Source organism: Buteo buteo, chromosome 1 (genome assembly GCF_964188355.1).
Source record: "Buteo buteo chromosome 1, bButBut1.hap1.1, whole genome shotgun sequence".
Taxonomy (NCBI): Eukaryota; Metazoa; Chordata; class Aves; order Accipitriformes; family Accipitridae; genus Buteo; species Buteo buteo.
In genome coordinates, this window is record NC_134171.1 from 21,016,997 (window position 1) to 21,089,085 (window position 72,089).

The window sequence follows — 72,089 nt, forward strand, 5'->3', positions numbered from 1 at the left end:
AGTAAGTGTCTGTTAGGAAGGCCAGATTTTTAATTCATACTCAACTTGGAGCTCTGTTCTTCCTTCTCTCCTACAGACAGGTTAGTCACCTGGCCGAGGTTAGTTGTTTGGCTGAGGGCCACTTGGTGGTCAGGAAAGGACTGCTAGAGAAGGGTATGGTATCTACATCACCAAAGGTTTCTTAAGACCATTTTTGGCAAAGACCTATCTGTAATGCTTATGCGCAGGTCCTGCCTTCTCAATGTCTACTCCGGCTACCTTTTGAATGACTTTATAGCAATCGTTCCTTGACACTTCTGTAACATGAATTATATGCAGTGGTTTCATCTGAAGAAAAACAGATACTGTCATATTGTTGGAGTTCTAGGACTAGAAACTATTAAGGAGAGAAATAGCATGTGACTGATCACAAAGTGCAAGCAAATGCTTTCAGAGAGTAGACATCGCTATTTGGTAGTCTGATCATGATTCTCAAAGCTGTTGTGCTTTTCTTGCTCCCCGCTTCACGGTTACTTCACTAAATGAATATCTTTTTTATTTGAAAGGGTTTAGTCAACTTCAAGTAAGTGACTACTACTTGCCACGATTTTCATATTTTTGCTCAAGAACTTGTGATTTTTTTTCATGCACGTCAATGCATACTGTTGCTGTCATAAGTTTTTTGCAGTTGAATAATTTCTTCTTCTCACTTGGATCCATCCTAAAGACTCCAGTTTTAAGTATTGTACTGCTTTGGCCTCTCAGTCAGCTTTCTCTTCACTGGGTAAAAAACTGGCTGGATGGCTGAGCACAGAGGGTTGTGGTGAACGGAGTTAAATCCAGTTGGCAGTGGGTCACAAGCGGTGTTCCCCAGGGCTCAGTTTTAGGGCCAGTTCTGTTTAATATCTTTATCAATGTTCTGGATGAGGGGATCGAGTGCACCCTCAGTAAGTTTGCAGATGACACCAAGTTGGGAGGGAGAGTTGATCTGCTTGAGGGTAGGAAGGCTCTACAGAGGGATCTGGACAGGCTGGATCGATGGGCCAAGGCCAATTGTATGAGGTTCAACAAGGCCAAGTGCCGGGTCCTGCACTTGGGTCACAACAACCCCATGTAGCGCTACGGGCTTGGGGAAGAGTGGCTGGAAAGCTGCCCGGCAGAGAAAGACCTGGGGGTGCTGGCTGACAGCTGGCTGAATATGAGCCAGCAGTGTGCCCAGGTGGCCAAGAAGGCCAATCGCATCCTAGCCAGTATCAGAAATAGTGTGGCCAGCAGGAGCAGGGCGGTGATTGCCCCCCTGTACTCAGCACTGGTGAGGCCGCACCTCGAGTCCTGTGTTCAGTTTTGGGCCCCTCACTACAGGAAAGACATTGAGGTGCTGGAGCGTGTCCAGAGAAGGGCAACGAGGCTGGTGAAGGGTCTAGAGCACAAGTCTTATGAGGAGTGGCTGGGGGAACTGGGATTGTTTAGCCTGGAGAAAAGGAGGCTGAGGGGAGACCTTATCGCTCTCTACAACTACCTGAAAGGAGGCTGTAGTGAGGTGGATGCTGGTCTCTTCTGTCAGGTGGGTGGAGATAGGACGAGAGGAAATGGCCTCAAGTTGCACCAGGGGAGGTTTAGATTGGATATTAGGAAAGATTTCTTTACTGAAAAGGTTGTCAGGCATTGGAACAGGCTGCCCAGGGAAGTGGCTGAGTGTCCATCCATGGAGGTGTTCGAAAACACGTAGACAAGGCACTTCAGGACATGGTTTAGTGGGCATGGTGGTGTTGGGTTGACAGTTGGACTCAATGATCTTAAAGGTCTTTTCCAACCTAAACAATTCTATGATTCTCCAACAAAACAAGAATGTTAAAGAGTGAAATACTTACATTTGGAAATTTTTGTGTTCTGTGTATCTCATGTATTTTACAGGTACACTCCTCAGTGCATCGTCTATCTGCAGTTGTACAATGCAGAGGTCTTGTCAATGATAAAGAGCTAATAAATAATGTCCTCACACTTAAAGTCTGTAATGTTCCCCAAACAACAGAATTTTGATTACTGAGCAATTTCCAGTGTTTATCTTTTGAATTCTGCTCCAAATTCCATTGTACACCCAATTGTAATACAAATACTTCTAGCTGATGGGAAAATACTAAGGTTCTAACTTTCTAGACAAATAATGAAGCTTTACAGAGGTAATTTGGTCTTCTGAAAACAAAGGTAGTTCTGAAAACAAAGGTAGTTCTGAAATCTTAGTTTCAAATTTGTGTGCGTTCACCCACCCCATTCCTGATTTCCCAGGTCTCGGCTATGCTACAGAACTTCATGGTTGTTATTCTGAGGAAAAGTATATATTGAGTTTGGGCTCAGATCACTCCCAGAGTCTTACAGAAGAAAGAATAGTTTGCATTTCCTTAGAACAGCTTATGGCAATAACCTAGACCTTAGCAATACACCTCATTTACATTCAAGAAGGTAAGAAGCAGTAACAAAGAAAAATCAGTGGATATAAAAGTGATTATCAAAGCTTCACAATCCAGGTGCAGACTTAGAAAGAACTGTGTCTATCTTAGTCATATTTGGTATGATCTGAGCAAACAAAAGGCCTCTGGAGAACCAACCTCAAAAACTATAGGCACTAGAATAAGGATGTAAAGGCTTTGATCCCTACACAGCTACTTGGGATTTGAGCTGGACATGATGGCTACCAGGTGAGCTAAATCTGTAGTATGGAAATACTGAACTGTGGGGAGAAAGAATTATGTTTGAGGAAAAGAAACTCTTTTATGGCTCAGCTTACATTACAGTGTATCCTGTATTTTAAAAGCATATCAATAACTCAGGAACTGAATTTGTAGCTGTACCAGCAAAATCAATGCTGTGTCCTCAAACAGAGCACGATGAATATTAGGTCTTTACAAGGCAGAAGAATAAACACACATTAAAGAAATTCAGGATCTTTGCATTTTTTTATCAGGTTTTATTCCTAGCAGTTAGTTTGAATCTTCATAAACTGTTTTCAAAATTATATTTTAATTGTTCATTGTATTTTTCCACTTGATGCCTTCAGATTAGGCTGTGGTTATGGATTTTTTTTTTTTCCTGAAAACCATTTTATTAGTGGCTTTTTTCTATTAAATTGAACACAAAAAAGTACATTTAACATATTTATATATACATTCTCAATCTCAAAACATGCAGATGGCTGTCTCCTTTTAAAAAAAAAAAAGAAAGAAAAGAAATTGCTCCTGGGGTGGACTTGATACGTTAAATTTCAGCTTGTAGTAAATTTTTACAGTTGAGTTATAAACCTCTGGGAAATGGTGGGGTGGGTTATCACAGAAATGCTAATACAACCCTAACTCCAGCAGTGATGTTGTAATATATACATCATTAAGTTTCCATTCTCACGGAACGCTTGGTGTACAGAATATTTACATTTATAGTACTATAGTGTATCTTACAGTATCCCTCCAGGTAACAGCAAAATGATAGTTTCATGAGGAAAATTATGTGACATTATTTTAATATACCCATGCTGATTTAAGCTCAGAGAAGCTCAGGAGCAGGATTGTCATAATGCTTCCCTATATTAGCCTAGATAGCGTTCAGCCCCTTTTAACTGTTAGTTTAGTAGTTGCTCAGAGAATGGCAAGAATTCAGAGGACTTTTTATCCCTCTGGCTTGTACAGTAATTATGTTATACTGCATAGTTTTTTTTTGTTAAAATAAATCTAATATTCAGACTTGCTTTGTGTGAGGTTCAAATACAAAATAGGTTTTTTTCAATGTGTTTTTGCCACCTGTTTGTATATTTACTGATTTACCTATGTAGGTGTCATTTACGCTCAAATGCCAGTGGAGAATTGCTTTGCATTCTAACCGGAGCAGGAAAAATTGTAAAGGGGAAATCATTACACTGTTTGGAAGAAGATAATTAGAGCTACACCCTTTTCTTTTCTTGGTCTTAATTTAAGAATGGCAAAGAACAGGAGAAAAAAAAAAAAGGAAAAAACCCTTTGAAAAAGAGATTGTGATCTTTTGTCACTGAGGATGGACATTAAGGAGGAAAGAGCCATTGATGAGGGCAAAGAAAGACTCAGACTTACCAAAGTCAGTAAGAGGCAGTGAAAGTTTGTGTGAAGTCACTTGCAACATTTGAGCCTGGTGAACTATTCTCTAGCACTTATGTTCATACTGACCAGCATGGCCGTGTTATTTCTATCTTGTTTTTGTCCTTGAAGATAAGACACATTCATGTTTTTGAAAATACAAGGGGATTTGCCTGATCAGAGTAAGAAGCAAATTTTATATAAGTTACTGAATGTCTTTCAGATATTTTGAATGTAGACATTAATTTTGGGTCTGATTTTCAAGGGTTGATGCAGAACTGAACATGCAAGACTGCACAAAAGGATTTGTGTGCATGTGCTGTTTTTATGATGCAGGTTAACTAAACAGACAAACAAAAGTTATTCATAACAACTCCCCATATTACTAAGTAAATATTATATAACTGTGCCTTAGGTAAGAATGTTCTGAAATAAAGTATTTCCACTGAGGTATAATGGCTCAAGTGAGGGTCCCATGTCTACTAAAATGTAGCATCTTTTGTCTTCAGAATGCATGTAGAAGGGCGACTACAGATTGCCTCTAACGGTGAAGAAAGGGCCATGGTGAATCTCTTGCTCCGAAAATGCATTTGGGCTGATTTTCCTCAGAATATATCAGAAAAGCTATTCTGCAGCATTCCACTGCAATAGTAATTTACTGGAGTTATGACTGTATCCCTGCAGAGCTTTGTTTGATCCAAAACACACAGCAGCTACCAAGTACTCTTCTGTAGAGTGCATGCAGCTATAAGAGAATGACATTTGAGTTAATTAATCTGTGGAAATACTGTTAGAGAGAAAGAGACTAATGTTGAGGACTTGACAGATTCTACTTGCTTTCTGAAAATACTTTTGTGACAAAAGATTCCAGCAACAGGCATCCATACCAGCAAATCACCTTGCTAATCTGTTCCGTTTTGTTTCTCTGCATTCAAGGAGCAATCAGGTATTTTCTGTTGGAATGACTTATTTTAAATTAAGGACAACAAAGTAAGAACGAAAGTAAGGCTCCATTAGAGGGAAAGAGTGCATTTGTTTTTTCTTCACAGCCTTTACTGAAATGAACTTAAAATGGCTGCTGGTCTCTGTAGACTACGCCAGATTTTTAGAAGCTCATAGCAACAGCCACAGCATATATAGCTGTCTAATTGCAGCTATGTTTACAGTTGTATATAGACGTTTTCCACTTTAATGCGATTTTCTCTAAGTATTGTCATCCATGACTTCATCCTCTCAAGGTACTGAACCTTGAGATTGTGTCCTTAACTTTGCCCTCTTCTTGTGAGGGCACTATCCTTCACAGAGAGGATGTGGGACTCCCTGTGTAAGCAGTATGACCAGTGTTTCACTTTAGAGGCTGTTACTGCTATAGAAGGTGGAGATACTCCTGAGTATATGGGAAGTGTGTTTAGTGGGGCTAGGAGGTTATAGTAACTAGAATAATCTCGGAGCTCAGACCTTGCTCTTAGATGTGGAGATTATCAGCCAACTGTCAAAAATGACTGAATTAAGTATCAAAATAAAAATAGCTGAACTGAGAAATTATTCTAATCTTATTGCTCAGTCACTTATTTTATTGTGATTAAGCTTTGTCATTTAGAAATACAGAATAAAATGGTACATCTTTCCACCGATACACACATTTAAGTTGCATGATCCTCTGTGACTAGTAGTTTACACCATCAATTTCACACAGTCTGTAACTCAACCAGAAACACTATGCTGGTAAACACTTGTCATTTTAACAATTTCTGAAAAAAAATTTAATTTCTGTAATATTAAGGGGAGATAAGTATCAGATCCTTAATGGGGAGAAAAGTTTTAAAATTCAGAAATATGTGAAACTTCAAGAAATTATCTATGATAGAGGAACTTGCTGAACAAATTGAGAAAGTGGGTGTGAGGGTACCTGTAAACATAACCATTGTCATGTACTTTAACCTATTTTTATGCTGCTGAATGTGTACACTTACCATGTGTCCTGGGCATCCAGAGAGGCTGTCTTTTGATCCTATGTTGGAAGAAAGGAAGAACTGGTCTTGGGCAGGGAAGTAGCATGACACACTCCAATAGGGTCCCCTGTTTGGTCAGTGAGGCTCCCTAGATGTGGATTTTTTGGAAGCACCTGCCCCTGACCCATGATAAAATCAGTCATTAGAAAGAACAAACCAAAGGCCTCCAGAGAAAGAGCAGTCCACGTTCAGAAAATATTAGGCATTAGATGGTTAAGAGGTAGTGAGAGAATCCAGATTGAGTGCTGACCTTATGATCTCCACAAATACTAGTTGTCATATTTTGGGAAGCTTGTCAGTAGGAAGGGGTAATTGTGAATGGCAGTATTACATATTCAGGATCAATGAGCCTTGACTGGATCTTTTTCTCTCTCCATGGAATTAAAGATTCTGCACTTATCATGTAGGTTGATTTTATATTCTGCATCTTTGCACTCTCATAGGAGAGAGATGATTTTCTGCAATGGAGTAAAAGGATGCACTGGGTCTGTGATGGGCTATCAGGTTGCTAGGGCATTGCAAGAGGAGGTAGTTAATTATTTTAAAAGTTGTAACTGGCCAGGAATGCATCCCTGGTGCTTTCTTACAGTAATACACACAGAGCGCCCTTATAAAAGGGCACTGCTGAGTTAACTGAGCCCTTTGGAAGTTGCTACCTTGCCAGTTGTATCAGTTCACATCTAATAAGTTGTTTCTTTTTTTTTTCCCTCATAACTGACAGGAAACCAATCAAACAGAAATGTAGCGTTCGCTACATATCAAGGTGCCACGCTTAGACCACTGGTCAGCCTGGACCAGGGAAAGAGACAGATAACACACACAGTGTGAGCGCCAACTTCCCCCTTTTATTGCGCAGTTAATTCCTTTTATACTAACAAGGGGAGGTGGGGTTACAGGTACATTACAAGGCTGCGACTAACCCTCTAACTTTCCGTGACATCGTGAGATCTTCCGAACGCCGAACCCTACATAGAATCTTTGTATCTGAGACATAATTTCCTTCGTCTCCTCATTGCTTTCTAGGTACTCACTGACTTTTCTGTCTCTTCAGGTAGTGCCCACAGCAATAGGGTCTACTTTTTTCCTTGCTTGTCTTGCTATCCATCAGCCTTCACCAAATACAATTGTGAAACACGAGCTTTTGAGAAAAGATTTTAATTGCTAACATAGAATCTCTTTTCAGGCCTCTCTGTGTTCATTTCTCTTGCTAGAGAAATTTCTCAAGGGGAGGAAGGGAAGGTAAGAATATTTGGTCTCTGTTTCCAGTGCCCAGCACATGAAAGATGAGACAACTACTTTACTTAATTCTTCACATGAAGTCTATTAACCGCAGTGATCTTTTCAAAGTCATTAAGTTGTATTATGTTAAAGCCAATTAGCATTCCAATTTGTGGTAGCTGTTTTCTGGTTTGTGGTTTTCTTTTCTTTTTTTTTCCTTTTCTTTTTTTCCTAAGACATCATTGTTCCTTAGCTGGTGGGGTTTTGTCTGTCTGTTGGTTTTTTTGTTGTTGTTTTTTGTTATAAAAGAGAGATTGGAATAATTAGAGAATAGAAATAAATCTAAGCTGAAAAAACTATCTTGAACATTTCAGTGTCAGAATTTCCTTTTCCCAACAGCACTGAAGCTCTGAAAGAACAGAGCAAACGTCTGGCTACTGTGAACTCATGCTCAAAAGCAATGACTTGAAATCCATTCGCTTACACTGTTGAATATCCATGGAACTTTGTACTACACGGTACAGGTAAGAATTCATTGTCGTGACTGTTTCTTAGCAACTTTTGTGAGACGTTTAATGTTTTGATGGGATAGCCTCTTGCACTTCAATATTCTAATGTTATCTTGGTGGATTTGGCAAACTGCTAAGGCTAAAAACGGAGCTTCTCAACCGGAGGGGATAGGACTCCATAGGAAATGGATCCAACTTCATCTGCTGTGCCCTTTCTGTTTATACCTCACCTTGTCTTTCACAACAAAGGCAAAGTTGATACTTTTTACAAGTTTGGGAAGGTATTTGCTATTCTGGAGACAATCTGAAATCTTTGGATGACTTTTTAAGAAGCGTGGTATTTGAGTATGAAAATTAAATGTGTACCTTACTTCTTAAACAAATTCTTCTAAACTACTTATTATGTCTCTGTCAACAAAATGCTTACATGTGAGCTCAACTCTGCAGTTCAAAGCATAGCTAGTATTATGTGGGGGCATACTAAATGGAAGAGAGAGAGAGAACAGAGGTGTAAGTTTTGTAAAAAATACTGTCAGGAAGTTCTCTCAGGATTGAAATGGAGAGAGGGAGAGGGCAGAAAGAGTCATTTGTCACAGACTAGCTATCAGCCTAATGAAGAGGGCACTGACCTTTGGGATTGAGGATCCTGCTTCAAATTCTAGCCCTAGAGCAGGCTTGCAAGCTAAATTTTGAAACTGAGTCATTTTTTTATTTTTCTGCCCTAGACTTGCTTGTGTTTCTTAAAATGTGATTGGAAAATTGTATAAGGACGAACTACCAAAGGTAGACTTTTCTTTGCATATCACCTCAACCAATTGCAAAAGTACTGCAATGGGCAAAAGGCTCCACCCTTAAATGAAAAATATAGCACCTGGTTTTGCACAACATGCATATGCATTTCCTTTGTGTATGGTAGAGACATCTGGCATCTTCCTGCCTATTATCACCAGAACACTGTAGATACCACCTGGGTAGAATACCATGTTTTTATATCTGTGTATCTGTGAGGCATTTCTCCCCCCCCACCCCCCCCGAAGGTTTCATAAGCTTCTCAACACTACTATTCCTGTTCCTTCCACTTCCAACTGGCACTTCATCACAAATGGCATTCAATATAGTATGTTTTGAGCACTGTGAAGGCTAATATCAGAGAAGGCCGTGGATTTTATACCCAGCAGCAGTGTTCTCAGTTATTATGATGGTAGAGGCATGCACAATACATTTCTAAGTACTTCAGAGACTAAAGCTGACCCTTTCTGGGATAACTTGCTGAAAGGTCTCTCTAGTGTCAGTTTATCAGCGTAGTTTTCTTTCTGAAACCTGTAATTGAGAATGGGGGGAAAAAAAGTACATTTTGCAGGAATCCTATAGAAATGCAAGTACTAAACTGAAGGTAGCAGTGAGCAAGGTTGCAATTGCTAGTGGAAGATGACTTGAGAATAAATTGGTTTTAAAACCAGCAGTTTTATAGCTCCCTTCCTCGAGATAATAAAGACTTGGTGCAGGTTACAAAAATTCCATCATAGCAATAAAAGCTTTATAAAAATATTTGAAAACATCTTATTTTTATAGAAAATAGCTGTGTAAAATCTAGTGCCAAGTGAAACATCTAATGCTAGTTTAAACATAACATCCAACTAATGTTGCTATCAATGCAATGCACATACCCCAAACAGGTTTGTATTTTGGATCTGTGCATGGTTTTAATTAGGTCTAACTCCAGATATCATATCCAGGTGCGTAAATAAGTATTGCCTTGGAGTCTGCAGGCATTTTTGTATATTATTGGGAAATGGAATATTGTTATCTACTGTTAGCATTGGATTAGAAATCTTGGATTAGAAATTATTTCCTCACTCTTGTGTTCTCTTTTGCCTTTGTTAATAAAATGTGTTCAATGTGATTTTCATGCATAAAGTAATACATGTACAATGGAATCCCCTATTCCTTATGCTTACAGTTTAGTGGGGATGTAGGAAACTCAGATTCAAGTGCCTACTCTGGCTTTCCAGCAACAGCCTGAATCTCCATTTCCCACATCATAGGCAACAACTCTAACCCTAAATATCCTAGTTGCTTTGGGATGGAACAGTATTTGTGTGTCCATGGTTATGATCAGAAATATTATTCCAGATTTGAAAGTACTTCTTTTTTTCTTGTTCATCTTTGGAGGGGCAATGGGGGAGAATGTTCTCTTTGGAAAAAAAGAAAACTGTTCCACATCTTCAATCAAGATTGGGTTCTGCTAAAATGCAGAAGTCAGTCCATATGCTAGTAATATTGAAATTCTCGTTTGTCCATTTGCTTAACTTTGTGGTCAGCAATAACTTTGTGGTAACAAAGTGTCAGCTGTGTTCTGCATATATCTCAACACCTAACAAACCTTAGCTAACTTCATCATTCTCTGTTATACAATGTATTTTTACAAGCATTTTACATCCTCCCTGCCCAAAGGAGGGACAGTCTAAAATTAGACTCCTAAATTGCTAGGTAGGTTGGGATTTTCAAAACCTTCAAGTGACTCATAATCAATTCTTATTAAATTAGTTCAGACTTCTACATTTTTAATACAGGTGAGAACACTTTCAAACACTGGGCAATAAGCCAATAAATAACACCACTGATTAGGGATGCTTTTGTGGTAGAAGAAAGAATACTAAGAGCACAATACTTTATTAAGTTATGAAAAGTAGGAAAAAATCTAGTATAAGAAAGATAAGGCAAAATGCCCTCTCCTACCGACCATTATGTTCAGTGTCAATAAACTACATGTCATGTAAACAAATACGTGTTAGATATTAAATAAAATCAATTTCATGGAAAAGTGAATACCCCATTTTACCTTGCACCTTTGAAAAAATCTTACTGTTGTTAGCATCCAAAACCTCTTCAGTGGAATAAACTGAAAATAAACTACGTTAATTCAGTAGTCAGGCTTCTGACAGCCATAGACCAGGGAAATGTTTGTTGGTCTTTTTCTTTTCTTAATACTTTAAGACTAATGAAAAAGTTATGGAAATGTCACCTTTAATTCAGAAAATAACGTGTTCCTTTGAATCCCATAATTTCATGCTGATGTTAGTTAGTTATAAGGTAGAAGCAGACTACTAAGTTGCTCTACTTTAGCATTACTATTTTGTTTTTCTTTACTCAAGGTGTTTTTCATGTCTCTGATAATAAATGGACCTTTTCCATACTTTCTCAAGGGAATGGATGCTTTCTGTGCTTTGCTGATATTGTGGAAATGTAAATGGGAGTTAGCCATTTAGTAGGATTTGCCCATCATAAGTTTAGCACCGTGATATGTGAAACAGAGAGTCTTTAAGCATTAGGTGTTGTGTACTTTGAAATCACCCCTCTGTTTATTTTTTTTTATTTTTTTTTTTCCAAAAAGTCATCTTTTATACCTGGTATATGTTTTTATATTAGAATAGCCACTTAAGCAGAAGACCAGTGACTACTGCATGAAAATGGTTTAACTATAATTAATTCAATATGACAGAAAGTCTCCAACTATGGTGGTGATGTGTTTTCTGTATTCTTCAACCCTTAAATTTTAGAAGAGATGAATTTGCACCTCCATTTTTGCTTAAGAGCCTAATATTGTATAACTGAAGCCATTTTCTGTGCTTTCTATTGTATTTAGCTTATCTTTTCAGAATGCCATGATGGTCGTGTTTACAGTTCAGTAGGCAGACGCTTTCTGGAGGCGACTGGGTATTTCTGAGCACAGATAATGAATTGAGGAAACTTTAATCCATGGCCTGTTGCTTGAATTCTGTATCTAGTGGATAGCTGCTGAAACTATGTCTTTCACGCACTGCGTACCACGTAGAAGGACCCCTCGAATAAGTTAACTTGCGTACAAGTGATTGCCTACAGTATAGCTACTTAGCAGGCCAAAGCTTGCTTTCATGTTTAATTGCACTGAGAAATTGCAGGATTTTTTTCCAGTCAATTCCCTCACTTTTTCTAGAAAAACTTGTCTGTCTTGTAGGGGGAAATGGGGAAGGTGGGAGAGATGCATATAAATACTAGGTTGATTTTGCCTTCAGTCTAATGAAAAGTGGGCAGGTACTGCAGAAACTCACCCTTAAAAACTGAACAAACCTGCATCAAAGCTTTTTGTATAAAAATAGTATAGAAGAAATATCAGGAAAGGGCCAAGTTGACCTTGGAATGAAATTAGACTCTGAAAACTGTCTGTTCTCAAATAGCTGCTGTTTGCTCTCAGACCATTTTCCAGTTGATGGGGATCGGTAGCACAAAAGGCATTGTCAGAATTGATTGTAATTGCCCCTTGTTAACAGTCTCAATAAAAAGACAGACACTGAATGTGCCTTAGGACTAGGTATCTCTTCTCTCCAAAGGTGGTCATCTCAGTAGATGCTGAAGAGTAATAATTTGCTGATTATGTGTCCACTATCTGATGTGATAAACAGAGTGCCTCAGGCTGCAGCTCCACAAAATGGTAAATCTAGCTTTTGAGTGGAAGGCAACAAAAAAAATTGCTCAAATGCAAAGCAAAGCACAGAAACAGTATAAGCTCACTCTGCTGTCTCAGCAGTTCTTGTTCAGTCATTTAGCGTCTGTCCTCCCACAGCAGGCATAGATTTGGCATAAGTGTTGTATTGCTTGCTGTGTGGGTGGCTGGAGAAATATGTAATTGTGTGCTTGCACTTGATCCAGATCACATTTGTTCTGCCAGCAGGTCAGACAATACATATATTAAGTATCGATGAATGTTGAACCATGGCTTCAGATGTCCAAGACTCTTTCTCCAAAGTGCTCAATTTAAAGTTTAGTAGGTTTTGTTTCATTTATATGAAATAGCAGGAGCTATTTTGGACTCAGTAGCTGACTTCTCTTGCTATATATCTTTCCTGTAGAGAAGACCGATACAGTTTGAATTAAAGATTGTAGAAGAAAAATGGAATTTTGATTATTTAAATTTTTAGATTTTTTAAATTTTTAGAATTTTGTCAACATTTTTATTTTTTACACCTTTCTAATTTCAGGGGAAATTTATCCCCCCCCCCCCCCCCCCCCCCCCCCCCCAAAATCGGGCAGGGTAAAATTGAAAATTAGTTTCTCACAGAGTCTTGAATTTTCCTTCTTCTGAGGGAAAAAAAAGAAGGAATCTCAGGAAAGGAATAAAAATGGGAAGTCTCTTCTTTCCCTCTGCCTTGCACAAAATGGGGCAAAACATTGAAGGAAAATCCCTACTTAGTGTGCTTTTGATCCGTCACCATTTCCAGCAGAAATAAATACCCTTGAAGAAAGTTTCAGAAAACATTCTTATTTATAAGCTCTAATTCTTGTGTCTTCTGATATGTTTCAAGCAGGAGTAATTCTTTTGATAAGGCATGTTTATTTAGGACCAGAAAGTCCTGAGCTTAAATCCACTGTCCTGGATATGTTCTATTATGACCATTGGTGAAGAAGTGAAATGGAATACCACAGCACAGTTTAGGATGTAATCCAGCAGTACCAATTCAACCAGATATTGCATGAAATCCTACTGTAAGACTGCTCTGGCACTACTTAGACATTTTTTGAGAAATCCAGACCAATAGACCTTATCTCAAGGAAAATATTGTAGTGTATATAACTTCTCCTTGCATAAGGGCTGCTGTTTTGCTTATGTAGCCAATGAACTATTAGTTCTTGATTCTTCAGTCTATAAATGCCTTTGGGATATGGCTACCTGTGCTGTTCTCTTTAGCAGTTTCAAAATCAGCCTTTGTTCTTGGGAGATGATAAATGAAAAAAAACACCCCAAAACAAGAAATCAAACTCAACTCTATTTACATTGTTGGATTTTGTTTTTAGTATTTCCTGGGATGGTAGAGGGTGAAACTTGCTGCTGGTGCTGGAGTTTTCATTTTTCACTCTTGCTGTGATCTCCTTTCTCCAAAGTGGCTCAATGTCATCAAAAATATGGTTACAGAAGTTCTTCATATTGGGACAGTTATGATTAATATATATCACAGCAAAAGGCTGCTAGGATATTGCTATTTATCCTACCTTATTAAGTATAATAATCACATGAAAAAGTTATTGCTCTCCCACTTGAATTTAAAAAGTAGAAAGTATCTAATGATATTTAAGAAACATGGTGAAATGCAGCATACAGTATAAAGAATAAAGTTATTCAGATTTTACAGGCAAAACCAGTCTCCTTCTGGACTGTGTTGATGTAACAGGCCAATTAATTTGATAAAATGGTGCATCATTTGTAAGGTGAGATACTTAGGGTGAGGCAAATGTGCCAATGGAAAAATTGCAGTTTCAAGGAGCCATGCACAAATGCTGTTTCCGCATATCACTAATTAGCATGCTACCTCAGGCTGTCCCAAATTAATCTCTTCTGCTGTGTGTACTGTATATAGCTAGTAATCATGATTGATTACTGAACAGAATTGTCGCAGAACCACTGAAACCGTATGATAAACTTGCTGGAAGAGAATGAAGAATTTTGCTGTAAATGTTCTGTTAGCAGTGTAATATTGAAAAGTGTGGTCTGGAGCGAGGACAGACTTTAGTGATGAATGGAACTTGATTAGAAGCTGTAGAATTTTCTTTAATTGTTTTGTTTCCTTTTTAATGTTAAGATGTGACCTTTCAAATTTACTCACGAAAAAGCAGTGAGAACCACATGCATACACACTAATAGGAAATGCTCAAAACATTAGGGCATTCACTGCAAATGATGCTGCATGAATTTGTCTCAATTCCTTCTAATTACAGACTTGAACTTCAGTCATTTGAGTGTCTTTACTGCCATGCACTGTTTCCAGGGATACATTCCCCTTGTTGGGGCTGTTCCATTTTGAATAACTAATCAAACTTCCATTGAACAAATACTCTGACATCAATTTCTTGCATCTTAAAGTGCTCTAATCACTGCCATACAAACTCAGGCTGCCTCTTGATATGGTTAAATGAATTTTTAATTTTATGGAGTAGAACAGATCCAAGAAAGAGTTTGAGAGATCTACCTGAAAGTAGCTAACGGCCTGTTTGGTAGTCACCAACCTCACGTGGGAAACTGTGGCTGAAGTCCCTGGTCTGAAGAGGATATATAAAAGAATTGCAGCCAGGCAAGAATAGCCAAACGTTTTAGCCACTGATTATTTTAGAGCTGGCCTTTCCTAGAAGCAACTCCTTCTGGGAAAGAAGCAGTATTGCATGATTAAAGGTTTTATTCAGTGTTTTAGAACCCACCATGAAACCTAGTAACTGCAAACCATTTTTCCTTTGCTCTCTCACCCAAAACCAAATGAAAATATTTTCACAGGAATCTTCCTTTACAATCCTAATTAGCATTTCTGGTTTTTGTTTTGGTGTTTTTTTTTGCATAGCTCTCTAGCAATTTTACAAAATAATAATATCAATAAAAAAACCATGTAAAACACAAATGCAACCATGACCTCATTTTATATATTAGTGTATATTAATAACCATTCATATGCTAAATTTTGCTGTGAGGTCTGAGAGCAAAAATACGCCAAGGAGTATAGGTATTTCTTGTACTTGCAACTCCTACTGTGTGCTCTCACAAAGGGGAAACAGAACTTGCCCCTAATTGCTTGCATATGTGTAATTGCAATAGATTTTAGCTACCCTTTTGTCCTTCTCTGCTGTACCTCTGTCATAATAAGGCCCAGGAGGGATGCACAAATTAGCTTGTACAACATCATGGTATCCTAATGTATGAAACAGTTAAAACTTACCATTTTTTAGCCTCTCTGTTACTCTGTGAAGTGGGAAACATCTAAATCTTTTTCTCACATGTCTGGGATGGTTCTACTCTGCTTTATCTATCAATCAGGCTGGTTTCTTTAGTACCTTGCTGAGGGGAGTGAATACACTGGGACATACCAGAATAATGAGTAAGTCATGGCTTATGAGATTTGTTATATCTGTGGGTTGATTCCAGCGTTACCCACCCTCTTCCCTCTGCCTTTGTAAGAGAGCATGTCTTCTTTCCTGGTGAAACAAAATCCGATAGTTTGGCTTGTCCATCTTGAAGAATAATTAGAAATGTGCTGGAATATATTCAAGTAATTAACCTCCAATGATAAAGCTTCAACTTCAGGTAGAATCTACTCACTATATTTATTTGGTGAGAGTGTAGAAATTGCTATGATCAATAGTAAGGACTGATCAGCAAGGAAAGCCAAAAAAAAGCAAAAGCAAATTCAAGATACTGTTTGAACTATTGTTTTTGTGAAGATTCCAGTACAAACAGGATACTCCATATTTGCCCCTGACTTGTTTTGGCCACAGAGCATTGCTTCAGTGGAGGCTCTAAGGCACAGAATACTCACCATTCATCCGCCTGCACAGTGGACAATTCTGGTTCCCGCATTGTTTTCCTTCTTTCTTTGAAGATACATGGGGAACTTTAGCTGAAACAGTCCAAGAGGTGTCTAAGTGTGGACCCAGTTGAAATGGTGAGATACAGATGGCAGGCCTACAACTCTTCTGTTATGAGATTAAGTAGTGCTGATGGGACATCAGTAACCTAGGAAAAAGTTCTGTGGAGCCTCAGATGATCATGATATAGCTTGTTTTAGATGGGACTTGAAAAGCAGGAGTAGGTAGTAGGAAAGGACAGAAGAAAGGAGCATGCAAGCTTAAGAAAAGCTCCAATAAGTGTCAAGCAGTCATGGAGATTTGAAGGAAAGGCAAAAATTTGCACAGTACATTGTAAGCCAGTTCACAGGAAAGCTCCAATCTGTCTGGTGCTAAGAAAGCTAGGACAAAATTGTTGTGCCAAACATGCTTAACTGCAATAGATAAGGCAATGTGGCATTGTGATGTCAGCTGTCATGAGAGAACTTGCCCACATATAGCAGAGAAGAAGGATGGTTAGCCAACTGCATAAATCTTGTTTTCTTTATTATATAAGATGTCCTCTTGTTTTTGGTTTTATTTTCATTTTTTTTAAGTTAATTCACTCCTCATTCACCACTTCTGCAACTGTTTCTTGCCTGAATATTGATGAGTAATGTAGGAAACACATTATGCATGCAGAGGAATACAGCTGACATTAAACTTTCAACAAAGAAAACTGTTCCACTTCAATACTCTACACCATATTATGTAGCAGACCAGCTACTTCAGCTCCACAGGAAGTACTTATGTAAGAGTTACTCCTCCTAGACAACAGGCCCATAATCATATGCCCATAATTAGGTCTGGTCTTTTGTATTTGTTATTTAATCAAAGATAGAAATATGTGGTGATTTTGCAATAAATTAAGACCACTTCACTTTGGAATGTGCAAACTAATCTTACCCAATTTTTTACAATAAAGTTGCAAGCAGCTTAGGCTCTAAAAAGGTGGATCTTTTCCTTGAAAACTGGATGACATTTTAAGCAATTTCCATACTTTCAGGGAATGGGATTAAGAGCTTTTATTTTCTAAGAGTAAAAATCACATAAAAGGAGGGGGAAAGAAAGACCTCATAAGGCATCACATAATGATTGTCAGTGAATATCTACAGACATTTGAGTGAGAGTATGATGGACAGGGGAGGCCAAGGTCCAAGTTTGTGAATGACATGATGACTTGAATGAGTAATATGCATACCAGACTGCAGCCTCAGCTATGAAGTTATTTAGTAACTGAATTGTGAAGGGGAGGTGGAATTAGGAAATGCATCAGGTGCTTGTAAAATGTCTGGCAGTGCTCCAGTGATCTGCTTACTTCTAAGGGAGATGCATGTAGGTCTCAGTGGCAGGAAGATTTCATCCTAGGAACAGTAGTCCTTCATTTATCAGTCAAAATGTTGTCTGGTCCTCATGCACTTGCTTAATTAGAACAGATCTGGGAAAATTTTTACTTCAAAACCAAAACAAAAAACTCTCTCCACACTCCACCCTCCTTATCAACCCCCCCCCCCCCCCCCCCTAGACCGTAAGATAGCCAGAATGAATATTAGAAAGGTAGTTCAGACAAGGGGTTAGCCAAGGAAAAATCATAGCTCAACAATGTGATGAGCAAATGACAGAATAATAGCCAGGGAAGGGTTTGGTGGCAGTAGAAAGCAATGTGGAGGTCACTGTAATTCTGATGGCTTCGCTACCTCTTGCTTATTTAAGAACATTCAATGACTGTATAAGTACTAGTATATGTTGTAAACTATTTTTTAATAATTTCTGGATTTTTAAAGTCACTCAGGTTTGTGGGAAAGGCACATGCCTGATAATTATGTATACCAGATGTAAAATGTGTGCTTGTTTTATCCAAAGTGAACAAAGCTGATATTTCACTGCGTATCTCTAGTTAACAGATAATGTCAATAGAATAGGATGTTATCACAGGATAATGGTCTCCTGCTGCTTGATAAGTGCTGAGTCGAAACCACAATGTTTATTTTCAAGGCAGGGGACATTGATCCTGTGACAACTTTCTATTTCAATGACATTCTTGCTATTACATTAGATTGATGCACTTATGACCATTTTGTTTAATGGATATTAGTTTAGTAAAGCGACAGCTGCTTCTTGTGTACCTATTCAATACACTAGCTACAGTCTGATTGGCTTCAAGAAAAGAACTTGTGTGATAAGCATAAAAGGTATAGATTTTTATTTTAAAAAGGGGACTCTCCTCCTATGAATGAAGTGCTTACATTCCCCCCCCCCCCCCTTAATCTCTGTTACAAAAAAAGGTTGTTTACTTTGCAGGATTGCCTTTTGATGTAATTCTCAGCAACAAGAATTTCTTCTTGAAAAAAAAGGTAAACTAAGAATGAACATTGCTTTGCAAAATCTGATCCACTGAATATTTGAGCCTTTCAGCTGGGAGCTTTTCCCAGGTGAAAACTGGTAATTTGTTCTTTGGAGAAAAAACAAATAACGAAAATGCTTTCAGTACTGGAATTACTATTTTACTACTCTGGAGTAGACTATGTAACACATTAAAAACAGAGAGCAGATTAATTCCCAAGAGTAAAACAACCTTTTACTGTAAAACACTTTCACTGCAAGCCATGGAGTAAAGTTCTAGCATGAGCTCTCGCGCTCTCTCCTTTTTACATTCCTGAATATTTTAGTGTCATTACCAAAGCTGAACTTTTAATTTTTTGTACTTTGTTTCACCTTGTAAGAGAAGGCAAAAGGCGATTTTTTCACTACAATGAGTTTTAGGCCTTGGAAGAGGTTTCATACAAACTAGGTTGTTTTGTATGGCTGAAAGACAAAGTCTAGTGAACAAACATCATTTTGCCTTAAAAAAAAAAAAAAATCTTATTTGAGTAGCAGCTAAGGAAAGCCCTACTTAATTTTTCAAAATTGTCATTGCTTTCATGTGAGTAGCAGTGAAAACAAGAGAGGGAAGAAGAGAATAAAAGAATCTGATCCATATTCTCACTGGGGAAAAATGCTTTTCTGCAAATGTAATATCAACTGTGTCCAGCAGTAGTCCTATTGATTTTAATGGGTCAGAGTGTCCAATAATACTTTATTACACTGAAAGTGGATCATATGAATGTGATCTGGATGATCTAGTGGTAAAGCAGAGGACTTAATTATTTCTATTTTCTTGTAAGTGTAGTAATTCTACACTGCACATTTATGAAAACGTGGGAGGAATAGCGCATGCATTTGTACATGTGTGGGAGAAAACGAAGGGAAAGTAATTAGGTGGAACCTCCCCACACACAGTCAAGAAGCACAACATCATGTTATATTTTATTAAATTACTTCCTTTAGAAAATCTTTGTGAAAATTTTAAGATAGCTTACTTTGGAAGGGCACTGTAATAAGCAAATTTCAAACTACAGATGTAGTTTGGATATATGCCAACTACGATGTCTGATGGCAATCAAAAAACTTCTGATTCAAAACATGTAAGAATGTGCTTGGTGATTTTTCTTTCAATCTAGATCAGATACTGGAAAAGAGTTTCTCATTCCAGCATTTCTACTTACTTTACTCCTTGAAATCTACAAAATGATACAGAAAACTCTTTGAAATCTGCAGAAAGACTGAATTTGGTGTAAGAGGGGGGTGAAGGCTGGCTTAGGTAATGTTAATACATAAATCATAAGCCAAATTTTCTACTGATAAAAGTTATTTTTTATTTATAGTAACTGAGAATCTGTCTGTATAGTTTTTTCTCCTAGATGATTTCTTTTTTTCAGGTGTCTGTTATCTTACATAGCTGTAGAAAGTCCACCATTTCCTTTCAGTGAGAAATCTTCTTTTTAAGGACCAGACAATGATTATCAAGGGCTATTTTCCAACACATCAGAAGGATTAAAATTCTGGTTGTCTTTGGTTTGGTTTGAGCTGATGGAGATAATAACATGAGAACACTTTAAAGTGAAAAACTAGTTTTAGAGAGCAATAGACTTTTGAAAATCTTGAAAAAGGAGATGGCCTGGATTCAAATACTTTTAGGCAGTCGAAGGATTATTTGAACTCTCTAGTATTGCCATTTATGCATTAAGAATCATGTTAAAAACATCTCAGGTGACAGGTGGGTGTATCAAGGCCTGATGAAACTGCAACTATGAGACAACAGTCCTGAAAACTGGATTTTTAACTCCTAAGAGATATGTTATGGTGAAATAAGAAATTATTCTTAGGCTGCTGACAATACCAATGTACAAGTACTTCTATACATGAAATTCCTATAGAAAGGATTAGGGACAGAAAAAAAAAAAGTCTTGGTTTTGCTCACTAAATCACTTACATTTCTTCAGACTATTGGATCTCGTCAGTCTTCCTTTGTGCCACAGAGAAGCTGTGTGAATGGAGACACATCTTGTCCAGATCACATTGTCCAAGTATACCTTCTCCTAGGTGTAAATGTAGGGCTCAGTGAGACAGAAGTGTTTCACTGCCTGGATCTGTTTTGAAGTTATAATGGGACTTCTGGAGTGATCCAAAGAGACAGAAGGCCTTTTCCAGACTTTCTGTAGGAAATAATTTCTGCAGTATTTCTCATGAAGGAAATTGGCCTCGTCTATGTTTTGTAGAACAAAGAAATCAAATGACAGTAAGAAAATTTCTAACTGCCCAGCATTGATTCCTGCTCTGAAAGGTTGATGATCACAAGGCCCAGAAACTATTTCGGCTGTGAAATGGGAAACAAAATTTTTATGCAGGTAAAAACCAGTGTCACCTGATGGTGATGATTGGGAATTGGACCTGTTTTCATCCATTTCACATCCTTGGAATAAAACTGTCAGTTAAAAGCAAAGCTAAGTCATTAGTGCCTTGGCCCATCCTGATTCCAGCTGAGTTGCACTCCTCTTGGAACAATTTGTGAAGGATGTTGCAATATGCAGAAGCTCTGAGGTGTGCAGTGAGATCCACAACTTGTATGAAAATGGAAGGGAGAAACCAGAGCAAAATGATTTGGGCCTTACTCTCACTGTGGACAACCAAAAAGAGTGGGGTAAGGAAGACTTCTAGCAACTTTAAGTATATGTGTGTGAGGTGGTTGATCCTGAGAAGAACTGAAGTCTTAGACAATGAAATACTGTATAAAGAACCATCTGTCTAAGAAATAGTCTGCTTATCAGAGAGATGAATTCATTTACTACTGATAAAAATGACATATCAATCTAACAAGATACCTGTCAAAACTATCTCTCTGTTCACTTCCTAATCTGGAAAATGTGCCATAACCCTATAGATAAAAAAGAAAGACATAAGAGAATAGTTGGAAATTAGCCTGATTTGTACCCACATGCTTTCATTTGCGTCCGCTGCTATCAAGTGATTGACAGCATAACATAAATCAAGATTTTTTTTTTTACTTATTAATATAATATGAACTGCAAAAAGATTAAAGTCTCATTTACATAACCTGAGATGAAAGGAGGTGAAATATTATAATTATCTTTTCAAGCTAAATTTGCACTGCCATTTAAAATTAACCTATGCAAATGACAGGTTAAACCCCAGGAAAGCTCCAGCTCTATTTGAAAAAAATACAATCAATTTCCAATCATGAGTCTGTTTCTATGCTAGCCATTCAGTTAGTCACTTGGATCCATATATAGACACCAATATCATTAAAATTAATTTTTTGGCCTTGTTTTGTTCTTGGCTTTTAGCCCCCCAAAGATGCTCAGGTTGTAAATTCTTCATCCTTATTTGCACTGAGTAGCACTCTAAATGTTACAAGGATTATCTATACAGTAATCTGATGTGTTGCTTAGCCTGAGTGAGGATAGTTAAGCACAATTGTGTTCACAAGTAAGCTGAGAATCTGTATTTTTTACAGTTCATAGGTGTATGGGATGACTTTGGTAAGATTTGCATGAGAAAGAAGACAGTTTCTTAAAGGATCCCACTCCTGTTGTGAGTCAGAGAAGAAAGCAGGGATATGTATATATATATGGTTTTTAGCAGAACTGAGGTTCAAGAACATATCAACTAAGAACCTTCATTACACCTTGGTTTATACATAGTCTGAAAATATTTTCAAAAAAGAGACCGTACATTCCCACATAATTCATCCCTGGCGTGGGAGGAATTCGAATGCAGACACAGACAACTGTCCTTACTAAACTGACATGTCTGACCCGGTGGGTCCAAGAAAATTGAACACGTTACATGAGCTATGACCTTGGCCTTAGTCATGTGCCCCCAAGGCAGATATTTCACACTTGGCATTTAGTGGCCTGCTTAATCATGACCAGTCTCAATTTTTTATTAAGGGTGAATAAAGAGATAAACATTTTAGTGAATGCAGGCCAATGCCTTAATCAGTGCAGTAGGGTTTCATGGGAAGGAGGACTGGACTGATCTGGAAACTCATTTGTATGTATGAGGGATTACTGTGCCTGAGACTTCTGGGCCAGGAAATGATTTTCACTGCTTCTGCAGAGAAAATAACCCTACAGTGGTTCTTGTCTGTCTTATTGGTAGTGCCTGCAGAAATTATGTCAGAGTTGGAGACATTATTGTGAAGTGAACCCCCCTAAATTTCCCAGTTAATTACTTAATTTTTCAAAATTTGAGATGAGTGGAATTTGAAAGTTGTGTAAACAGTCAATTTTGGTTTGGCAGCCAATCTAAACCAAATAGTTCTACAGGCAAAGGAGCAAGAGGCCTGGTTTATGATGGGTTTATGTCTTACGTCTCCTACGGCATCCTCCCATCCCACTACAAGAATCTCAAACTCAGCACTGAGATATTTCTAGATCTCTTCTGTGTTTCTGAGGACCATCCTCATACTGTTGTCAGTCCCTCTGAATCTCAACCTGCTTTCTGGTTTACTCAGTGGGTGAGAGACAGTGTACTTGCTACGGCTCGTCTAGAGAGCAATACGTGCAAATTGACCAGATAGGTAGTAAATATGTGTTGACCAGCCCAGCAGTGCTTTCAAATACTAAGTTCTCTCTGCCTTTTCTTCAGTGGGAGTACTAGTATGTTCTTGTACCATCTCGTGAGACACCAATTTTCACAAGTATCATGTACTAGCTTTGAACTTGGACTGTCAAATTTGATAGAAATGAGTCAATGAGAGAGAGGAATATCTGACAGTCTGTGCAGTCATGTCAGATGTTTCCTTGCCAAATCAGACTATAAAATTAAGGGGAGGGGAAGAGAAAGAGAAAGGGAGAGAATTATTCAAATAGTAATGAATGGAATAATTCTTGCTGAAATGAAAATCTGAAACATTTCATTTATTTTGACACAAAAGGTTCTATTCACCGTGAAATAAAATATTTTGTTCTGAGGCACTTGTGAGAAAGTAAAGAAAATGAAAGACTAGAGTCAAAAGCTGACAGTGGAAAAACCTTATCCTTGCAAAACAAGTACTAAGAGCTACCTCTACATAGCGTTAGAGATCTGAATTGTACTACTTCTATATTTGGAAGGGGGATTAACTCCCATTTTCCACCTTGTTTTGGCACTGCTCAACTATCCACACCATTAGAGTATCTGAAATTACTCTTTTAGTTCCACTTTTATAAGATGCTTTCCTGGTCACAATAGGTGTGCATTGATATGCGCACATCAGAGAGAGAGAGAGAGAAGATTTGTTTATAAGCAAACTAAAACAGTGTCTGCAGATACGGAGAGGAAATGAGAATATTTCTACCCACTGGAAATATTGTGTTTGACACTCAGGCTCTGCAGAAATGAATATACATATAATTGTAGGGAGAGAACTTTATTTGGCTTGGTGTGGAGGTTAAGGTATTGTTGGCCAGCTGAGAATTTGTATCAGGTATTGACCATTTATGGACAAGCATTTATCATTTAGGACTACAAAAATCATAGTTCTTACTCTGATTATTTTTGACACAGTTACCAAAAGTTTCTTTGCACTTCCAATCTTAAAACTTAGAAATAATCACCTGAGGTGTTATAGTACTGAGGTGTCATACTGATTTTTTTGGTACTTTTATATAAAGCTTCTCAAGCTAGAGGTTACTGAGTTACTGGTGGCTAGGTTTGAAGAGGTGGGAGGAATGCCCTTTGAATTTCTGCTTTAGCAGCCCTGGAATGCTGAAATGCTCCGCCCTAACTCCAGGTCTTGGGAGGGTCAGGTGAAACTAGCTTTCCTTAAGAAGCTAAAGGATAAAGATGAAAAGATTTGGTGACTTGTATAGTTCATTTGCCCATGGGAGGGGGCAAAGGAAGGGCAACTGCAGGTGTTAGCCTGAAACTCCCAGCTGGCCACCGTAGAGAATAAGGGAATAATTGCTCCTCTGTACCATTACCCAGCAAGAAGGGAGGTCTCCTTAGAAGCTTTTATTAAAGAGAGTCTTTGGCACACTACATTAAAGAATATCCTGCTGAAAATGGAGTTTGTGTGTAATGCTGTCAATAAGAGTTTTACTGTCATTTATTTAAGAACCTCTGTGATGTGTGGCCACTTTTACTGTTTTCTTCTAAAAGGACAAATGACTCCATTCCAAAAATGTGTATCTGAATATTTCTTTTCCTAGAATATGTTCTGTTCTGAACCCAGTCTGTTTTTCTCTGGCTTTATAATAAGATGAATTAAGTCACTGCCTGAATATAAGTGAACTGTGATGCTGTCAAAGTCTGAGTACTGTATCTTCTTATCACTGATCTCTGATTGGTTTGATGAAATGATCTGAATGATGCTTTTGTGTCATGTCTTTTATCTATTTTTTTTCCTTGTTTAATGAATGTTATGTTGAAGAACTTTTGGTGATATTAGACTTCATAAGATGGCAAATCCACAATTCATCTACCCCAGTGTCATGGTTTCAGCCCAGTCGGTAACAAAGGACCACGCAGCCACTCACTCACTCCTCCCGCCCCCCTCCAGTGGGATGGGGAGGATAATCAGAAGGGAGAAAAGAAAAAAAAAACAAAACAAAAATGGAACCTTGAGGGTTGAGATAAGGACAATTTACTGGGACAACACAATAGGAGAAGCTACAACAGCAACGGTACTAATAAAAGAATATACAAAATGAGTGATGCACAGTGCAACTGCTCACCACCCGGAACCCAACGCTCCACCACTTCCCCCACTGAAAGCTGAGCGCACTCCCCAGCCCACTCCCCATTTATATATTGAGCATGATATCACATGGTATGGAATAGCTCCTTGGCTAGTTCAGGTCAGCTGTGAAAATTAACTCTATCCCAGCTGAACCCAGGACACCCAGATAACCTGGAACTCCAAAGTCCAGGTTTTGAATGCTTTACACTCTGAGTGCTACATTTTTCAGACAGCAGTCTCACTCTGTACCCATGACCACAATACAGTGGCATGCAAGGTGCCCAAAGGAACCCTGAATGTGTTATGTCATATACCCTAAAAATTACACGTGGGATAATGTGCTCTGGCAAAGCTAATACCTTCTGCTGATAGTTAAGAGTATCTGTGCTTGCCATTGTTTTTTAGAAAGATTGTGAAAAGGCAAGGTGCTCCTTGCATATAAGGGGTCTTTATGTTCTCTGAGCGTTTCGCTTATATGTCTGTTGCTTCCAGATTACAAGTGTCTTGTATTTAGCCAGACTGTAGAGCAAGTGAAACAAATACGGACATACTCAAATTCAGTGTGCGTATAGTCATCAACCTGATCATATGGCATATTTCCCAGTTTTTGAAAATTGAGCTGTTCTTCAGAAAATGATATCAATCAAGAATCAAGTCCTCTAGTACCTGTAAAAGCCAAACCAAAATGGGAAGTTACTGAGCTGGATTGTACATTCATGCTGTGTCTTCATCTTTCTCTTTACATCTTTTCTAATGAGTAAAATGATCTACTCTCCAAAAATGTGCACAGTGCAGCTGATGCCTAAGTGCTATTGTTACAGACTCCCTGCAAGCTTTGAGGTATCTGCATCATTTACACATGAGTTTGAGCTTTGGGAGGAAAGCAAGTTTCCAGTTATATAGGAATAGTCTTTTTTCTCCAAAGAAATTAGAAAGACTGGAGAAAACTAGAATACTTAGTATCTGTCCTCATTGTCTCTTACCAGCCCTTTGGTAAATGCTGTCCTTGGAGAGAAATTTCAGCAGACTCCTTTAGTCCTTTATAGTGTCTCTGTAAAGGACTAAACCTTGTGCAAATAATCAGAGTAAGGAAAAATGATCCTTACCAGCACATGCTGCAGTAAATGCAACAATAACAAGTGCAAAAGTTTTCCCCAAAGCAGAAAAACGAGACGTTTGCTTGTCAGCGTTCTGTGATCTCTCTGCATTGCCAAATTTCATTTATGTTAGAATCACTTGTAAAGGGTAATAGTGAAACCACTGAAGAACTGACTGACTGGCATGGTGGTTTAACCATAATTTTATTTTATAATAGGTTGAAACACAATTTTTAATTTTATAAAAAAAGATAGGAGTATTCCTTATTAATACTTAAGTACCAAAATCACTTACAAATAGTGTAGAATTTTCCTTTCCATAGTGACTTTTTTTTGCTTAGGGTTAGTTTCTAAAGGTCTGCATTTTATTCTGTCTGTAGTCTGAAAAATTTAAATTCTGAATGTATCTACAAGAATGATCATAGACCATCAGCAGCAAAGGAGGAATACATTCTCTGGGTTATCACTTCAGCACTGTGTACACAATATGTCAGAGTCTGAAACTTTCAGATTAATTACTAGTCCTGGAGATGCTGTATGTGTTTTGTTGCCCTTCAAGCTTGCAATTAATATTCAGACAGTTGTGAAGGGAGGATAATTTGGTGATTTTCAGTTTATTCTTCCAGGGAATAAACAAGAGAAGAGAATACATATTTCTCTTTTATTGCAGCTCAGAATCAGTTGATAAAGTTGTGTCTGCAACTGTACACAATCAATGTCAGTTAGAGTACAACTTTATTAAAGTTTTTTTGAATTTACATAACTTTCAGCACCATTACATGTATAATTTATCATGACGATGCAGTATCGTTGTAGGGTATTTATAAGCTTTGTGCAGTGGGGCAGAATTTCAAACCTGGTCCTTCATTAAAATTTAATTCAATAACTTAGCTAAACTAGGTGAGCACTGATAGCAAGAACACCAAGAGCTTTACCAGTCCTTTAAATGAAAATGTTCTCCGTGTTCAGCGCCTCTGCAACCCTGCGGGACAAAGTTTAATGTGTTTATGAAAATGTGTTTACCTTCAGCATGCTCACTAAGTTTTTCTTCCAAACTTTTTTACCAGCCTATGGTATGATGTTACAGCCAAATGGGTGCAGATTTGAAGTATTTCATTAAAAAAGAATTTTTAAAAATCACAGGGATTTTGCTTGAAAAAGGAAGTGATGAGGAAAACCTGAGTTTTTTTCTGCATTTCCCTTTTTTTCAGTTTGTGTCGCTTTGCTAGCCATAGCTCAAATAAGATCTGATTAAGAGAAAACAATTTCTACTACTTCTAATTAAATAATAACAAATAAAATTAATTCAGGAGTTAAGTATGGTTGTGACAATAACTTAAATTCCTGAGAATAAAGCCTGGTGGAGTGGGACAATACCTGAAAATCTGTCAGTGATTTTCCTGAGATTAAAAGAAAAAAAAAAAGTAAAAAAAAAAAAGTTTAAATTCTGATCCTGCAGTAAAATCCTTTGTGTAGGTTCCTGTACTGCTGTTGAACCCCAATAGTGACACTGAGGGATTTGTTTCAGGACTTGAGATGCCTGTTTCATCTAGTGAATTTGTGGTTGACTATTTTTTTTCTCCCATTGGTGATATGGGTCGCCATCCCTGAGGGGCGATGTTCCACCTTAGTTGGTGGGCACCTGTCTGACAAAAAGCAGTTTGCATATGTATTGGGTCTGGCTGAGATGGAGTTAATACTCCCCACAGCAGCCCTCATAGCACTGTGCCCTGCATCAGTAGCTAGAAAGGTGTTGATAGCACACCAGTGTTTTGGCTACTGCTGAGCAGTGCTGGCACAGCATCAAGGCTGTCTCCCCAACATTTTTGCCCTCCCTTCAATGGCAGGCTGGGGCAGGGCAAGATCTTGGGAGGGGACACAATCAGGACAGCTGACCTAAACTAACCAAACAGATATTCCATACCATATGACGTCAGCTCAGATATAAAAGCTAAGTAAAGGGAGACAGAGGGGGGGCATTTTGTCTTCCGGAGCAACCACTACGCGTACTGAAGCCCTGCTTCCCGAGAAGCGGCTAGACATCGCCTGCTGATGGGAAGTAGAGAATAACATCATCTGTTTTTTTCTTTGCTTTCGCACGCGTGACCTTTGCTATCACTGTATTAAATTGTCCTTATCTTGACCCACGAGCCTTCTGTTATATTTTCTTCCCCCCCAGCTGAGGAGGGGGAGTGATAGAGCGGCTTTGGTGGGCACCTGGCATCCAACCAGGGTCAACCCACCACAGCATATCTCATCTGTATTTTGTTGTACAGCTGCTGGTTGTCCCAATTAGCAGACTCTGAGAGAGAAGCCATGAGCTATTACAACACTGCCAACAGAAGTGCCAGGTTTTGAGTCTGACAGGCATCATTCCAGTGATACTGGACACTCAGCTCTGCAAGTGATACCGAAGGAGGCCTTGGTGAGGCTGGGAATTCAGCCCTTACTTTCTTTAGCTGGAGATCCCCAAAACATTGCTTTTTGAAAATTTGTGCCTAATTCCACAAATGTTCTGACTCCTAAACTATACTTTCTGTATTGTTTTACAACCAGGGATGCTTTAGGGGGTTGTTTTTTGTTTTCTGTGTGGTAAAGATTATCTGTTTCCAATGGTCCCTCAATATCAATGAGGATAACAGGTTTATTATTGATATACACATCACTGGAAACTGCTGAGAATAAGAGATAAATAACTGATCTTACACCCACTGAAATAAAAGTCAATTTCTATTGATTTTTATGTGTCCTAGACAAAGCCTTTAGTGAATGAAAGAACTATTCCATTTTGTTTCAGTCATACTTGGTATTGGTCACTAGAAGTACTCTTTCTGAATTCAGTAGACTCCTTAATCTCCCAGAAATGTGAATATTCTCTAGCCTGTGACACTGTTCTTGTTTACTAACATTCATAACTTCTCACATAAAATACTCCAAGATTATGTAGAACATTAAATACAATAATGCTATTCTGGGAGTGAAAGAAAATGGGGGGGGGGGGGGAAGCTTAAATCTCTCCTTTCTCCACCCTCAAACCTCACTTTTCTATGCTAGAAATAGAAACTGTGATGAGAAGCGACATTGTAGCTTTGAGACTTTCTTTGGGCTGCAGACAAAAAAGAACAAAGTTAACCTTGTTATATTTTTCCTTCCATAGCCTGAAGAAGGCCACATGGCTGAGATTTCACTTCTCATTTCTATTTCCAGGGTATATTTTCTCCTCCTGTTCATGAAAGAAGAGATTTTATAGCTACATGTTGATCCAGCAGCCGGCTTGTTTTTGAAACAAAAATGTTATCTGTTTATTATTCAGATACAATTTTAAGCAGTTTTGCTCAGCATATTTGAATTCAAAATCCTATTAAAGATGCAATATTCCTCTGCTACTTTGTCCCCCACTGCGCTGACATTCAGTTTCTCCATTTTAAATAGAAATATAATATTGTATATCTGTTCAGGGTGATGTAATTTCCAGCACTGAATTACCAGTCATTGGACAGGATGTTCACCTTCCTATCACGGACATTTTGCATTTGTACACATTTCCCTCCACATTTACAAAATGCATTATTGGTCTGGCTATCTTGTAATTGCTTTACAGCAACACTTTCCTTCTAAATCTAGAAAACTTATCCCTTTGCCTCCTACCATCTGATGGAAGTCATGAGAATTGCTGAGTTAAGATAAACACCCTCATTTTGTGGTACAGAGGGGAGGGGGATGAGAAGCAAAATGTTAATTTGTTTTAAAGTTAAAGGTACTGACCCATGCACTGAAGATAAGCGTATCTAATTTTAAATCTTCCATATCTATTGTAATGTCTAATTGCATAGTTAAATGAGCTGTAAAAGCAGAAATGCCGCTGTAACCTCTAAACAATTTTACACGGTTCTAGAACATTTGAGATAACAGAAGAAAGCTTAAAGAAGCTTTTCTCCTCTAGTAATACTAGTACTTCAGAGGACAGAGTTTATTGAACAAGAGAGGCTTTCTGCTTGGACAGCACTTTCCCGTTACTGTGGACACACTTTAGATTTAAGGAAGCAATTGAATGCATCATGTGGGCTATGAACACTCTAAAAAGGTCCAAAACCATTAGTGGATGTGTCATTCAGTGCTCAATTCTCATCTCGGATTGATGTAATGCTGGAATAACTTGATTGGCTTCAGTAACTTTATTCTAAATTAACATAATTGCTATCATAATTATTTAGCCTACAGAAGCATCTGGAGCCCCTAACTAGGTCAGGGCACAATTTCGCTAGGCTCTCTGCATTACACATGCACATACGCAGATTAATGTGTCAGAGAACTTTATATATAGACTGTTTCTATCTGAATACTTCGCTTGGGGCAAAATAAAACAACGGGGAGGTGAATCCAGTACTCTGAGTGCTAGCCTCTGTCACTGACTTCACTGAAAGTCCCATAGACTTTCTCTGCCTCTGTTCCCTTTCTAGAAAATGCTGACAGTAGTGCTTCTCTTGTTTTATGAGAATAAGTGCATTTAAGAATGTGAAGTGCTCAAGCACCATGGTAATGGGGATGCGTAAGCGTCATGGATAGACAAGGTAATCTGCATCCAATTGTTCATGCTTTGTAGCCCTTAATGACAGATACTTTGGGGGAGTTGCTTGTATCCTAAAAATGAGCTGTACAAGAATATATGATTTTTGACTACTGAGGGGTAAAAAGGAAAGTACTAAGTAGCTGTAAAATAATACCTTTTCTACAGACTGTAAAAAAGTGCAAGTTTAATAGCAGCAGTGGTCGTTTCTAAGGTTAAATGAAATCACAATACTGTCTTTATAAAGTGGGAATTGCATACACATTGTATAGCACATCTCATGTTTCCTGCAAATATAAGGTGTGACTTTTTGTTTCTACTCAGAAGTCTGAGACTGGTGATGCTGTAGGCAATAAAATAATCTCTCTAAAAGCATGTTATGTATTGTTCCTTAACTCTGTCCTATCTAAATTGTCATTAAAGTAGTTTTTTGTGCCTAGCAAATGCAAAGTACTAGCACAGGAGCTGAGTGGCAGTTGCATCAAATTAATTTGGGATTCTGAACTATCTTAATGTTCTTCGGGTGACTGGCTTCAGTGGAGCTAGGATATAATTTCAAGACATTTGAAGATGACCTGATTAAACCTTCTTTTTATTTCCCAAACTATCAAGAATGACAGACATTGTCAGGGAGAACTTCCCAGTTTTTATGCTTTCAAGGTCTGACTATTTTTACTAGAAAGGAGAATGACTTATGCAGAGAGAAGGATTTATTTACCACTTTTTTTTTTTACCAAGATTAGAAGGATTTCAACCAGCTCTTCTGATAACACATCTTGGTACTCTGCAAGCTAGTGACAGTTTTGTGACTGTCACCAGAGTGACCAAATACATTGCGATCATTCTCCTGATGAATCTGGGTGAAGTATGGAAGTCTTTTTATCTGCTTTTTAGTTATACAGAATCCAGACTTAGAACAAGTTCCTTAAAAATATTCTATAGCAGTACTGGCTCACAAGGGATCTGGGCCCAAATGAATTTATTCCCCAAGCAGACAGAAACCTTGTGGTAAATGAGAGAGTGGAATTTGTGTCCTTCCAAATTTTCTACTAGTGCCTCTTCACTGAGTAATTTTTTGGTTGCAGACTCTTGAGACAGCTTAAGTTAAACTTCGATGGCCCAGTGCTGTAATAAAAATGTTGGAATTACAGGAATATCCTCATGCAGCAAAAGGACTGACCAAAGTCTTCTCTATCTAGATAAGCTTTTTAAAGAACAGCCTTAATATTACTGTGAAAATACCCCCTTTTTTAAAATTTCTAGCTTGTCATGACTTCAATGGCAAAACCTCAGAGTGTTCTGGTAAAGCCAGGGTACCAAAGTCTTTCAGATGCTTGGTTTTGGTTTCCTTTTAACTTATTGTAAAAGACCTGTCTTGCTTACATCTTTATCAGTAACCGATCGGTCTGCTTTGATACTTTCTCAGTATCATCTTAAAATATGTATCTTTAATAGAGAGAACTCATATGGTTCTCCAGCCATGACAGAATTGCATGGCTTATGCATTCTTGCTTCAGTGGTGGTTGTTTTTTGCTTAAGTTTTTGATCATGACCTGGATGTCTGCAACTGGAAGTTTGTAGAAAAATGTGTGACTAATACTGTGCCTCAGTGTTATATAATCAAAAGTAATGCCTTCTTGAAATACTAGCGTCTTTGAGGATACTCCCTTCTGAGTAAACAAAACACTTCAGCTATGAATTTCCAAATATCATGACTTTCATGGGAAAGACTGTGAGTAATCCATCTTTAGCAAGCCTATGGTAAAAGATGAATGTATTATTTACTTTGAGAACAGTGGAAAGAAATGTAGGACTCTGCTTTTAAATTTGTCAGAAACCTAACTATATAATTGAGTTCAAGTGTGAAAATGTCTTAACTGCAATTGTTCCTTGACAGCTGATTTCTCAAATGATGGAGACTTATGCACTTGATTTACAGAAGACCAAGTCATTGGCTTACTGTGCCATGTAAAGTGAGCATAAATGTTTTTGCATTGTGTCAAGATGTTTGTGTCACTGGTTTTACTTATGCCACTTTTGATAATGTATGGTTGTTGTAGTTAGCCAGTGTTGGAAAGGATAAAATTAATGCTATTAATTCAGCTACGTGGTTTGTGGATCTGTGAGCAATTGAGCAACATAACTAGGGGTCACTACCTGGATTAATGATGCTTCATGTCTTGGATTGATCATATCTAAATGTTAATCAATTCCAAGCAAATGCCTGATGTTGGTGCTTTCATTTTTTTTCAATTTGTTATTTGTCAGTAGTATGAAATCAAACAAAGATATTAGGCTCCCATGTCAATTAAACTGCTGTTGCTACCATAATTAGCAGCTGCTTCTTCTGATGACAAGTTTAATTAGAAATATCTATACTAGTTTTTACACAAATATGGCAATTTGTTTTTGATCAGTTAAAGTAACTCTGCATTTCTCCTGTATTTTTACTAACAGATAGCATCCCAAGGCTTCAGTTATCATCTTATGTGACTGACAAGGAAACTGGGATGAGTGACTTGGAGGACTAAGTGATTTACCCACTGATATAGAAGACTTTGGAGAATGAACCAGGGAATGGCAATGTCAACTAAAGGTCTGATCCAATGCTATTCAGGTCAACAGGAAGATAACCTTATATAAATTCCCACTGAAAATGCTTTCTCTGCACTTATTAAAACAACTTATTTTCTGATATTGAATGAGAATTGTTACAGACCAAGTACTCCTTTTGTGTGTGTGATGCTTATTGGACAGGAAAGATTGATTTGCCTTTCTCAGTGTCTTTGTATTAAAATGCATAATTTTTTTCCCCTGTAATCTCTTTCCTCCACAAAATTTTGTCTGGTCTTGGCCAAAGCGTTTAACCCTTTGGTGCCTTGATCATTGTTTTCCAATCATTCTTAAAGGCAGAAAATTTGTATCTGAAATATGAGAGTTTACAGGGTGCCCATATACCCCATCATTGTGGTATGCGTTATATAAGTGACATTCATACTCCTGATTATATTCCAGCTGGTGTGAATAACACACAGTGTGCTCATAAAATTTGTATGTAAGGATAACACTAAAGGATATAGCAACAGGGTTGAAACAAACATTTTCAGGAAAGCACTGCTTTTCCCTTTTCTCTAAGTGACTACAACAGCATCTTTTTCCATTCTCTGGTTTTCACTGAATATCTGTTTATTCCTGTACCTAATGGTGTGAGCAGGGATGAGCAACACTGTAGGAAAGATTTTATATCCGAGTCACAGATTTCAGAGATGGAGAAGACCTATTTCATGCTGTAGGTTTTCTTCCTGTTCTGGATACTTTCTGTGCAAATATAATTTTCTCTCATTGCTTTCAGAGCATCTGCACCAAAATAGTATATGAACGCATGAACTAGAGTATGATAGAGAGTTAATATTTTATCATAGAGAGCTCTGGGTGCCTATGACAGCAGTGTGAGAAGCTCATTAAAGAGGTCTGTGAGTGTTTTACTAGTAGGTTTGTACTGATGACACCTGCTTCTTGCATAAAGTAAGATTTTTCTTCTGCTTGTTTGGATGAAACTGGTTGCTTTTATTACCTGTTTATTATTGAGAATCACCTCTCCTGAGAAGGACAGCTTCTTTTGTGTAAGAGAGGCTGCTGAAAGCAAAGACAGTCTATCACTACATTACCTCTCTGCACTTTTTTTTTAGCTTCTGTGGTTCTAATGAGCTACTAGAATGAAGTCTTAATGACAGTAGCCATACAATATGTTGGTTTTACTTCTGTTATGAAATCTCTGGTTTCAGTTATCCAACGTTGCTAGTGAAGGTAATGTGCTTGTGATCAAAAATAGATTTTGTCAGTAGACTCAGTGCCAAAAATGACAAGTTTGGCTTAGTGGTTATTAAAAACTCCCAAACTTCTTGTCCTCTGACTTCATTGTGTGGTACTACAATTTCCACAACCCTAATTGCAAGAAAAAATTCTACAGAAATTGTACAGAGACAGTCCTAGACAAGAGAGAACTGTATGAGCTGTGTTTCGGGAATGCAGGAAGTTTAGTGAAATAGGCAGAAAGGACATCTTTACAACTTTACTTTTTTTTGGGGGGGTGGGGGGAGGAGGGGAGGGAGGGAACCTGTTTTTGTACTTCTTTTTTATTTTCATGGTTAGTTTAATCTCCAATGATTCTATCTTTTGACTTCAGCTTCTGCATAAATTAAAAGATTTTACCCTGCCATCTGAGTACCACTCCAGGGTCTTCTCCCCCACCCAGAAGCACTGTAAAAAGACTATATCTGCATTTGTAGAGGTGGTGCTATTTTTTTTCCCCACAGTGTTTTTAGAAACTTTATTAAAATAATTTGCAAAAGGCAAATGATATAATTCTTCTGACTCTAAGAATAATATTGAGAGTGGATTTTGCACTTAGTATCTTAGCATTTCAACTTCTAAGGCATACTTCTCATTATCATACTAGGGCATGTTACACAGTTCAGTGACCAGAAGTGCCAAGAAGTAATTAAAAAAAAAATCTCAAATGATATCTAATTAAAAACTGTTTCAGGCAGAATGAATTAAACTTAGCCTTAAAGTTGCTTATTGCATTCATCTTCCTGATGTCTGAAGGAGCTGAGCTGCAAAGGTGAATAATATAATGGTAAAAACCCCTTGCAGTAACTAACTTCAGAAATAGAGTAATCAACAATCAGCTGGAATTACAGAATAATCAAGAGTGTTGAATTACACTGTCAAATCTCTTGGCTTGGCAAGAAACATTAAAAAAAAATAATTTAATTGGCTACCAAATCCAAAGCCATAGATGTTTTTGTGGTGGATGATAGCATTGTATGATATTAATCAGACCCTTGGGTAGAAGCCAATAAAAGTTATTAAGAGGAGGGCTAATACACTGGGATGCTTTTTGCAGGTCAGCATTTTTGCTGCAGCATTTGGAATTACCTGGTCTCTGTTCAGCAGAAAGGCAGGAAGAACAGCAAGCAGAGAATTATAATAATCAATCCGTGATGCAATCAAGAGCAAAAACTGAGCTTTGTATGGACAGAGTCGATTCAGTTCAGCAACACTTCTTGGCATTGTAATGAAGATGATCAACAGAATAATCTCTAAGGGCTGCTATTTTTAAGCCTGTTTGATCAGGTTTTTATGAAAAGAACCTAAACAAAGTGATCTATATACACTTTATGCCCAGAGACTAGAAGTTGGAACTTATTCATACCTACCATAGTTTTTCCATTTTCACATCAGTGAAAAAAGTCAAGAACATAGCACAGAGTACTAGAAAAACAACAAAAAGTTGTATTTCTGGAATTGGAATTGCTCAGTGTTCCCATATCCTGTATTCAGGCATTTTAACATCAGATCAGAACCATGGCTTTTACAGATAGTTGGCTTGCTATTTTTGGTTCAAGACTTTTAAGTTTCTAGAGATATCAATATTTCCACCACATACACAAGAAACCTATGTGGTTAAAAATTCTGAAACACTGATCCTCTTCTCTGCAGTGCTAGTTTGGTCTGATAGTCTGATCAAACCTTTTTGTCATATGACAGCCTAATATGTGTTCCAGTCTTTCTGCTTGAAAATCTGTTTACCTTTCTTCCCTTCATCCCATCCCAGTACCCTGTTCTTTCTGGCTGCTTCGCCACTCCTAATGTAACTCTTAAGTAATGTGTCTGTTAAATAGATATGCATTATGAAAAGCTACTAATCCAAATTCTCATCCATTCCTGCAGCAATATCTTGTGTCTGTAATACTACTGAAAGGTATGATTGGAAACCCGGTTCAGAGTCACAAAGCTTAAATCTCCAAAGTCAAATTTAGTGACAATGACAAAAAGGAATCAAAGATAGCTGTTGTGGCCAAATTAATGCCCACTAAGTTAATTGAATAGGCAGTGGCTTTGTTGTCTGGAGTGTTCGGTAAGCAATAGTTCATAATAATGCTAGTGTTTATATCTGCATAAATTATGTATGTGCACAGAAGAGTATCTGATATTTACAATTTTTTGTTCTTCACAAAAGAATCCTTAATTATTTTTTAAAAATATCAGTAATTCACTATCCGGACATATATGGACAAATTACACATTATAATTACTGAACATAGTTCAACTCCCTTTCTAAACACCATTAATTTGATAGTTATTATATAAATACAATGAATAAAAATTATTAAACTTTGAATAGATAGAAAATAATAATAAAAATGTATATTATATTCACTGAATGACTCAATATCAAGAAATTCTTCTGCTATGTCCAAGAATGGCAATTCATGGCTTCATATGCTGCAGAATACGAATTGTGCTATTGTTTTAAAATTTTATTTTTTATCATTCTTTAGTGAACAGTTTTAGAATGCTGCTGTTTAATTAATTGCTGTAGCAAATGCCCTGCTACTTAAACGTTATGGCCAAGAGCAGTATGCAGAATTCAGGAGCCTGGGGACAAAAAATGAGCCTACCAGCAAAGCCCACTGCACTGAAGACATATAAATTAAAAAGATTAGAAATGACTGCTGTGGGCAGTATAGAGTAACGATTTTTAGGCCAACACAAGATTCCAGATGCTCCAGGAGAATCCCATGATGAGCAATGTCAACTGATGTCAAATGCTACTGAAAGATCTAAGATAATAAATGTAGCAATGCCTGTTCGTGTTGAAAGCAGGTGGTTAGCCATGTTCCACAGGGCAATCTCTATGCTGTGAAAAATCCTAAAATCAGAAGGAAATATGTTTTTAGGAAACTCAAAACCATGACCAAAATATTTTTCTCTCGGTGCCTCTGAAATGGCAAAAAATCATGTTTTTCTAGTACTGAAGGAAAAAGAAATGCCCTTGTAACAGAAATGTGTAAATTAAATTTAGCACTGTATAAATAGATATTAAATTATATAAGAGCAATTTATATGTAGCAAGCTTTCATGATGTAAAAGACTGTCTTCCCAATATTAATCATTATATGCACTAGTGAGTGCATCAGGTTTGGTGATTTTTCAAAGGGCAAATTAGCACTAAGAAGGTGTTATGGAACATGTGACTAGGGAGAACTGGTTGTAAAATAGGTGCAGACAGAAGCAGTTAAGAAGACTGAAGTTTTAATGAGAATTTTAACTTATGTTGTATCCATTATATGAAGTGACAGAAACACGTCTGGAGGAACTTGAGTAGATCCAACACAGGTCTACTGTCTATTTCAATATGTGAATTAACAAAAAAAAGGGGATGCAGACGAGATGCTAGCCCTCATTAGTAACCATTGCATAGTGGAAACCATGCAGATAAAGAGGATTCCAAGAGATTGTGCTTATGTATCATCAAACTTCAAACACAAAATAACCAAGTAATAATTAACCAGAATGTAAATTGTGATACAATGTAAAGTATACTGAGCCAATGCAATGGACAGGGAAAAAAGGCAGAATCTAGCAGATCTACATTATGTCTAATGGGCTGATAGGGTTTGGTTTGCTTGAGGATACATCAGGATCCCATTACAGTCTGTTGGGTTTTTTTAAATTGGCAGGAGATTTAGTACTGTAGGTTTGAGGATATGTTATGGTGCATCTAGGCATTAAGCAGCAAAGAATAAGATTTTTTTCTTATTTATTTTAAGTCACTTGCTGGATATAGGACAGGTGAACTGTGGGAATGGTGTGCAGGAAGGACTGGCGCAGGCATTAGACAGCTTGCTAGGATATGGCCAGATCTTGAAGACTTCTGGTGCAGGAACCAGCTAGACCATTGCATTTTACCATTTTTCAGTGATCCAAGCATTTTATTCTTAACACATCACTCAGTGGGAAACTAACTGATAATAAAAGTCTGTGGAAAAGCCTTATGACTCTTAGTCATTGGCCCTGGGTCATATTTAATGGGCATGAAAAACAATTTCTCCTGTATCTTCTAGTATCTTTCCTATGTAATTTTCTATTCTGTATATAGAGGAACCAACTAATATGAATATGCTTTTTTTTAAAGCCAGAATGTTTTCAGTGGATGTAAAACAAAAAATCTTGTCTCAGTCAGAATCTGGATAAAGCTGTCATTTTTTTTTTTACCCTACTCAGGACCTGGCTCTTTAAGGAGGTCCTGTAAACTAATCTGCTACCTTTTTAGATCGGTCCTTTCTGTGTTATGTTATGATTATCTCTCAAATACCACTTTATTAGACAGTTTTGCCTAATTACTTTTCTGTAATCAGGAATTGCTGGCTAAGAAAAAAAGAATTGTCATATCTTGAGATATGGTATCCAGGGAGGTCCATATCATTCTTATAGGATTATATTAAGAGTGGATTAATTGAATGAGTCTCTATTCTTATTGCAATCTCTCCTTATTAGAATGGATTAATTTATCACATTTTCTCTCTTCTTCATGTCTTTGACATGAGAATGAATTATCACACTTTTTCATTGTTTTTTTCATTGGTGTTTTTCCAACTGGCTGATGGTTCCCTTGCTTTTCAGCCTGTTCAGAAAACAGACAGAACACTAGTAATGAACTTTTAAGTGTTGGACGATGGCGGGATAATGGGGGCTTCTGTTTTACAAGGGAGTGCATTGAGAACTCTGTGCTCCAGAAGATGCTGAGGACCTGGCAGGTTTTCTGTTAGTGGATTCAAGGAAAGATGTAGAGAGGCCAACCTCAGAATGTAATTGAATACAGCCTCCCTGTAATTCCATTTTTACTGTGGTGGACTCCTCTACAGTCATAATCTTAATTTTAGCTCAAGGGAAATAGCTGAGACACAAGCACCTGGCTGTTGGCCGCTGACTGTCTTCTTTCAATGTATGTTTAGGGAAAACCACTGAGCTTTGTGGTGCCTCAGTACAGTACCTATAGGCCTTGCTATATCTTCAATGTGACCAGGAAAGACAAAGGTACAGCTACATCTGACTAGTTTCTTTAGTACAAATGCTGATATGCATTGTGATGGATACTGGACAATCGAGGCAAGCAGACTCCTTCCCAGAAGGGCTAAATGTTAGCAATTTCAAGCCTATAAATGGAGCTACAGAATTCATTCTGTGATCCTATAGAAACATAGACTGTGGGTCACAGGGTGCAACAAAGCTGCTTTTAGGTCTGCACTCTGGAAGACAGTATAGCTATAACCATTAAGGTAAACTGCACAAGCTAGAAGCATGAAAAAAATGTTAATACCATCATGATATATGGTATTAATATGTAAATAGTGTTCGTTCTTATGTGTTTTTTTCTCCAAGCAGACCTAGTATGGAAATCATACTTTTCTTGAATGGCTCAGTCATTACAACTCCAGCAGAATCAGTGTAGTCTGGTCACTGCCCAGGCACTAAAGGCTCCCTGAGCTACAGTGCTGGATTCTGTGTTCCAGTTTAGGAATGCAGGGATTTCTACTCCAAAATAGGCTGCATGGGTAATTTTCTCTGGTCTTTCCTCTTACAGTAGTCTGTGGTGTGGTAAGTCATATCTCATGCACAGCCATGCACAATCCTATATATTATTTTTAGTTTGTATACAAAGGGGCAGAGGAAGAATAATTTCCTTCTTATTTCAGCTAGTTATTAGTTTGTACTATAAACATGAGGCGTGGTGACCTTTGTAATTTATTTAACCTTACCAAGCTATTTCTTTAGTAATATCTTATAGGGCTGAGACAGTTATGGTAATTATGTGGTGCATAAAATCTCTTCTCCTTTACATATATAAAATTTACTTTCTTTTAATTTCATCCAGTGTCTCCCCATGCTTGTATTACAAAGCCATATGAATAGAAATGGTCTTCAGAATACAATTATAGGCACAGTGTAGACATTGCCTAAGTCTAGTGCCTTCCACGCAAACAAAAAAATGGTAATTGTTTTAATTCCTGTTAAGGAAACCCTCCAGACTTTTTTTTTTTTTTTCTTCTTTTTTTTGGCCTTTGAAAATTGTCATCCTTTTGCTGTATTTTCTAACTCAGTTTTAACTCTGTTCTTTTCAGTGAGATGACAATCAGCTTTGCAAACTGTCAGCCTCCTCACAACACACTCCTGGATGCTTGACTGAGGATCTCCCAAGTATCCTGATATCTTGGATCTTGCTAGGCCCTATGATGCTTAAATGCCTTTGATGATTTCTTCAACTCCTTTTTGTAATGTTTAGAGTGGGAGAGGAGAGCTTAGAAACCAGCCATTACACCAAAAGTATATTGACTGCTTAATTATGTTCACACATTAAATGGCTGATATGAATTATGGCTCTGGTGCCATAAAAACGCTCGTTATTTCCTGTTAAGGGCTTTCAAGTGGTATAATTTCCGGATCTTGGCCCAGAAGTTTGGAGCTGTAGATGCAACGGCTGTGCCTCCAATGACACTTCACTAATTGGTTTGGCATGTAACATTAATTACATTCTGTTCGGAAATTCTCTTCTCCTGAATTGAAGTACATTTTGTGTGTGGGGTGTGAATATGTTGTTACATGCCCTGTCTGGTGGAACAATAGGGGCTCTTTACTGTGTGCCCTTTTTAACTTGAATAGTTTCTCTGAGATGAAGGGAGGTATAGTTTTGTGTTAATTGAAGACCTGCTGAAGCACGCTGAGTTGTATTTTGTACTGTTTAATTTTTCTTTAGGAGAGACTCTTGTGGTACAGAGATACAATTAGGTGGAAACAAGAGTGGTTCATTTCCATTCTTTCCCTTTTTATGGGCACTTAGAAATAAAGATATTGAAGCTAGAGGCTTTCTGAACCAAACTTTTTGAACTAATGTTCTAGTTTTCTCAACTCCTCTGATCAAATCAGACAATCAGGCACAAAACCTGATTTTGTCCTTGTTATTGGTGCAAATTGTAACATGCTCATTAAAGTCAATGGACAACTTCACATCAGAAAAAGTTCTTAAGGCTTATATATTTTAATTTCTTTATTAAATCTTCAGGTTAATACTCAGAGAATATCTTTCCCACAGTTTGCTTTTAAAAATCCGTAGGAATATTTTTTTTCCATAGGCATGTCCTATTGATTTTATTTACACACTTTGGAAGGCAATTCGTGGCTATAGAGATATTTTAATGGGTATCATTACTGGTATGAGGGACAAAAGTGAAAAAAAGCAACTTGTAAGTCCCTTGAAAAATACTTACTTGAAATACTGACTGATTCCAGAAAAAAATCCAATATTTGTTTCCCAGCACTAGAAACTGTTCCATCAGTTTTGACAATGTCACTTGAAAGCCTATGTTTTAGCAAGATCTCAGGATCTGTCAATAGTATCTGTATATAAATGGCAAATCATTTCAGTTTGCCAGCTGTTCAGAAATTGTCTGACCAAGCAGACAAAATTAATCCAACTCCTGTTACAGATTAATGTTTAGCTGAGGTTATGGACCCTTAGGAAGATGAGGAACCCATCTCTCCTCTGATTTGAACTCTGTGCTTTTTATCATTATTCTGTGGGTTTGATCTTTTTAGTTGAAACAAATAACACTGTGCAGTTTGGGTCTGTTGACCTTAATCTAGAAATCAAGCTACTATTAGCAGCCGTCTGTATGATGGTGTACCAATTAAAATTAGGAGAGTAAAGACTAATGTTCCAGTTTGCATACAAATAGCAATTTGCATAGCTCTTCAAAGAGAGAAACTCAGATGTTTTGGGAACTCAGTGCCATTAATCCTTGAGGCAACTGGGAAAGGATCACAAAGGGTTGAAAGGCAATGGTAGTTTTAATTTTATTTCTCTGTAGTAAATGTGGAGTGGTGTTGCAACTTTAGATATATATCAGGTACCTGTGATTTCTCTGAAGTCAGCCAACTTGTGACATGATTATTTTCCTTTCAGCTACAGCGTTCAGAGAACAGAGATGTATGTGGTGATTATGGCAATTTGGAAGCAGATAAAGATGAGAAATAAAACAAATATTTGCAGTTATTGGATGAAAGGATGATTAAAATAGTAGCTTACCAAAGTGAAGAACCCCTTCTTTAAAGAGGTTAAAACCCCCTTTTAAAACCCCTTTTAATATTGGCTCCAGCTCACAGAGACGGCAAGAGAAATGAACGTTAAGTGAAAATGTGAAGTCAAAAATTGGCCTAAAAGAATCTAGGATGGCAGGACCTTGTGCCCGCAGGTTCTTATCTGGCAGATCATTGAGGCCGTTCTAAGAAAGGGCTGAGACACCTTTTGGGCACTTTGGCAGCCAGTAGACCTATACGTGGTATTTTTGTTACCAGTTATTTACAAGCGTTCCTGCACGTCTGCCAGGATCTTTGAAAATTGTCATCAGCTCTCTGGGACTCCTGGAACTCAGGTATGCTTCCCTCCCTGTGACTTTCACAAAATATTTATTCTTGTAACTTGCCGAGCTAATTTTCAACCTTGCTCCTGCGACAGGAACAGCAGTACAAGTACATGGGGGGTGAGCTGTGGTCTATGGGGCAGGGACAAGCCACAAGGCTGCAGGGACTCCCGGGCTGGCTCTGTTGGCATGATGTGTAACACATTTCACTGTCCAGTCTCCAACCATTGAACCAGGCTTTAAGAGAATCCTTAAGTGGTTCACATAAGTTTCTTAGTTACTAATTCTCCATCTTTTTGAGCTTCCAGCTTTTGGGCAATGCTATCTGTTAACATGTATGGAGAGTCTAAATCAATGAACTCCACCACAGAACCATATAGGCACTACTACAGTGTAGAGTTTATTAGTTGCTGGCTTTCATGACTTTTCTTTCTTCCTTCTTTTTCTCACTTGTTTTTATATCAGGGTCCAATTTATTATGAGGATGGCATTCAACACTTAATAGGAATTGTGTTTTTACCACTGAAAATTTCAAACAGTTCTCAAGTGAAACCTAAACTGTGTGTTACTTATGTGTGAATATCCAGTGCAATTGACATATTTTCCTTAGAATAGGCTTGACTCTGTGATGACAAAGATCTACAAGTAATTTGGAGTCTACAGAAAAATACTGTAGCTGTGATCTTATTTCAGGCCTGCAAGTCACAAACTTGAAATCTTTTACTAGAGGAAGGAGACCCTGGAGCTATTTGTCTTTCTTTGTTTCTCTTTACCTCAATTCTCTCATCTGTGAAATAGTAATAATATTTGCTGTGTGGTTGGAAGGTCTACTTCATTAGTGTCAATGATTGCCAAACATTAGGCTGGGAAAAAATGGTGTATGAATGTTGCAGTTTATTATATTAGAGATTACATGTAACTATCTAAACAGAATGACACAACTTCATATTCTGAAATAATTTTCTCTAAATAACCATAAGAACATAATTTTCAACAGGAGATGCTTATGGTTTGGACAGTTAGAAATATTAGCATCTGGAACAAATGAAAGAATCATCTAAAGGCAAGCTTTTTTATTAGTAGTAATGAATAAATATATTTAAAAGACATTTCATGCATAATTGCTCCACAGACTCATTTCCTGGGCTTCACTTTTAACACAGTACCTGGCAAGACACCAGTTCAATATAATGTGCTTGAGCGCAGTCAACACATTTGTTCTACACAACAAAAAGTTAAAAACAGCAAAAACAAGAGCAAAGAAACAGATCTAATCTTGAAAGTGCAATATGTATTGCCATATATCTTTAAATGCAGCATTAAACCTCTACAATTCACTGCGAATAATGGGATTCTACAGATACTACAGGATGTTATACAATCCAGCGCAACACTGGAAAGAACAGCAGAAAGAACGGGGACAGTTTTTGATACTGCATGACTTTTCCTTTTCACGTCACCAGGCAGCATGTTAGACCTCTGAATTGACTTCCAGAGAAGACTGACAGACCGCTTGTTTGTAAGGCCTCCGGGATAGGAACTACATTTCTTCCACATAAATCCTACCACAATGATAATCTCTTACTTGACCAATGCTACTAGGAGGAAATACAATATAGTTACTTATTCCTAGTAATACTTAGAGGCTAAAATTAGTTGTTCAGGGCAGGAAAAACATGTTTCACTGAATTTTGAATTCTTTTGAGCATTCTGAATATGTATACACATACATATGCATACACATGGTAAGCTGAATGCATAAAAAATTATGTTTTTTTGTTAAAATGTTAAAATTTCAGCTTAATTATACAAAACCAGAAAACCAAGTACAAGTAAAATGACCCTGGCTGGACACAGGAGACATGAAAAATGGCCAATATCTGAAAACAGCAAAATGGAAAGATATATCATAAATGATGTGAACAGAAAGAGACTTAGATTTCTTTTCTTGTCTATGGTACCATTGATGATGGAGGGGGGGAACTGAAGTAACATGGCATTGGGTAAAATAAAACCAGAATATAACCTTAATACCCAAGCTAACTTGCACAAGTTTATATGCAATTCTATTAACTGCAGTAAGGCTGCATGGGTGTTGCCAAATGTAGTCACTCTTTATACAGGGCAGCACTGAGTAAGAGGGTGGCAGAGGGACAGCAAGAGGGAATAGGTCATTTTGACAATTTCGCTTTTCGATAGCTTGTTTGTTCATTCTCCTCACCACTGTAATCACCATTCATCAGTGACTGTATAATGTCTCTTGTGTAACATTTTGGGCATTAGATATATGCTAATGCATTTTTGTAGCTAGGTTAATCAGTTATATTTACTGGAATATAAAATTATGACTTTGTACTTCATAAAAAAACACCCCCAAAAAAGCAGTGCTTGTAAAGTATTTTCTTTCAATTTGCTATAACCAGATTTAACATGTAATGCAAATGCTGTAGTTTTAAATTTAGCATGTAATCTTAACTACAGTAAACTGATTTCGATGTATTCAATATTTTTCATCACCAGTTATTTCCTTCAACACATTTAGTGGGAATACTTTTTATAAACAGTTTGAGCTGGGTGTCTCTGGATGATCCAGGGGAAACAATGAAGCTGTTAAAAATGTTACTGAAACGTGCAACAATAATGAAAAGCAGGACACATTTAATTATAATTGCAAGATCAGACTGACTTTAATTTAGACATGATGGATGATTTCACAAAGGTACAAATCATGCTTAGGTGTTAAATTTTGTTATTTTGACCTAGTAAGATCTTCTCTAGCTTGTTCAGAAAACCTGAGTATATTCAGAATAAGAAATTTTCAGCTATTTATGGCTTTTTATTTCAATGCTCAGGGTTGGCTCTTTGTCTCTCTTCCTTCTTCACATAATTTTTTGCTGATTGTAATCAGACATGGTCTTTTTTTCTGGAATAACTTAGTCAAATCCATTCTTTTCATTTTGCTTCCTCTGTATATTTCTATTTATTTTAGAGTTCAAGTTCAAATATTTCTCATTGCTTTGAAATGTAAAAGCATTCAAAGGTTTGAGCTGTTTTAACATTCTGTGTTTACCTAAAAATTACTGTCATCTAAAGTAGTTATGATGAAAGGTGAAATTACCAGTGTAAAGTCCCTTACATTTGTGATCAGCCCTCCTAGGTCACATGGAGGTGTGCAGTCAATGTCCTGGAGGTCAGCTACTGACTCCATTCAATGTTTTGTCATTTTAAAGGTGTAAAAACTAAAATTTTTTTGGAGGTTTACAATTCTGAAAGGAACTTCTGTTGACTAGCCATCTAAGAATGACTGAACCTCTTTGTTCATCTCAGTGGAATGTCAGTAGTGACCATATAAGGATAAATATTCTACTGAAGGTTGTTTTAATGTAGATAATTTATAATTTCTATTAAAGTATAAGTATTTTAATTTTTCTAATTGATTTATAGTAATTTTCTGGGCTCTAGGTAATAAATGGTTTCTCGCTGTGAATTGAGCCTAAACCAAAATCGTTATATTTTACAACATCATTTCATTTGCTATGGAGAAAAGGGGAAAGAAATACTTTTTCTATAGCTTAGGACAGAAAGTCACATGGGATCTGGGAAGCCAGAGTTCATAAGCCATAAATTCTTCGTACAGAGTGGAGTCATGCCAACAAGAGAAAGTGAATCACCTCAGACAGAGAGGGGCAGGAAACAGCTTTCACATCTCCGGTGTGAATCAGGGGAGAGTTCCTTACCCAGGCAGGGCACTCTTAGCTAATGGCTTCTCTGCAGAGGATACCTCTACCTCACATCAGAAAAATCTAGCCTGGACCCGGTAAATTCCACCATTCAAAATTGGTGTGCAAGTGCTTTGCCATTTTTTTTCCAATTTTTGTTAGTTTTCACGCAGTAGTAAAAACTATTTTTCAGAAAATCCTTATTTAATCAGATAGCTTTTGTTATCTTGAGGCTTGGATACTCCAGATTGGAGCTGTCTACAACAGAGCTTCATCAAAATTAAGATTAAATGACATTATAGCCCACAATTTTTTACAATCTATTTAATATGTGTTTTAAAAAATATTCCAGAGCAGAGGATTTTAAAAATTCTTTTAGATTGTGACTATTGTTTCCAGACCAAAGGAACCAATTCCTGTATCAGAACCTTCAGATAGTCTCTCTCATTCTAGGGACTGACAGTAAAACAAATGGAAATAATTTATAAAAGACACACATTATTCTACAAATACTGACTTTGTTGTCTACAACACAGGAACATTTTAAAGCACTTGGGCAGTCTGTCCTTCTACATTATCTGCTGTTGGTTTTAGCTATAATACACTCAGAAAATCTTCCAAAAGTTTTACAGTATTTCTGGCTCAGCAAAATTGTAAAATCTTCTAATGAGTGTAAATGATGGAGTTTTTTCCAGTCATTGCAGAAATTATTGCTGATACTTTGTGGTCCAACCAGGAACATACTGTCCTACAAAGATTAACTAGAGATGATTCCTTCATTTATTCAGTGGCAGTAGTCCCAGGTTTAAATACGTATCACACTGTTGATCCTAGCAATTATCGTGCAGGCTAAATCTACACATAAAATCTCATTTATTCAGAGCTACATTAATGAGTCAATAAAGCTCTGATGAATCTGGCTCTGTGTTCCTATATACATTATCTTGAAATCTGAGCTGCAACCAATAGACCAAAGAAGGTTGGTTTTTGCTCCTGGGTTGTTTTGTGGTTTATTTGTTTACAGTCTTTCATATGTTTCAAACTTTTTCAGTGCAGAAATGTAAGATTCCTTGGACTGTGGATTTTAATAACATAGAGTTTTATCATATTCAATGAACTTCAGATGTCACGTGTATTGCTTATGCTTGTGTTATTGCATCAAGTGTCACTGAGTGTCAAGGGTAAGCAGATTATGTCTGGTCCTAATTTGTCCAGCAGGGGATTTATCCGATTTGTATGTGCATACAGCAGAAGCATGCACTCATATTGGGTATCGCATTATTATTTTATTAACTTGGTGGTCATAGAGCTCCAGCTCTATGAAAGGTCTTTCTTTACATGACTTCTGCTTTTTTGGTTTTAAATAAAGTAAACATTTCTGCATTTCTGCTCTTACAAAAGAAAAATTCTCTGCTTCAGTATCATTGATGCCACATATTTAGTAATCACACTTATAGCATGAAAATCTTGAGATTTTATTTTAACATAATACATGCTTGATTCTATTTATTTCTCTTGTAATTTTGGAGCTCTTAAAGGATGATTTTCCCCCACAGCTGTGCTGGGTAGTCATGAACAATATTTTTTCAAGAAAAGATATTCTTATTGATTCAAACAGCTTTGGGGATTTAAGAAAAGGTACAAATATGCAATAAAATTTTATGAAAGACTGACAAAGATTTTCAAAAAAGTCATGGCAGTTAGCAGGGCTGAACTCCATAGTCTTACTTATTATTAACTCTATACTTCCGTCATCATGCTTTTATTCTTTTAATGATTTTTTGTAAAGACAGACATACATAGTCATGCATGGAACATGGTGCTTAGAGTGCTGAATTAGTTATAGTTCTACAAAGTGCACTTTAGTTGGGGCAGCATAGTTTCATTCATGTAGTTTTGCACTTGAGTTTATAAAATAATTATGATTTTTTTTAAGTTTATGGGGAATAAGAAAACATTTCCAATGACAATTTTTTATGAATTAACTTACTATTTCAAACATAACCCAATGTTTTTAGACCATAACTGGCTCCTATGGAGACAATTAGGGTGCATCTTCACTGGCTGTAAAGTTGAGCCTTCTGGCACCACAGTGTGGGGTCTGGCTGGGAAGCTCTGAATTGTGCAAAGCTGGGATCTGCCACTGAGGAAAACTTTCAGTAGCTTTAAGAATTTGATATTATTAGCTAGAATGTCTGCATTCCCCATGTATTCTTGGCAGTTCTGTGTTCTTTACGCACTTGCTCTTCCCTGTGTAACATTATCCATTATCTCCCTAACAATGCCTCAGCTTTCAATGTCTAGTTTGTGTAAGCTTTTGAGTTCAAAGACTGTGTGGAAACTTTGTGATTTGTAAGATGAGACTTATACGTGGAACAGTGTCCTGGTTTAACCCCAGCCAGCAACTAAGCTCCACACAGCTGCTTGCTCACTCCCCCTCGGTGGGATGGGGGAGAGAGTCAGAAGAGTAAAGGTGAGAAAACTTGTGGGCTGAGATAAAGACAGTTTAATAAGTAAAGCAAAAACTGTGCTTGCAAGCAAAGCAAAACAAAACAAGGAATTCATTGCTTACTTGCCGTTGGCAGGCAGGTGTTCAGCCATCTCCAGGAAAGCAGGGCTTCACCATGCGTAATGGTGACTTGGGAAGACAAACGCCATCACTCCAAACTTCCCCTCTTCTTTCTTCTTCCCCCAGCTTTTATTGCTGAGCATGACATCATACGGTCTGGAATATCCCTTGGGTCAGTTGGGGTCAGCTGTCCCGGCTGTGTCCCCTCCCAACTCCTTGTGCCCCCCCAGCCTGCTCACTGGTGGGGTGGGGGGAGAAGCAGAACAGGCCTGGACTCTGTGTGAGCACTGCTCAGCAGTAACGAAAACATCCCTGTGTTATCAACACTGTTTTCAGCACAAATCCAAAACATAGCCCCATACTAGCTACTGTGAAGAAAATTAACTCTTTCTCAGCTGAAACCAGGACAAATAGTATGAGCACCTTCAGTCCTGTTGTATAGTATTTTATTGTAGAATAAATACGGATGAAGAATCTGAATTGCTAACATTTCTTCCCTCTGAATGTGTCATACAGCTAAGCAAAAATAGACTTCTTCCTGTTTATTGAATTTTTGTGAATACAACAAATCATTCTTATTTACAATAAAAATTAAAATTTTTCTTCTGATGAGTTGAGACTGCATCAATTGGAAGAAAGCATTATGGGAGGAAATCAAAATGGCTTTTTAAAACTGAAATTTAAAAAATAAAATCAAGATGTTCTGCAATGGTCATTTCATGTAAGTGGAAAAATACAATGTTGCATTTTGAAAAATATAGGAAGGAGCACCTTTTAATTTTCAACATACAACTTTAGAGTTTTTAAATGAAAATTAAAGCCTGTTTTTTGGTAAGCCTGCATCATGTTTTCAGAGTAGTTAGTGTGACTCCATATTCATTGCTGGGGAAAAAAAAGGCTTAGGAAAAATAATTAAAAAGTCAAATATGCTATCTTTTTTTGTAGTGCTGAGCATTCACAGGTATCTGGGGGAGGAGGAGCAGGGGCTGGGGGGCCTCAGCCACCACCACACATGCACCCCCTACCCCCAGCCCCTGTTAAGATGTGTCCAGGATGCTTTGTACAGCCACCTGATGACTGTGAAAGCCTTCTTCCTTCAGACTCTGGCTGTGCTCACCCCTGCTGAGCTAGGAGTGACAAAGGAGTAAATGTCTTGATATCGATCATTTGTTATAACACTGCTAATGCAGAACTAGTGCCTGCCTTCCTGCAAGAAGGCTGTGGAACATTTAAAGCACCTGGTCCAATTTAGACAGCCTAACCTGGTTTCTTACCAACAGCATATTTGGAGCATTCTAATCTTGTTTTCTTGTTCAACTTTTAAAAAAGCAGATCATTGTGGCAAATTACCAACCTATAAAGTTGAACTGCGCGTTAATGTGCAATTAAGAAAAAAGCATTAAAAGGGTGACTAATTTGTGGGTATTTTTGTTTGCACAACACCCATGATGTAAATTGTGCACTGGGTAGTTAATTTATGCTTGTTCTTATAATGAATACAACTTTTTTTCTCCAATGTCTTCAATTTGTGGTGCTTGCACTTTGCCTTAATTTTCATGCTTATTTTTTTCCTGAACAAATTGTCCTTTACCATTTGTTCACTTGTTTACCTGCCAGATGATATAGTAATGACTCTAACTGTGACTTTTGGAGTGTTCTTTGGTATCGCTAGTAAAAATTAACAGAAAGATTGTTCTGCAGGTGCACTGTGTTGTCATCTTGGCTTTATGTGAGCTGTTCTTGAATCCCATGTTATGAAGTAAGAGCTGAGATATGAAAGAAGGATGTATAAAAAGGTTCTATAATATGAGAATGAGAGGTGGATGTTACCTAACACATGAAAACTCAGCCACATACCTCGAAAGTAGAGCAGTAACTTCATACCATTAATTAAAACAAGGGCAGAATACAGCTTGGTATTGTAATAATATCAAATCAAAAGAGCCCTTTAGGTTAGGGATTGCCTTTCCATGTTACATGCAGCCTCCTTGACATGATTCTCACATAGGACACACAAGTACTGCTTCAGAGGATGTGTTCCCCATAAAAGTATATGATTAGGTGACACCTCTGTGGCCAGCTGCCAAGTACCCACCTAGCCACTCTCTGACTCCTCCTTGTCAACAGGACATGGGGAGAAAATAGGATGAAAAAGCTCATGGGTTGAGATAAGCATAGAGAGATCACTTATCAATTACCATCAGAGGCAAAACAGAAGTGACTTGGGAAAAATGAATATAATTTATTGCTAGTTAAAACAGAGTTGGATAGTGAGAAACAAAGACAAAAACCAAACCACCTTCCCCGCAAGCCTCCACCCCTTTTTCCCAGGCTCGGCTTCACTCCTCCACTCCCGACTCGTCTGCCTCCCCCACCCACCGAGCTGTGCAGGGGGATGGGGAACGGCGGTTGCAGTCAGTCCATAGCACTTCTTCTCTGCCATTCCTTCCTCCTCACACTTTTCCCTTGCTCCAGTGTGGGTCCTTCCTATGGGCTGCTGCTCCTGTCAGGAGAACCTCCTCCAGCATGAGCTCTCCACAGGCTGCAGTTCCTTCAGGGAATTAATATCCAACTGCTTTTGGGTGGGGTCTCCCGGGCTGCAGTGTGGACATCTGCTCTGGTGTGTTCCTCTCCACTGGCTACAGGGAAATACCTGCTCCACCGCGCTCTCTTCCCCAGGCTGCAGGAGAATCTCTGATCCAGCACCTGGAGCACCTCCTCCCCCTCCTCCTTCTCTGACCTTGCTGTTCACAGGGCTGTTTCTTGTACTTTTTTTTTTTTTTTTAACTTTCTCCTCTCTCCTGGGTAGCATTGTGCCCTCTCTTAATCCCATTTTCCCAGAGGTGCCACCATCTCGGCTGCGGGGCTGAGCCGTGCCCTGCGGTGAGTGGGTTGGAACCGGCTGGAACCGGCCGTGTCCGGCACGGGGCAGCCCCGGCTTCTCCTCACAGAGGCCGCCCTGGCTGCCAGGGCCTGGACACCCACGGTCAAGAGAAGCTCTCTCCAGCTAAGGGAAATTTCCTAGCTTTTCCGGGGTCCTAGTGTTTCAAATCGTGCTGAGGAAGGGTACAAACAGGTACAGTCTGTGCTACTTGATTCACACCGAGTATATTATTTTAATGTGAGTTTCAACTGGAAGAACACACTGAAATTAACATTTGATGTCTTATTCTTTGATATCTGGCATTTTTCACAGGCAGACTATAATAAAGAAGTCAGTTATTGCTATTAGACATATTTTAGAAGAATTCTTTTTTGATGCATATCTCCACTCGGATTATTAAATTTAAATCACTGCTGCTATCAGTTTGAATACTAATGATACATTCTGCCAGATGGAAGCCTTTAATAAATTTTCACTTTTCTCTAACAGTCAGCTGTAAATCTTAAATAAGAGACTTTTTTGGGTGATGCCAGCTTTAATGCCTTATGTCCACACTGATTTCAATGTCATTAGTACCTGGGAGGCAGAAAACTCTTTAATTAAATGCCATTCTATCCTGTTTATTGAAATGCAAGGCAACACAAACTCCCTTACTTTGTTTGCCTTTCGCTATAGCTTAGTTAAGGCTTTTTTTTGGTGTATTGTGAACAGTTTCTGAACTGCCAGCCACTTTTCTGCTATACTTGTGTTGCGTACCTGAGACCGTCCTTCCCTGTGTCTTTCAGTTGACGTGTATATTCAGTATATTCAGACTTTTGAGCTCTTTTCTGTTGCTGTGTGTGAAGCTCCACGTACTGCGGCTTGTGAAACAGGAGGTGGAAAGGGACAGGGAGCTGCTCGCTTACCTAGAAGAAATATTTCCTCCAGTGGCACAAGACTTCCCTGATTTCAGGCGGTTTGTACGCTTTGGAGGGCACTGACACCCTTCACAGTACCAGGGCTGCTGTAACAACCCAGCACCTCAGGTGCAGGATGAATGAAACTTAATAAAAGAGCATGTCTTTTTTATCAGCACATTTGATAGCCTCTTCTCATCAGCTAGCGATATTTTCCTCTAGAGTCATCTGTTATATTCACTTTTAGACTTCTGAATTTTTGCACAGGGGCTATACAGTAGCTAAAATCTATGCTGTTGTGGGGAATTCAACTTTATGTAGCTTAACCTTTTCTCTGCTGCATTCTACCTAGCTGGTACAGCTCTTTCAGGGGAAAAAAAAAGTCTATCACTCTGCTAAAAATATAGGAAAAAGTATGCTGGAAATCCTGGCTGTGGTGGGGAGGAGAGAATAAACACTAGGTAACAGAAGAGAAAATGAAATCACAGCATTGAAACTTTCTGTACCTTGGGGGAAAGAGAGAACTAAAATACTTATGTGAGTCAATAACTATTCCCAGTAGAATCCTTGGAAAAGCCTACAGGTAGAGAAAATTTTTTAGTTACTGGGTTATTTTCTCACCAGTCTGTTTCACTTATTGATTTGTTTTGTCATTAAACCTAAAAGCCACATGGTTAAATCTGTTTCATCCGTGTACCAGACTCTCCAAATAATTCCATTATCTAAATGATTATCTGAAGTGCCAATTACAAGAAAGTAATTAATAATATCATAATGCAGAGAACAGGTTTTGCTGAGCTTTGTGGTAGTGCTTTGTTCATCGGTTTTCTGTTTTGTTCTCTCTCTGCTTCAAAGTTAGTAAAAAAATGCCTGTTGAAACATCTCCATCATGGAACAAAAGATGTCAGCTATGGAAAAGTACTGGCACCAACAAAACATTTCAAATAATTTTAAGAAATTTTCTGACATAGTAATAGTAATTAGTATATTTCAGTTTCAACAACTGTAATTAAACCTGACCTTTAAGTTAATTATGTCTTGACATTTATGATTTTAAACTAGCTTTCCCTGTGGTGATGATGTGTTATATACAGATGCTAATAAATAGTTTCTGTAGTGTGAGCAAGCAGATTTCAGATGTGCCTACACTGCAGTTCAGAGAACAGCATCGTGCACATACCAGGTTCTTTACATTTGCGCTGTTTCAGTTAATGCTGTTCCTAGATTTTGTAATGGCATCCTGACATTGCTGCTTGTGCAACAAAAATCACTGACACGGTTTTGAAAGGAGCTTAACGAGCAGTAATACATGCTGTTATTGTTACAATTCTGTATTTATGTGAAACCATTAAGTTAGCATGGAAATGTAGAGGAAAATAATTTCATCTCTTATAAAGGCTGCAGCACAGCAAAGACCACAACGAAATAGTCAACCATGGGATTTCAAAACTGAAGATATATGACAGAATAAAAGTTGAGAACTGTTATTGCTCACATATAGCATTGAGTCTAGCTAGGTTCAAGATTAAACACAAAGGAGAGATTAGATAATGCTAGAAGAAACATCAGTGATGGAAGGTTTTAAGGTGTAAGGAGAGGCATTTTTGAACATAAGAGGACTTTGCAAAAAGGCATAGCCAAGATGTTTTTAAGGAAGATAATAACAGTGATATTGAAAAGCTGTATTTATGACAATAAAGCCCACACTGGTGTATCAAGAGTGATCTATCTTGAGTAAAAAAGATCAGTACTCTTCAGGAAAGATCTTGGCCCTTTTGAAAGTCCAAGGGGGCCTTGTTGTCGGTTTGGAAAGGGTGGAAAGTTTGTCTCCAAACCCATGTGGTTTATGTGTAGTGAATGCTAGATTTCACAGCCCTAGTGCTAATACTGTGCCTTCAGAATTGAACTCTCAATTTGATAGAAAAAAACTAGCTTCCCGCTTTAAGTTTAAAAGCACGGCAGTTTATGTAGTGTCCTACGTGGGAGTTTATAACTCTTTTCTGATCCATACATTCATCTACTTCATATATGTCATATGTTGAGAAATCTCTACTGCCTGCTTTCAGGCTGCATAACTCCAAATCCATATGGAATTATTTGTATATTTTTTTTATATATATATATATATGTATATTTAGTGGGATCAAGCCAAGATTCAAAATTATCTGTATTTCTGTGGAAAGTGGGCTAAATAATACAGCTATACCATTTACTAGTTTTGGTGGTTCTAAGCCTTCCAAATAGATCTGATTGTTACATGTCTAATTAGCACAGGCTACCCAAAAACATTTCCCCAAGGCCAACAACCAGTACAGTGCACAGATTTATGGGGAAATCAGGAATCCCCCTAGAACCCATTTCTTTTCTTTCCTATGCTAACAATTCCTCAACAACTTTTCTTAAGCTGTTTGCTTATTTGGATAAGTCATACTTTATTTTCTGTTTTGTTTCTGCACAAAATTTTGACATGTTTTTATGGTGGGTCACTTATGATGAGGAAAAGGTCAACAGAAAGTTTTACAAACTGAAAGGCCTAGTCTTGCTTAGAATATCTGGACCCTGGCTTCCTGACCTATTCATTGACTGTGTTTTCTAATTGGGCCGTCATTGCTATCCAACCAGCAGTGTAATGTTGCTAACTGCTAGTTTAGTCAGAACATGAAAATCAATCTGCCAGTAAAGGGCATAGCAAGCTCCATGCCTATAGAGTATTGTATGTTTGGCCTTGGCATTCAAAAGATGCTTTTTTATTTGTGCTACTCTGATGGAATACTGTAGATTTATTTTGAAACTAAGTGACTTACAGCTACCGATGCTATCTTTTAAATGTCTTTTGCATTGCATTAAGAAGTGTTTTTTAATGTAAGACAAACCACAGAACACATATGTTTAAGAGGTAAGTGACAAAAGAATGCCATTCTCCTTGAGTTGTGGTGCAAAGAAGAATTGTGCCGTGTATCCTGACATCTTTTGCCATAATTACTGCAGTTTTTCCTTTCTGAAATAAAGCTTTAGAGAGCGTGGGATCTACTGGAACTAACAGAACACATGAAAAAAGCAAGTGACATTGTGCAATAAGTACAGAAGCAACAGCTCATTCTTTTCCTGCATAAGTTTCCTCCTAGCTATGCTGTTTTTGGCATTTTAGAAAAATAAAACAATTGATCTGATCTGAAAACTGCATGAAAAGCAAGAAAGCTTTCATCAAAGTGAAAATGAAAAAATAAGCCCTTGACTTTCCTATACTTAAGTTTGTCAGATCCAAAGGATATGAGGCAAACATGTACTTGGATTGGAACTTGATTATAGAAATGACTTGGAACTTAGCCTGGAAATGGTGCTAAGCCCTCCCATCCCCCTTGTTTTGTTTATCATACAGCTTTCTTTTCCTTTGCACCTTATGTCCTGATGAAAAGGTGAAAGGTGTTTGCTCTTTCTTTTTCCTTTCTGTTCTTCGGGTAGTTAATGCCAGAAGCTTATTTTAATCAGGTAAAAATAGCTTTATTGCAAAGTTTGTACCATTCTTTTCAAATTTGAGACCTGAATTATCTCTAACTTATTGATATCAATTCAAGATGCAAAAGTACAGAAACATCTCCATATTTTTTTACCAGAAGTATACTATTGAATATTAAAAATATCTCAAGATATAGTGGTTGGGTTTTAGCACAGTGGGTAATCAATCATATGCTTAGTGTACTGTGTACCATATACCTCTTTTGAAAATGATCCAAAGGCCACTGAAGTCAGTGAAGCTCCAATGTCTTTTAAATCAGTTCTAAATCTTTGCCCTAAACAGTTGGGAAAGAAGCAACTGAGAGAGAATATGACCAAGGTCATTAGAATCGCAGGTTGTAAATTGTGGATAACCAGGGAAGAGCTGTTCGTTTTTAAAAAACAAGCTCCAGGGAGTATCATGTAAGACTAACAGGTGGCAGTACAAGGCAAGCAAAAGAAGACATTTCTTTGTGAAACAGGTAGGTAAGCTGTGGGACTCCTTTGCCATGGGAAGTTATGGATGCCTGATGTTTACAGAAGTGCCAAAAGCAATTGAACAAATCCTTGTAGGGGGGGACAGAACTATTAAGCACACAGACGCAATGCCAGGCTCAGGATGTCCCTGATCCATACATTGTGGGAGGTAGTATTCTGGGGAAATACCACTATGTATCTCACCTGCTATGCTTTTCACTGAGTGCCTGCTGTTAATCACAGCCAGTAATGGGTTGCCTGACAAAGTAGACCTTTGGCATGACAGTATATCCACTTGTAAGTTCTTAAGTAGCTGTATGAGCATCACAACTAGTGAATCTGTTTTTCTATAGGTGTGTGATGCATATTTGATTCTGGCAAATGAAAGGTAAGAACTCTGATTGATGTTCTTCCCACAGATTTGAGCTGTAAATAGTGTGCCTATCTGTTGTTTTATATCTCAAAAGTATTGAACATGTACTGCAGCTTTTTTTCTCAGGGAAGTAATATCTTCAACACACCTATTTTCATGAAGCATGATAGGTATTTATTATCTCTGAGCTCACTCCTATTTTGTGGGAATGTAAATGTAGCTAAACTTGGACAGAGGGGTCTGAAATTTTGAGAGTACAAACATGCATGGAGATATACATAGCCTTGATCATATAAGCCTTGTTTAATTTAGAAAGCAGATTGAAAACAAGATGTCTGTTTCTCTGTAACAAGCATAATAAAGCACAGGACAAGATTTAGTTTTATTACTAGTATAAGTACTATACACTCACAGTGTTATGAAACAAACAATTAGACAAGGTCCACGCCCTACAAATCTCACCATCTAATTAGGATGGTTTCAGTACAAACAATTAGAAGCCTGACAGTGGGAGGAAGAAGGGTCACAGGAGTTCTATGAATAAAGGTTATGTGGAAAAAAATAGCTGGTATGAAGTATGCTGAAAAGACAAATGATGTGACATTTCCTTCCAGCAGCATACTGGGAGGAGAATTATCTTCTGATAAGAACTAGGCAGCTGGGATTTTCCTTATTCTTATGACTTCTTATTTATGAGGAGATATTCTCCTGAATACTGTGCCCTGTATTCTCAGGTTCATCTGACTTTCATAGGAAAATTCCCATGAAATCTTGGGTTCAGTCAGTTGTACAAAGTGGGCCATCTTTTCCTTCATGCATATCAGGCCTACTGTGCTTTTACACACAATTGTAAGGTGGCACGTGGTCCTGCAGACATGGAGGAAATGTACAGCTGCCACTAAGAGTGTGGGTCCATATCAAGGAGTAGGGGGACCTTTTCCCAAGGACATTGGTACAAAGCCTAATGTATAAGAGGAGAGCTATGGAACCTGCACATTCCCTTCAGAAATAGTAGTGCTGATTTCAAAGATACGTTATAGTGTATGCTCTGTAGTTTGACATCTTAAGGATGGTGTGATGTCACTAGAATTCTTACAAGTGACCAAAAGCAATGTAGAATTGCACCACAAATACTTAGAGCTGAAGACATTTATCTGAACTCTGGTTTTAATAGCAAGTTTCCTTCTGAGAGGGGAAAAAAAGGTTTATTAATACTTAAGCTAAGTCTGTATTAGACTAATACCAGTTTGTCACTTTGCCATTATTTGATGATTTATTTATGAGGATGATTTAATTTCAAGACCTATACTATTTTCTGAGCTGTTACCATTTTAAATACTTCTATACCTCATGCTGTTAAGCCTTTGAACATACACACAATATACTTCTCTTACATCTAGGTTTCTTACATTATAGCAGAAAGCAAACATTTTTAATTTATCAAAGAATGTCTTTCATTTCTTGCCTGCATTTTGTTTCCTTTATAAATAATTTTAATGTACAGTTTTAAAAATATAAACAAATCCTCCATGACATTCTTTCTGATCATTAACGTTCAGTCTCTCAGATCAAAAGTTTTGCTGGGTTTCTTTGTGAACATGAAAAGTTGTAATCCACACACTCAGGAAACTCACATTAGAATTCTTTTCCTTCCATTGTTTCTGGTTTGTCTCAATAAATCTGAAAGGTAAGTAAGTGATGAATATTACAGTTCTGTTCAGATATCCCTTAAATTTAATGGACATTACAGTGTTTAAAAGAGGTTGAACCAGGCTATATATGACTGAAAACAAATGTTGGATGAATTTTTCTTTATCCATAGTGAAATGTAATAAGCAGCTTTCTGAGCTTCTATGAAAATAGAGTTTGTAGACATCTTTTTTTTTTTTTTTTTTTTTTATGCCAGGAAATTCAGGCTTATTTAATTTATTTTTTTTGCATTAAAAATGGAATGTTCATTAAGATTCAAATGTTTATCGTGATATTATAAATGTTGCTCATGCCACATAAAGTTAATTTTGCAGCAAAATACAATACACTTGTTGTAATGATAATAATTGATAACAAAGTAAGTGGGGTATTTCAGGGAACAGACTCACTATTCTGCTTGCAGGTTGGTCACATTTCCAAGATTAAAAGCAGAACAAAACTTAATGCAATGAGACCAAATGGCTGCAAAAGGTGTCTCTGTTAATTGTTAGCTAGTGAATAAATAAGATTTTATGGAAAGTGTGGGAAGAATGAGAATGCCTGTTCTTTCTCTCCCTCCTACATTTTGTGCCTTCAGAATGAATTGTTGCCTGACTTCACAGCATAGGGTGCATTGTGGAAAAAAAAGAAAGGTATTTTTTATTGCTGTCATGTCCTTATTATCTCTGCCATTTTCTCAAAGCCAATTCACAAATTCTCTTCATTTCCTTCTGCTTATAACCCTGCTGCCCCTGGCCCACCATACCTCAAGATTTTGTGTTCCTCCCATCCACCAGTATTTCAGAGAATACTGTGGGTAAAACTTTCATGCAGTAAACTGAAATTTTCCCTTTTGTCAAATGAACAGGCCTCATTTTTATATTCATTTCAGGAATGTAGTGTCAAATTTAAGTGACTCAAGTCTTGTGCTCTCCCGTAACAGACTGCACTGACCAGCTTTGCTGAGTATGTAACCCTCGAGTAGAGAGAGGAGAGACCACTTTACTGCCTCTGTGATAAAAGGAGCCTCTAAATAAGCATGCAGATTGCAGCATGGTTGCATCTTTGTGCCTTTACATGACCTGATACATTCACTCAGTGATTCAACATGTGGCTACGTTCACTGGGGATTCATGCACGAGGATGTAGAAAAAATTGGTGCCTGGAGCCTATCTGTAGGTTCAATCTTTTTCCTCTAATGTGACAGCCATCACAATAGTACAGGTTAAAACATGAACCTAATTACTGTTTGGGGCAGAGCAGAAGCTCAACAAAAGACTTTCTGAAATCAGCAGTACAGAGAATTCTTCACTCTATTCCTAGACTGCAGGTATGAATTATGTGTCTAGTCATTTAAACTCCCTCTAAGTGTCTTCCAGAGGCCAATTTATACCAAGTCTGAGAAAGGTATTTCCAGAGAGTGCTTTATCCTTTATGGGAGATTTTATGATGGGTGTCTATCTTCCTCTGTTGACGGTGGAGGGATGTTTGATTGGACAGCTGCACTGTTAAATCGTATGGATTCTGCTTGAAATGTACAGCTGTATATTGCAGATGAGGCTGAGTCCCTTTAGCCTTTCAAGTCCAGTGATTCCTAATAATGTTAGGCACAGAGGGATAAGTTTTCAAAGACACTTAGATGCTTAGAGGTACCTAATAGGATTGTCAAGATCACTAAAGCAGGCTGGACGTCTAACTGCAGTTGATTTATCTGAGGTAGGTGGCTATTTCTGTTTGCCTATATGTGGGGTTTTTTTCATAATCCCTCTCAGCACTTTTCATAATCTTGCCCACAAGTCTGATTTCATTTCCAAGGAATGTATTCTATTTGTATCTATTGTACTAGACTATATCCAGGTAAAATGTGTTAAATTTCAATCTTCAGATTATAAGCAAAAGAGTTTTCATTAAACTCTTGTACAAGGTCATCAGTTTTGCAGTATAGTCGGTGAGGCTGTCATGTGGAGTCATCACTTTTCCAGAGAACTGCTGGTACTTTTATTCTTCAGCTACCATACTGTGATTTTTTTTTGCAGTTTTTGCAACTGAAAATATATATTTGAAAAATGCCATGCTCTTTGAATAAGGAGAATAATTTTCCATATAGTGGAGCATAGTCCCTTAAATATGGTGAACAGCAAAATAATACGTTTTGATGGACCAGTGGTATGAAGCAATACCATTAATTCTTTGTTGTTATTCCCATGACAATAAGACTCCATTCAGGAATGCTTTCTGAATGAAACTTCTGCTGGTGCTAATGGGATGACCACACAGACAGGAGACAGTCTCACTCCTAAGTTACCTTCAATAGTTTCTTTAACCAGATCAGCATTTATTTAAAATAATGACTACCTGATTTATTCCCTTGTCCTAGTTTTCACTTTGCTCTCATTCTGCCAGTCTGGAGTGACAAGAATTTTTCTACTTGTCTTAACTTTCTGTGGACAATAGATTTTATTTTTTAAAAATGTTATTTTTAAATGAGTAAGTTTTTAAAAGAACTGTCTGTGAATAAAGCACATGTACTTGATATAATTTGAAATAATTTCTGTCAAAACCTAGATAGACATACCTATGCTCTGAGCGTTACTACGCATTTAAAACCTCAGTTCCTATGGGCCTTTTTCAGTGTCATTTTGTCTACCTTATTGTTTCCCACTTGCAAGGAATAAGTTGAACAACATCAATTAATTAGTGGCAATACATATGAAAAATAGATTGCTTTATGCAGAAAGTCACTGTGAGCACAGTGTGCTATTCCTTAGCATAGCCCTCAGTTCCTACCTCACTTCATTCTGCTGCCGTAACATAGGTCAGACAGTTCCACATGCCTACACTGTGGGCTTCTCATGCCCATGTCAGTCACAGATTTCACAACAGTGAGAGTTTATAGCCTGTGGAACTGCCTGGCAATACCGATGCCAGGGCAAGATGCGTGGTGTGACGCTGAAGTTGCTGCCCAAGAAACAGGAATCTTGGGCATATCCCTAAGAGAATATGGAGACTTGATTCAAGAGGGGTTTGGTGACAGTCTTTCCTTAATGCTAATCATTTTGTCTGTAAGGGGATTGCCAAGATTCCTAAAACTGCGGAAAGATACATATTTACTTGAACTGCTTTTTTGTCCTTTATCTGGAATCAGTTATTCTGGGGCTTTTTTTTTTTTTTTTTTCCTTTTTTTTCTGTACTAGCTGTAAGACAACAACTAGATGTACATATCAAATCTATGTGGCTAAACCCAGGCAGCTAACAACCATGGGTGGCTAAAGAAGAACACAGACGCTAAAAAAAAGTAACTCTAGATAAAAAAAAAACCACAAAACCAAACAAATCTATGCAGATATGATGATGCTGTAATTGCACACTCAGTGTGCTGCTAGGAAATTATCTGCTCTGGTAGGATCACCCAGGAACTGTATACATTGAACACACACTATTAAAGCCTGTGTCTGATTCCATTAGCACATGACAGAGAGACCCAAATCAGTTCTAAAGGCATTTGCAAGCAGCTGCTGCCGCAACAAAGATAATATTGGCACAGCTTTTCAATTGTGTAAAGAATAGGCAGCATTATTTTAAACTTCCATCTTCCATTTGTGCCTTATAGACAAAATGCTGACTTGAGTCATTTTTAAAGCTAATTATATAACAGGGATTTCACAAAATAGCTCTGAACTACTTAAAATGGATATTAAAAAATTCGAAATCCTGATATGGCAGCTGCAGTAATAATACCTATTGTTAAGTTTTGCTAGGCTTTCCTCTGTCATATAAGCTCAAAAATGCCTGTCTTATTTTTCAAATATCTTCTTCCTTTCATGACCTAGGAACAACATTTATTTATTACATGCTCTTAACATTCAGTAGCTATGCAATAAAACCACATGCCCTTGAGTACATATTTTGTATGCATAGTATAATGGAATGATTTCCTACTGGGTGAGTTAAGCAGCATTTATTTTTCTTTATCTTACCTGAACTGTGATGGACCACAGGCTTCCTGAATTCAACTGTGTCAAATTAAGCCTGACCTTTTCTAATGGGGATTCCAATCATTTGGAAACTGTGGAAAATAAGCAGTACTTGTGCTTTTTCTGTAGACTTGAAGTTTCATGCCCTTCAGCAGATCTTTAAGGATATTTTCCATCACAGTATACTGATGTGGCTAAAGAGGACTTGGGGACAGTCCAAGTTCTCTGACTGTTGTGCTTTGTCTTAATGTCAGACACTGGTGTGGTGCCTTTCTGCAGCTGAATTTGTTTCTCTGTATATTGATCTACCTGTAGTCTTTCACTAGTGTGTGTAGGATTTACACAGATACCCATTAACATTCATGCTGTGTTAAAAATAATTAGCTTTCCTTATAATGGATGTTGTTGACAACAGTATTCACTAACAAGTCCCATATATGGCTTGCTTAATTACATATGAGTGAAATAGTTACAGGCTCTAATTTGAAAGTCAGTCTTAGAGATAACATGAACTTTATGCCTATGATGAAACACTGGAATTCAAGACCCAGTTGTGAAGTGAACACTGACTTCATTTTTCTGTTGTTATAGAAAACTATTTCTTTGAAATGTAATGATCAGATTCTGATATCATGTGCATTGGCAATGCTAAGAGAAAGATTACAGCTACATACTGGAAGCTGCTGAAGTGAGAAAGCAGTACAACATCTAGTGTGCTATGTACTTTCCCAATTAAAAACCTCTACAAAGGTGTTTGGAATACATTGGTCTTCAGATATGCTAAGTAAAGGCTGTTGTATAGCTGAACTGTTGTCTGTGTACTCACTAAAATGTACTTCATGTGAATAGATTGACACCTGAAAATTGTAAACTAAATGATCGATTGCCAAGCTGTTTTCTGAAAATAAAATGTTTGGCTGAATGTCAGTACAGGAGCCTAATATCTGGATTATACAACCCAATAAGGCCCTAATCACTTTAGAGGTGCATCCAGATAAGATTATATTGTCTCGGTCTGAGGATCACTGTCACTTAATGGTAGTGTTCCGTTATAATGATTCCAACTCTTGGTTTAATTGATAAAGTGAATTGTCAATCATTAGGGTAGCCTTTATAGGCACAATTCTTTAAATCAGTCTGAAAATGGAGTTGGCTTTTTCCTGCTTGTGTGTCTGCATGTAGCTCTTAATAACAACCCATTGTTAATTTCATAGCTTGAATTTGACAGTGGATTTGTTCTGTTCCCACTGGACCACTTGAGAGACTTGGCTCAGTGGAAGTGGGAGCAAGCCCAAACTCTCCTGATGCAGAAATAATAGTGCTGTACCTACTGCAGGCAGACTGAGAAAAGCAAAACAGAAAAAATCCAGTTAATTATCTTTTGCAAACGTGTTCAGTGAAATCATCCTCTCTGTTGAAGGTATGAGTAGATTAACCACTAACTTCAGAGAAGAAAACATTTTATCCATTACCCACAATGTCGGTTCATGTGGAAGGTAAAGAGAACAAGACTATTGCAAGTTGTTTCTGAGAACAAAAAATACTTTTTTTCTTATGGAGGTATCTAGAAAGATCAAACCAGAATTTGGCCTACAATTTTTTGTACATATAGAAAGTAAGGAGCAAACCTGGACTTAAACTTGCCTTCTAGATAAGAACTATAAAAGGATGTATTACACTTGGGGTCCTCAGACACAGAAAGATTAAATCACTCAGAAGATGTCTGTCAGAGCCAGGAATGAATGCAAATCTTCTGAGTTTCAGTCCAGAGTTTTAACTGCAAGACAAGTTCTTCCCACTTTTAATATATGTTCCCTTCATGGGTGTAAGTGTGAATTCCAGCCATAATGAAATATTTGTAACAGATTTAACAGTACCAGGACAGTTCATTCAGTTGGAGTTCACCCTCAAACATGGATAAATAAAACTGCAAGTAGCAGATCAAAAAGAAAACATAGGGACACAAAAACATTCTTGCTAGCATCTTGGGACTGAGCTCAGCTCAAAGAAATTGTGGTGCTTCTATATCAAGATCAAGTTGCCTTAGTTGCGTGAACAAAGAATAGGATATGACTTCAGTTTGAAACAGGATTTGAAGAAAATGGTGTAGCTGAAGATTTACCTAGCCTCCCAAATTTGTTTGAGGCAATGAAGATAGTCTGGAATTTTCTTTTTGTTTCTGCTTGCTCTTATTGCTCATATTTATGATATAGCCACTTTTTCTTTGTTGTGCATATTTGTGTTGCATCGGTAAATTAGAAGATAGTGTAAACAATATAGTCCCTTTTCAGATCTGTATTTGACTTATTTCTATGGAGAACTGTGTTAAAAAAAAAATGGCACAAATTTTAAAAGAAAAAAAAATTGAATTTAAACTGATCACACAAGATTGCTTTTTTCAATGGAAGTGTACATTCTGTCCATGAGAAGGCAAATGCAGTTTCTGAAAGTGATGAAACTCTTTTTGTTTCTGCAGAAATTGTAAAATAAGTGTGCATTTCTGTGGTATGTTCTGAGAAACTTTGGGGCTTATTCATTCTAATGGATGATTTACTTCAATTTATTATGATTCAGAGTAATGTTCGATGATTAATGGAAACCAATTCAGAAGGGCCATCCTTGTAGTAGAGGCAGTGACACTTCTATCCTTGTAAAATTACAGGATGGAGATAAACACTGAGTTTCCAGGGAAATATTATCTTCACTATTTTATAATGTACTGTAATTAAAAAACTAAAATACTTGCAACTACATATTCCTCAATGAATGAAAACTGTGAAACAAAGTCTGTTGTTTTCACTAAAAAAACCTTTATCGTCAAGTCTGAGCTGTAATTCTGCAAACTTTTCTCTGCTTGAGTAATCCTATGAAGCTCAATGGGGCTACACAAATGCATAAAGTTAATCACATAATTGAAAACATAGTTTTAAGTATAGTTGAGCATTTAGTACACAAAGAAAACACGCTGTCAGATAAAATTAGAAAGTAAAACCATTGTTTCAAATCTGTAATGGATTTTTCAGAAAGGCACACTTAGAGTATTTCTATTGTTATCTTTATGCCTTTCACAAAATGTGTATATGTGTCATTGTCCTCCAGACAGAAAATATAATCCAAAAAGTTATATGAGGTTGTAGAGCTGCTTTTTCCTAGTTGTGCTTTAACCAACTTAAGTGTTTAAGATTTGGAAAATAGTCCATTTTACTCAACAGAATATGGCATTGCCGAGGCAAATAACTCCATATATGTTCTGACTATGTCCTTTATATCTATTGTAGGTAGTAATATTATTACAACTGTAATGATTTAGGACTATAAATGATGCAATATTTATAGGCAGAGATAGTATCTTTTAAAAAAATCATAGAATGGTTTGGGTTGGAAGGGACCTTAAAAGACCATCCAGTTCCAAGCCCCCTGCCATGGGCAGGGACACCTTCCACCAGAGCAGGTTGCTCAAAGCCCCATCCAACCTGGCCTTGAACTCTTCCAGGGATGGGGCATCCACAGCCTCTCTGGGCGACCTGTTCCAGTGCCTCACCACCCTCACAGTGAAGAACTTCTTCCTTACATCTAATCTAAATCTGCCCTCTTTCAGTTTAAAGCCATTACGCCTTGTCCTATCACTACACGCCCTTGTAAAAAGTCTCTCCCCAGCTCTCCTGCAGGCCCCCTTTAGGTACTGGAAGGCTGCTGTAAGGTCTCCCTGGAGCCTTCTTTTCTCCAGGCTGAACAACCCCAACTGTCTCATCCTATCTTCATAGGAGAGGTGCTCCAGCCCTCTGATCATCTTTGTGGCCTTCCTCTGGACCCACTTAAGCAGGTCCATGTCCTTCTTGTGTTGGGGGCCCCAGAGCTGGATGCAGTACTCCGGGTGGAGTCTCACCAGAGCAGAGTAGAGGGACAGAATCACCTCCCTCAACCTGCTGGTCATGCTCCTTTTGATGCAGCCTAGAATGTGATTGACTTTCTGGGCTGTGAGCACACATTGCTGGCTCATATTCAGTTTTTCACAACTAATACCCCCAAGCCCTTCTCCTCAGGGCTGCTCTCAATCCATTCTCCACCCAGCCTGTATTTGAGCTTGGGATTGCCCTGACCCATGTGCAGGATCTTGCACTCGGCCTTGTTGAACTTCATGAGGTTTGCATGGGCCCACCTCTCAAGCCTGTGAAGATCCCTCTGGATGGCATCCCTTCCCCCCAGCATGTTGACCGCATCACACAGCTTGGTGCTGTCAGCAAACTTGCTGAAGGTGCACTCAGTCCCACTGTCCATGTCACTGACAAAGATGTTGAACAGCACCGGTCCCAATACTGACCCCTGAGGAACGCAACTCGTCACTGGTCTCCACTTGGACATTGAGCCGTTGACAGCAACTCTGAGTGCGACCATCCAGCCAATTACTTACCCACCAAGTGGCCACCCTGTCAAATCCATGTCCAATGTCTCTCCAATTTAGAGACAAGGTTGTTGTGTGGGACAGCATCAAAGGCTTTGCACAAGTCCAAGTAGATGACATCAGTTGCTCATACCATCTCATACAATTGGAAAAATGCAGAAACTTTTGGATAAGAGCCTTTCTTCAGGTTTTGTAATTTAAAACTGAAGAAGAGTTAACATCTGTGAGGCTGCTTGAAAAAATTGGAAGACCAACCTTTTCACTCAGCCTGTTTTAACTTGGATCTGTGGAGATAATCTTCAGGAATCAGTCAGGTTCAACTCCTGCCGATTCAGACCTTGATTTCCCTGTTTGCATCTGTTACTAGCATGGATACTAACTACACGGCAGTATTTCTGAGTATTAGAAAAAGAACTGAAAGAGATTGCCAATTGATTTCACACTGTAAGTGTGATTACTCTGGGTAAACACCTTTCAGTCAATGATGCCCTGAACTAGCTGTGGAAGTGAAAAGCTCTGTAAACCTATAGGATTCCTTTGGTTTTAAGGCACTTGCTTTTAATCTGTTTCTGAAATGTTTCCTCCTAGTTATGCTGTAATTCCTCTTATTTTATTTCAAAAAAATATACTAGCAAATACAAAATGAATGATTGTGATTAATTTTCTAAGGAAGACTGTGTTGAGCCTTGTGGGTCTTAGTACAGCACGATTTTATTGTCCTTTCCATAAAATTTTAATAAATCAATGAGCAGATGAGACTTGTGGGATGGAGTAATAACTTGCAAATTTCTGGCTGTCAGTTCCATGCTTGAATAATTGTTAATGATTATAATTCGATTAGTTCTTGCAGAAAATGCCTGATTTACAGCAAGGAAGGAACAACAGATACATACCAGTGACCTAATGGAGGCAGGTAAATGCTAATTGTTTGCCTGTGTTCCCGGAAATTAATGCTTTAAAAAAATTATTCTGATCATCCAACTAAATAAAAAGAAAGAGAAATGGAGTTTGGCAACACTAACATATTCACTGATAAATTGACAAGCAAGGTCTATCCAGTTTCTCCCAGGGTCACAGTGAATTTCACAGTTCTCTCTGTTTTAACTATAGTTTGGGAGAAAAAGAATTGATTAAAAAACAAGAGTCCGAAATCCTCATTAAAATGGAAATACTTCATAGAGAAAAAAGGCTGTTTGAAGAATCAGTTCTCTATGTAGTTCTGTTGTCCATGTGCTCTAATCCTTTACACTTATATATTTTTATTGGCATTGGTTAAACCTGTGGTAAAGAAGTAATTCTGTGTGCCAAGTCTATATTACAGAGAAAGTAAGTGGCAGGAGAGTATTCAGAGACAGGTATATTATTTTGAATCAGTAGCTATTCTAAATATTTTCATCTGAACTTTAAAGAAAAATGCTTAAAGTGGCAGAGAACAGGTTAGGGACATATATTCAGTTTTGTTGGCAAGTTCTTCACAGGTGAAAAATAATTGGGAATAACATTATCTTTTTAATGTGAAGGGTAATGACATCAATACCCACAAAGACATTCAATAGCTCACAAATTATCGACTCCAGATCATAAACTGCATTACACTTGCAACTGTGTTAAGTTCTTTAATGAAACCAGCCACTTTAATGGCAGAAAACTTATAGTCAAGTAAATGATGACTGAAATGTCTGCTAGCTTTTTTCTTTAAACTGTGATTTCAGTTTTAATTTTTTAAGACTTATTATATGGAAGATTAAAGCACATTTTTTCAGTGTATCATTTAAATCAGTCATGAATAAGTTGATACCAGTGGGCAATGTGTTTGAATATTTCATCACAAAGTGATGGAGCGTCTTATCTTAGCTTGTTAGAGTGCTTTTACTCACCAGTCCATTCTGCTCTTTTATTTGACATGACCTGAATAAAGAATGGCCAAAAAGTTCAGCAAGGACAGAATAAAAACCCCATATCAATAGAGGAAAAATATATTTCAAATCCTGATGATATTATTGCCTTAATTCAGTCAGTGCTATGAAAATAATTTTCTGAGTTGTTCAAAGTCACATAATGATGTTTGGCTTGCACAAATATAATTTACTAAAGTGAAGTAAATATTTCTTACTGTAAACAGAAACAAAACATAGTTAAAATTGGGGTTTTTTTTCCCCTGTAAATTATGGACCTGGTTCTTTGACTTAAAAGAATGTGGTTGTTTTTTTGGACTCCAGTTCAAATTTCTTTCCATGATAATAGAAATCTCTTGTCAAATTAGGGAAGAAACTAAGAATTGAGAGAGAAGTTGGTGTTTCTAGAAACACTTTCCTCTCTTCATGATTCTCTTGAGATCAGAAATTGTTTGGAAAACCTTAGAGAGTTTCAGAAATGTAAGCTTTTTTCTCTAAGTACTGTAAATCAGGTAGAACACCATTTTATCTAGAGGGCATTAGAATCAGTACAACAGTGTACCTCCCCGAGTTATTACTATACTGAAGTGTTTTGACTGTTCCTTGAGATAGCCTCAACAAGCTGCAATTATCCATTGACAGTGCATCCTCTACCTAAGATGCTTTTCCCACTGGCATGCTGTTCTTTCCAAAGGACCCTGTTTCACATACCTTGATACTCTTTCTGTGAGGCTCCAATGTCTAAGTCAGCTTAATGTGACAACGACTTTTATCAGATCAGTGAAAACTAGGTAGGATTGAGATTTTTCTTTCAACTTTCAGATCTGCAGAACAGCAAAAATCATGAACACTCTTTGTGGTTTGTCAGTATCTGCCAAGATTCAGGAGCTTTTTGGGTGTAGCAATAGCAACTGGGAATCCAAGAGAGGATCTCCAGCTGTGTCTGGGAGTGCCTGTACTGTCTGCAGCTGTTACTATTAAATCTGAATTTCTTTTGTTCGTCCTGTATATCTCAACAGTAGCTGGTATTGTAAGTTCTGTAGGAAGATTATCAGATTCTAAATCGAACAGAAAGTCAATGCAATTGTTCAGTTGGGACTTTGTGACCTGTTTTTTAGCTGTCAGTGGAGATGGCAGTCAGAAAAGCTTCCCTGATGTCCTGCATAGATGTCACCCTGTTGACTCACTTTGGTAAGCAAGGGGGAGATGTAGCCTAACACATCACCCTCAGCAGCCATACAGAAACAGAGCAGATGCTGAAATGTTTGACTGCCTTATGTTGTCACAGTCTGTGATCAGCAGATTTTGCTCTCTTGACTGGTGATGTTGTATTCATATATTGCCTAGAAGCCACAAAGCAAGAAGAAGTAGTGAATATGTTGCTTGTCAGCCTGCAATTTGTCTGTATTGGCACTTCACCATAGATCTTTCATCAGATATATTCAGTTTGGGAAAGTCTAATCTATTTCTCTGTGATCACTCACTAAATATGTAACAATGGTATGCCAGAATTTTAGGTTTATACTTCTGCTTGCAATATTATGAATAGCGTAGTATATTCATTCTAGTAAAGAATATCAACATAGAACAACATTTAGTATATATTTGTGTGACACAGTTTCATATAACAAGACCATCAAGTAGTTCAATGAGCAGTGGCAGTAAGGAGGCCTGGCTCTTTTAGAGTTATGACTTGAGAGTGAGCACCTCTGTGGAGGTGAGTTCACACTACAACAGTGTCAACAAATAGGTATGGGGGGCTATTCATGTTAGATGATCAAAAGTGGTCCTGAATGTGAGTTCAGAGTACAGCCTTTTGATAAGTGGGGAAATTAATACAAACTGTCTTCTATCCTGCTGCATATTTTCATAGAAGTTAGGTGGAAGAGAAAACTCTGACACCTCTCCTCCTTGATCACACTTGTTCTAGCTGGCCAGTAGTTAAAGAATTATCAAAGGAAACAAAATGGACCGATAAACATGTACTGAACAGCACTGCATAGATATCATTAGGTATTTTTTGGAATTGTGATGGAAAGGGTTATGAGATAAACTAGATATATATAAAAGTGAGATATTGTACTAGTGTAGATTAAGGATTGTTTAAATAATTCAGAAAATAGTTAAAATGAATCATTTTCCGCAAACAGAACACTTCAGAATTCACCTGACTCTTCAGGAGGACTTTAAAGTGATAATTAAGTGTTTGAGAGGAGCTATAATACTTGGGGGATTATCTTGCACATGGAGAGGGTCCTATTTACTCTACATCAGTCAAATAGGCATAATTTTGAAGTTTAAGGAAGTTATCTGAGAAAGGCGATGGTTGCCAAAGCTCCTCAACATGCCATCAAGAGAAATACTTGAGATCATTTGTAAGATCATTTAATTCCAGTGGAAAGTAGAGTGATATAGAGGAGTGGCATCTGCTAAAGCAGGTGAAGTTTGGCCTTACAATGTAATGAATATACCTGTCCAAAATTAACAATGCCATTAATTCTTGAAGT

The 72,089-nt window shown here is 37.7% G+C and overlaps 1 long non-coding RNA gene across 1 annotated transcript; it reads left to right on the top strand.

Annotated features, from left to right (window-relative positions):
* The first annotated feature begins 7,303 nt into the window (after positions 1-7,303).
* On the top strand, positions 7,304-41,743 carry LOC142037109 (uncharacterized). Its single transcript, XR_012652290.1, has 3 exons — positions 7,304-7,830; positions 33,401-33,539; positions 40,915-41,743. It is a non-coding gene; the product is annotated as an uncharacterized LOC142037109 (long non-coding RNA).
* The last annotated feature ends 30,346 nt before the right edge of the window (positions 41,744-72,089 follow it).